Genomic DNA, 72,089 nt, shown 5'->3' with positions numbered 1-72,089 from the left:
CTCAATGGATAGAGCGTTGGCTTGGGGACTGAAAGGTCCCGGATTCGATTCCTGTCAAGGGCATGTACCTTGGTTGCGGGCATATCCCCAGTAGGGGTGTGCAAGAGGCAGCTGATCGATGACTCTCTCATCGATGTTTCTAACTATCTCTCTCCCTTCTTCTTTGTACAAAATCAATAAAATATATATATATTTTTTAAAAAGTGTACCTATAAGGGGTCAATGGGGGCGGGGGATAGGGGACATATGTAATACTTTCAACAATAAATATTAAAAAAAAAAAAAAAAAAAAAAACAGGTTGGCAATTTGCTTCCAATTTTGTAATTTGGAGAAGCAAAAGGTGTTTGCTTTTGTTAAATATTAGGTAATATTTATTTACATTTTATTTACCTCCAACAACCGGGAGGGAAAAACTCCCACTTTTAAACACTGAACAGGTAAGCACCATGGAAGAATCATTATTTAGAAAATTAATGATTTTCTCAAAATAGCACCACTCTTGCAGATTATCTCTGATAGGTGAGATGGCATATGAAAAACACAATTAATACATTAAATATTAGAGTATAAACTTATTCTCTAGGGAGACAAAAGATGCTCTGACATGTATGCAGGACACATCCCCCAAATCATTTCATAAAAACATAGCACGAGAATTTTCAAAGTGGATCAAATAATAATTGCCTATTCTCATCCCCATCAGGAAGGTGTAAAGATTTACAAGTTACACAACCACATAATTTTAAGGGCATCTTATCTTACATGAACTTTACTTGCATTTAAGAGACAAGCATGAAAATTAAAGTTAAAAATGTGAGCCCTAGCCAGTTTGACTCAGTGGTTACAGCATCAGCCTGTGGACTCAAGGGTCTCATGTTCAAATCCAGTCAAGGGCATGTACCTCAGTTGCAGGGTCAGGATGTGTCTCTCACTTATCGGTCGCGCTCTCTCTCTCTCTCTCTCTCTCTCTCTCTCTCTCTCTCTCTCTCTCCCTCTTTGTGTCTATCTCTCCCCCTCCCTTTCACTCTCTCTAAAAATCAATGGAAAAATATCCTCAAGTGAGGATTAACAAATAACAACAAAAAATGTGAAAGCCACACTCTAAAATGTATTTATTAAGGTTCTTTTTTTATCACCTATATTTTTAAATATATAAAAACTCATTCTTTATCAAGAATAACATTATGGCAATTCAAAAAAAAAAAAAAAAAGAATAGGATTATGGCAATTCAGATATGAAAGTGTCACTTCCAATGACTTCATTCAAATCCAGAATTAGATAACTTGTGAAAATGAAACAGTCTCAGCAAAATCTGATGTGTCAGATATTTTTTCAACCTGAAAATCTATATTAACACCTCCACAGAGCCATACTACAATAAAACTATGATTATGCAAAAACTTTGTAAGAACCATCCTGAATAGATAATTTTTCCCAGAAAACTGATCTACTTTTTAACCACCAAACCCCTTTTAAAAAGCTTAAAAAGCTTTCCAAAACATGACAACTTAGTCAACTTCTTAAGCATAAGGTCTCTTTATAGACAAAACAATGCCCTGAAGATGTGCTAAGACATGTAAGATGGCTGTCTATAAATAACTAAAAGTCCCAGATTGTTTTCATTCTTTTCTTCCTTTATTTTTTATGTAGTTTTTTTTTTTTTTTTAATGTTTTTTTAGTTTTGTATTTTGGTCTCTTCTACATTGTGCCTGTCCTTATTACTTTTAATTATTGTCATACACCACTCACCTCTTCTCCCTTTCTGAATTATTGCTCCCCTTCTGCTGTGGCCTTGGCACCCAGAAAACACACCTGTTAAAATTGTGTGTAAGATAAAAAAATCAACCAAGTGTCTAATGAGGAACTCCCATCTGGTTAAAAAAAAATTTTATGTATTTTTCTTGATTTCAGAGAGAAAGAGAGAAGAGAAATAGAAACATCAATGATGAGAGAGAATCATTGATTGGCTGCTCCTGCATGCCTCACCCTAAGTGGGAATCAAAAGGCAACTCCTGGTTCTTAGGTAGATGCTCAACCACGGAGCCACTCCAGAGGGACCCATCTGTTTAAAATTTGCATAGTCTTCATCACATTTATTTTGATTTCGTGCAGACTTTCTGCATCCCAGCTAGGTCCCAGATAAAGAGAGGATTATTAGACGGTCAAACTCTGACAGTCAAATTCATGACGATGACTCTGAGTTGCCTGCTGAATCATCCTACATGAAATAATATATCTTGAATTTGATTTAGATCATTTCATACAATTATAATCCTTTGAAATTTGATGGTTCCCCACTGGAATTTATGGCAATATTCTGAGGGATTTGAGACAGAACAGAAGCTAGCCATTTCCAGGTCACACACAAGAAGGGTCGGTCATGCATTCCTATTAGACTAGTAGCTTCAGTTCATTCTTGAGTGAGGAGAAATAGAGACCAAAATCCTTAATAAACCAACCCTGTAAGATTCTCTGGGGTTAGGCCACGCAGGCTGCTCAGGCCTGCTCTCAGTTGCTTCAACACTGGAACACTTCCTCCCGAGGGCCTTTGTCCAAGAGTTCCCGCTGCCTGGAATTTCGCCCTCCCTGGGCCCTGCAATCACTGCCTAATTTCCTACTATCGATACTCAGCTTAAACATACTTCCTTAGGAAGGACTGGCTGCTCTGACCAGTCAGTTCTGCCTGTTACACATGCTAGTAGTTGTATGTACATCTCGTAGGAGTCCTTTTCAAAGTTGTGATTTTTCATTTAGATGAATGTAGAACAGATCACTTAGATTAGAAAATAGTAGGTGCTCAATAAATATTAGTCGCCTTCATGGAAGGGAGGGAGCAAGGGCATTTGAGAACATTGTAGTTAACATCCAGGCTTGCCAGGAGAGCAATTTCTAACGTCTTGCCTTCCTTTGATTGCTTCCAAGGCCCGTGGGTCTCTCCTTTCCTTTCAAGAAAAGAATAAAATTGACTCACTGAACATTCAGTAGTGTGTTGGGAAGCTATTACTGCTTTATTCTGTAAATCATTGCATTATGCCAAGCAAAGAAATAAGAAGAAAATCTTCGCAAATTTAAAAACTTTGCCACACTGTTATACATGCTTCCTGTAACATTTGTCTTTTGCTTTTTTCCCCCTGGCTTTCGTATCAAGTGTCTCTCAAGTTTTGGCAATTTTGAGTCTTGTTACTATGGAAATAGGAAGAGATGATATTATAGCAATTAAGAGGGGGAAATAGACACTAAATTAGGATTTTAGAGTTTTCCTCCTTTGATAGTATCTGAAATCTGTGTCATCAGTAAATATTTATTTTTGTGCCTACAATGAGTCAGGCATTGTTCTATGCCAGGAATACCTTCACCTCCAAATTACTACATTAAAGATAAACATACCCCTCCTACTTGCAGGTTCTCAGTCTCACCTTAAGTCAAGTTCAAATTGTGAAGCATCAACTAGGCACCTTCATAATACTTCAGATATTTTATACAGCTAGAAACTTGGGTTTCAAAGAACCCTACAATATTTATATATTGTCAATTTTATTTTTTCTTTCTCTATTTCAATGATAGGTTTTAAAAAGTCAACTTTCAGAGCAAGAAACATTTTATCTTGCTTTTTGTTGTTGTTGTTGTTGTTCCATAGACTTAATAATTAATTGTTGTTCATACCCACAGAAAATTTGACCAGTAATGACTAAACATTTTTTTAAAAAAACTAGAAAAGGAAAACAAAACAAAACAAAACAAAACAAAACAAAAACAGTTTACTTGTCTCCTTAATGAGCAAATGTCCACAGTTTCAGAACCTCAATTTTAGAACCTATGTGCCTGTGTATGGTTATGTAAGACTTGGTTTTTAACACATTATATAATATCCTGAATTGTAATTTTCCACATCTCATGTCACCAGAAAGTTTCCAAGTCCCTGAAGGACAGATATGGAAGATTCTAACACCAGCTGCTGGTTCATTTCTGCATGAAGTCCAGCCTGCTGCCTCTCTCTCTCTCTCTATGTGAGGCATCGGAGATACTGATGGACTGCTCCCCACTGCACTTCCCCACCCACCCCCACTCCTTCTTGCCTGTAATTCTGGCTTTAGGAATATTCAGAGGAGGCTTCTACATTAAAAGTGTGTTTGTGCCCTAACGGTTTGGCTCAGTGGGTAGACAGCGTCAGCCTGCACACTGAAGGGTCCCAGGTTCGATTCCAGTCAAGGACATGCACCTTGGTTGCTCGCACATCCCCAGTAGGGAGTGTGCAGGAGGCAGCTGATCGATGTTTCTCTCTCATCGGTGTTTCTAACACTCTCCCTTCCTCTCTGTTAAAAAAAAAAAAAAAAATCAATAAAATATATATATATTTTTTAAAAGTGTGTTTGAGCAAGGTCAATCTCTAGACTAAAGATATTTCTCTCGATTTATAATTCAACCATTAGAGATTTTGTTCTTTTTGGACCTTCATGAGTCCCCTTTGAAAAAAATATCAATATCCCCTAAAAGGCTAAAATTTAAAGTCATTATCAATTCATTATCCCATGGGATTAAACTGTCTGAGTGCCAACTGCTCCCCCACCCCCCATGGAAAATCAAATCCAAGGCAGGCCCTGCAGGGTGGCGCTAATAGGGAATAGGATGCATGGAAGGGGGTGGGGGGACACTGAAGGAGCTGCTCTCATTTCACAATGTGATCTTGGGTTTCATTATCTTGGATTCACAGGGCTGTCTGTGACGTTCTCTCTTTTCCCCCCACCTTGTTCCACCTTCGTTCCTCCGGCCTAGGTTTATCTATGTGTGTGTGTGTGTGTGTGTGTGTGTGTGTGTGTGACTGTGTGTGTGCATTATATCTGTGTGTGCAAATACCTGTATATATACCCCCAGGTCTTTCCTTGTCCAGACACTGACTGGTCTAGCAGTGTAATCATAAAAAAATTAATTCAGACACCTTGCTGGATGATTTGGGTATTTTCAGCTTCATTAACAGCTAATCACTACACAATGGATTACTCAACTAGGGTTTGGAATAATGCCTTTGAGGTGGCTAGACTAACTGGAATGATCAAGTCAGGGGACTTCGGGAGGGTATCATATACACACAGCTATTATGTCTTTGTGAAAACACGAGTTTGCCTCTGAATTGTCTGTGCATGTTTTTGGCAAGTCCCCTTTCTGACGCTCCATTCCTACCCCAGCCCCACCCTGACCCCAGTGTCTGCCAGGTCTGCCTACAGAGGTCTCAGTCAAGAAACCTCCCAGAGAGAGGTGCGAGTTCCTTTCATTCTAGCAGCATCCTGAGAGGTGTACCAAGGTGAGGCAGACAGGCCAGCTGCACCCCGGGGTTCACAGCCAGGCTGGGAGGTAATATATAGCCAGAAGGTTTGGAAAGGTTTCACTGGGGACACAGCCAGGCATCTTGCCACCCTCAGAAAATGCTCCTCTTGCCTATGGAAAAAAATAGCACCAGAGACAGCAATGTGACTCTGGAGCCAAAGTCTTATGGAGACTCCATCTCCTGCCACTGGAAATACTCTGGCGGGGATGGAGATCTGATTGGTGTGGGAGAAGATGCGAACTCCGTCCCCCACCCCACAGATGTCTAGTTCCAACCCTGATGTTGATTAATAAAAGCTTATCCAAAGTGGCAGCAGGTTGGGGTAATGCCCTGGGCACAAGCGTAGGCATCCACTTGCAGGTTTTGCTTTTTTCAGGTGACACACACCAGTAACACCTCAGGCCACACAAAGGGCTCTGTGGGCAGGACTAGCCCCATTGCCCTTCCCAGGACCATGTTCATAGCTGGTGAAATTTCTCAGGGGTTTTCTCTTCACATTTGTGCATGACCACTGTCAGGTGTTGCCAGGGTTGCAAGGAAGACGTTGCATTTGGTTGGCTGAGCAGCTGTATTCTATAACGAATCCAAATGCTGTGCCTGGGGGAGGAGGGACCCAACATGATAGAACAGTATTGAGCACAGGCAGACACATTCCGGGTACTAATGAGGCGTCTGGAAAGATGGAATTATAGTGTGCAGGAATCCAATGCCCTTCTCCAGCTCCAGCCATGGCATGGCTGCTGTTCAGTTACAGCCTAAGTTAAAGCCATTCCCACAGATGGGAGGATATCAAGATTTCAAAACAGGGGGATAGCCATTGGAAGGAGGAAGTAAAACTCCTTGCTCATTGTGTTTTACAGCCTTCCTTAGTAAAACTGCTGAATTGTCATTTAAAATATCCCACCCTTTCAAATAAATTAAGCACAGTCCTTAAAAAACAGGAAATGAGAGCGGCACACACGTATTGTCAACTAAACAGTCACAGACCGCGTACCACAAAGCGAAGCGGAAAATCAAAAAAAGCAGTCAGTCCTGTGAATTCGCTTTAGAAGGATGCTGAGGAGGGTCACCACCGAGGAAGACGCTATGCCTCTGGCAGTGCACTTCTGGCGAAAACCTGCAGGCTAATTAGGAAGCAAATGAAAGACAAACATTAGCTCAAAGGGAAATTTGGATCTTGCAGACTCATAGATATGCTGAGATTCAGATAAACCTCAGGGTGAAGGGAAGTTCTAACTAACTTTCCTGTAGCAAGAGCTGAACTCACCCTTTAAAGAACATAACTGCCAGTCAGCCAGATGTTCCTATGAAATTCTGGTAATGTACACAGCCAGCAGCATTGTGCTGCTTAAAAAACAAGTGAGACGTTTGTGCAGTACTGATTTCACGGTTAGTTATCAACATAATCACCAAACTTTAATATTTTTATTGTCAGTGTTTGTGCAGTCACTAGAAAGCGTTCTTTAGTCTTCTTGCCATGTCTCCTGCCTTTGCTCCCAGACCTGTTCCTTAGAAGATGGAGCTGCCACCCAAAAATACTGATGGAGGAAGGAAGGAAGATGCATCAATGCTTGTTTCTCTTGGGTCCCCTCCCCTATTGTCCACGTCCCCTATCCACACCAGACGATTCCACTCCTGACAAACCCCACAATCGAGCCAAATCGCTTCAGCTTAGTTTCAGGCTGAAATGGAGTTTCAGGGTTTTGCATTTAATTTATATACACTTTGAAGTATCTCAAAATGAGGGAAAACAAGGATAAAATATTCCAAGACTGAACTTCAGACAATTTCACCTCCCACTTCCATCGTATAAATAAAGAATACGCAGGAGCAGAAAATGATCTGAGGAGGTTTGGCAACAGGACGGCCTTGCGAGTTGCTCCACGACCCTTGTCCGCACATTTAAGTGCAATACCCACCGAACTCTGCCAACTGCAGACAGGTACGACCCACCTGGCTCAGACTTTGCCTAAAGATCCTCGAGCGCCTAGTGGAGAAACTATACTAGCAGGAATCACTATTCTGAAGGGAAAGAAACTTGGGAAAGTATTCTTGGTTCACTTTCTGTTGCATGTGATGCCAAATGCAGGTATTTGTGCTGTGGGCAATGTCTTAGAAAGCGATTGAACCCACTTGCAGAGCCAGACATAACTTACCATGTGGTCCTATGATTTGAACCCCATTCACTTCTCCCTTCTGATTAATTATGTTTGTGTATTGATTAGTTAGGGCATATTTTTATTTCAGAGGCTCTGAAGTCTGACTTAATTTTTCAAACACAGAATCTAGTCTTCTCTCATCCTGACCTTATCTGCTCTCTTCAGGATCAGATCCAGGAGGCCAGGAAAACTTGTCACCCACATCTCATCTCTGTACTCAAGCAATTGGATAAGGACTGGTGGCTTAGGAAACTCATTGTTATCCTAGATCCTTTCCCAGCCCAGCAGGCACACCCACGAAGTCATTGGTGAGTATTCTCAGGGTTAGAACTGTCCAGAGCTCTTCAAATTGGTGCTCTCTCTCCATAGTTCATATTTCAAGATAACTTCCAATGAGAATCATACAGTCAGTAACCAAAATAGTAGGTTATAAAACCTACTGGATCAATGAGCAAAAACAAAAATTCAACTGCTAATTTCAGCCTGCAATCAAACAGTAAAGATCACCCATTTCAATATCACCCTTTTTATTTCCTGAATCACAGCCTCTCATAAAGAAGGAAGAAAATTTGATAATAAAAAGTAGAGAACTGAAGAAGAAAAGGCCTGGGATAACCCACAACTAAATTAGCAGTTGCAGGCCATGAAGGATCACAGGAGATGGGATCCGAGAGGGAAAGACAAGGGAGTTTGCATGAAAGTGTGAAAGACGCATTCAGTCTGCACCCTCAAGAAAGTGTCTGAGAGAAAGTAGGCCAGACTAACAATGAAGTTAGGGTGAAAAAGACGTGAGTTTAGTCTTCAAAATGTCATGTCCGTATTGAGTGTCCCTTTGGTTCAAACAAGAAACAAAGGGAGAAACCGAACAGCTTCACTGACAAGCAGAGCAGTTGGCAAAGAGTCTGGGGTAAAATCTTAGGGAAAGTGTCCACGTGCAGCCCAAAAGCAGGTTGGAAGAATCATGATGTCCCTTGAACCAGTCTCTGTTTGTCCAGGTCCTGCTTTCCTCATTGCTAACTATTCCCCTTTTCAATCTGCTCTTAATTTTGCCCCTTGCCATCACTGAAGCTAGGTCTCTCTGTGAATTTATTTCTTTTAATTTAAAAATTTAAAGCCTTTATGGGAAAGACTTTCCATTCATTCACATCAAACCATTTAAAATATGACTTCTCAATAATGTATAATTGATTTGTAAAAACTTATTTATGTTGACCATAAGAAGAGCTGACTTGATATTATAACAAGACCATGACCAGGTGATTTTACTAGTGGTGACTCTTCCCACAAACAAAAGGCTTGTTATTAGAAAGCAAAGTGGAAAGGAGGTCTAGGACTTGCTTCATTCTCTGGGATGCTCTTGAGAGTGAGTGTTTACAGATTGCCAGGTTTTCCTCAGTTGTTTCCAATAAGCACATACATTTTTTTTTCTTTAGACAAACACATCTATCATAATGAACCTAGTGAAGCTTTGAGTTTTCTTGAGCCTACAGTAGATTTTGGGGACACCATTTTAAAGATCAACGTGCTTTGTTTATATTATTGGAAGCAATAACCATAAAAGGAAAATTGATAAATAAGACTTTATCAAAATAAAATATTCTCATCAGAAGAGAGATCATTACCAAAATGAATAGGCAAACCATAGACTGGAAGAAAATATTTTTTAAATATAAATCAATAGAGGACCAATGTCCAGGATGTATAACGAACTCTTACTCAATAATAAGAAAAAAAATATTTTTGAATAGACAGAAGACTTAAATAGACAGATCATAAAAGAAGATATAAGAAATGCAAATAAGCATATGGCAACATGTCCAATGTCCTTAGTCACTAGAAAAATGCAAATTAAAACCACAATGAGATATCACTCCATCAGGATGGCTTAAAATAAAAGGGCTGACAACTACAATGTCATCAAGGATGTGGAGCTACTGGAACTCTTACACATTGTTGGTAGGAATATGAAATAGAGTGCCCACTTTAGAAACAGGAATAGCAGTTTCTTTACAAACTAAACACACATCTAGCCTGTGATTAGCAATGACACAGTAGGCCATTTCCCAAGGGAAATGAAAATATTCTATATAATAAAAGGCTAACACGAATGGCGGAACAACCAGCCAACATGACGTGCACTGACCACCAGGGAGTGCACGCAGAACATGGCGGGTGTTGGCAACAGCGCGATGGTGGAGCAGGTAAGCAGGGCGCCAGACCAAGGTGGGGCACTGGTCGCTGTAATTGGTGCAAGCCTCTGCTGGTTACTGAAAATCCTTGGCTCCCACACACTGTGATTCTGCCTACCACTTGCACCTGCTGCCGGCACCCGGCGCTGGCCCTGATCACTTGGCACCGTCTTTGGGTGCAAGTGGTGACTGCCAGCCCTGACCATCCTTGAGGGCTTCTCCACCTCCCCCTGCTCCTGAGGGCCAATTCAAGCTGGCAGCTGCTGCCCGCATCAGCTGATGGCATTGGCCCCACTTGGGTCCGCTGCTGGCGCTGGCCTAATCGCTCTGTGCCATCAGTGGGTGTGAGCAGGGCCAGTGTTGTCAGCGGGTAGGAAGCAGTGGCTGAGGGAGCAGGGGCTGCCAGCAGACAGGGGACAGGGGGCCATAGTGGGAGAGGCAGGAGGGTGAGGAGGATGAGCTAAGACCCACCCCTGTGCCCACCACTGGAAAAACGTGTGCACCTTGAAAAGCCCACAGGTCCTTTCAAGGTGCACACATTCATGCACTGGGCCCCTAGTATGTCTATAAAAAGACTTGTCTACCAATGTTCCCAACAGCTTTATTCATAATAGCCAGAAAATGGATACAGCCCAGGTGGCCATGCACAGGTAACTCTATGAAACTGTGACTTAGTCATGCAATGGAGTACTATTCAGCAATACAAGGCATGAACTACTATCACACACTAACATTACTACCCCTCAAAAACTGTATGCAGCATGAAAGAAATCTTATATAAAAGAGTTATTTCTATTTGATTCCATTTACATGAAATTCAAAATAGGCAAAACGAATCTGTTTTAAAACAACAACAACAACAACAACACAGTGGTTGCCTCTGGAAAGAGGAGGGCCAATAATTGACAGGAAAGTGGCATGGGGGAACTTTCTGGGGTGATGGTAATATTCTATTTCTTTTATAAAAATATATTTTATGGATTTTTTACAGGGAGGAAGGGAGAGGGATAGAGAGCTAGAAACATCCATGAGAGAGAAACATCGACCAGCTGCCTCCTGCACACCCCCTACTGGGGATGTGCCCGCAACCAATGCACATGCCCTTGACCGGAATCGAACCTGGGACCTTTTAGTTCGCAGACCGATGCTCTATCCACTGAGCCAAATCGATTTTAGCAATTTTCTATTTCTTTATAGGCATTCACATACACAGGTAAACTCAGAAAATATACACCAAAGTTTTTATATTTCACTGTATATAAATTTCACACAAAAAGAAAGTATTGAACTGAAGTAAATTGATGCCTACAATTTACTTTTAAAGGCATGAAAAAAAGATGGATTAATGAAGGTGGGATGTGTAGATATAATATGTGATACAACAAGAATAGTAAAATGTTAAAGATAGAATCTACAAGATGTTTGTTCACTGAGATTCTTTTAACTTTGTGTATAGTTGGAAACACTCAAAATAAAGTACCAAAGGAAAAGCAATGTGATAGTCTGGCCTGTGGACCCTTCTCAGTTGTTAGATCTGAATGTCCTTTTTAATATTCATATTAGATTATAAATGGGAAAGATGAAGGCTTGGATTTGGGAGAATCTCATATCTGACTTCTTTTTTTTTTCATGTCTAGTCTTTCATACCTTTTTATTTTAGCAAACAAAAGAAGGCAGGAAATGGTTATTATGAGACGAAGGGAGGGGGAGAGACTGGTGACCCTTAAAACACAAAAGCCTCCTACTGTAAAATATTGAATATCAAGAGCAGGCAGGCACGCCAGACTTGTAGAATCAAGAAATTAATGAAAACACCAACGCTGCATCATCCTCAGAACCACGGAGGAATGATAATTACAGACAGTATTTCTGGAGTAGACACATAACCTTGATTCCCAGGATACCCCCTGAAGCACTCTAATAGTATGCTATTTGTGGAAGGTTTTTCCACCTTTAATAACAGAGAAATAATGTTAGAAGGAAAGAAATCCCTTATTTAGCCACTGGGGTGTCATTATGAAGCCTCAGCTGAAGGCCCCCTTAAAAGCATCCATATGGTAAAAGAAAATGTTTCCCCCACAAAATAAAAACTGAGTACATCTGAGACTTCCGAGCATCCTTTTCCTTGGATTTTTAAAGTGGATTTGTGCATATTTGTGAAAAAAAATTTTACGATGTGCAATCTTCCAAAGTGAATGGTTATTTATAATTCATAAAAGACCTGAGCACAGGAAAATTCTTCCCTTTTATTAGCGCTGTAAAGTTAGACCAGCTGATCTTTTAGTACATATTACAGACATCAAATTCTCCATATGGGTGAAGTTTCTCTCCCAGAACTAAATGCACGGAGGCAGCGCAGCAGAAGCTGTTGTTCAAAGGCTGGCGGGGTCCAAATCTCTTTTGATTTAATGTTAAGTAAACAAAACAAACAAAACAAAAAAATCACTCTCAGAGCCAGTCTCTAAAGACACAGAAGGGAAAATACTCGGCATGCTAAGCATGCTTTTGAAATCTTCCACGGCCTTTTGTAAAACACAATGGCAGGTTTTTAAATGAATTTTCTCTTCTGTTTCCAACGTTTAACCATCGTCTTCGGACTCAGTTGCCACATCATTTCCTCTCAGCTGCTGCTGGCTGCTTGTGAGTCAGAGCCTAAGTTCATGAGCAGAAGTGACTGGAGTCGGGGAACATGGGTGCCAGGGATTTGGACCCATCCCAAGGGCTCCCACCCAGCTGCACCTGCACATCCCTGTCATGATATCACAGAAAGTTTTCTTAAAAGAACCCGGCTTTAGTAGCTCACCCGCCAGGGTCCCATCCACCTCCATTACTGGCGTGTCATGGGCCCACAGAAGAGATTTTCACAGAATTCTGAGCCCTCTAAGTTCAATCTGAAAATAACACATGGTTTTGCTTTCTTTAAAGTTCCCGGCCCTCTAATATTCCAGATGGGCATTTTGGGCTCTATCTTAGAACCATCAGGAGATAGAAATTCTTTCTGTACTCTAACTCTTACATACCTTGACTTAAACTATAGATTGCTAACTGCCAAACACAAAGTCAACTCACCTACAGGACAAGACGCTCGGTCAAAAAGGACTGCCTCGCTTTGCAGGGAAAAGGGATGAATGATCCAAATGCTCTTTGAGGAAGTTTTTCACCATCTTGTGCTGCCTGACTCAGAAGGTAAGAATGAGGAGATCGCAGCCTCTTAATGATATGCCAGCTGCACCGTGTAGTACCAGCAGTGGGTCTGGAAAAGGAAATATTTATTCCGAGGGCCCTGACAACATCATCATTAAGTCATTCGCCCACTCCTAAGTGGTTTGCATTTTACAAGATCCAGAGAGAGAGAGGCCCATGAGCTGTAACTCTAGGCATGTGTTTCCCCTTTCCACCCTCGGTCTTATTCAACACATCTAAGCACTGTTTGGAAAAAGCTAGATCAATGACAAAATTAAAAATGCTGTCATATTTGTTTTATTTTACCACTTTCAGAATTTATTTCCCTATCACATAAATGAATTCTTTCACATCCTTCCTCCTCATAATCTACCACCCAAAATACCAAATCATTACATAACACGAATGTTAATTATCTACTGGGTCATATTCCTTTCTTTTGGGGGGAGGTGTCATATTCTTCCCTCCACCCATCCATCCATCCACCCACCCATCCATTCATCCATCCACCCACCCACCCACCCATCCATGCTACAAATATTCCTTGAGTATATACCATGTGCTAGGCCCTAAAGTGGAGATTCGGGCATGAATAATTTATATAATCTTTACCCATCAGGAGCTACTAGTTATACAGAAGATGTACTTACCTGTGTCTCCTGTGCCTACATTGAACACAGTTAACTGTCTATTGTTGCTTCATCAGGGCAAGAAGGCAGGAGTGCTTACTTTGCCCAGATAATACCTCTAGATTCATGAACTTCGCCTACTCCATTTCTTTGCTTGCCACCCACCCTATCCATTGAGACCTAATACACAGTCATGAGAAAAACTAATAGTTTACTGCAGTGCGAGCAAATATCAGGACATAACTCAGACAAGACACAGAATGGTGTCAAATACTCAGACTGCATGCCTAAAACTGAACCACTGGCAACCACAGTGTGTTTGCTTTTCCCTCCCCTCATCCAGGTCTTCGAGGTTACAATTCATCTGGTTAATTCACCTCAGTTCACCCTCAGTCCAATCATCTTTCCATGCCCAGAGACAAGGCATGGAATCCTGTCTTTTGGGAGGCCCATGTATAGCTAGCTGCTTTATCCAACTTCCACTGAGCTGAGTCCTTTCAAAAACTGTTGGGCTTTTTTGGGAAGGGAACTGAATTGGAAAGAAACCTGGGTTGAGGAGAAGATGTCCAGAAGGCACCCTAGGCATCGCTTTGGGCTGCATCCCACAAAGCCTCTAATTAACACTAGGGTTTGTTTATGGTATTTCATAAACAGACCAGACAAGCGCCCTTGGCCAGAAGTTTTCATTCCCTAGGATCGTGGTCGGCAGACTGAGGCGCGAGAGACACATGTGGCTCTTTGGCCCCTTGAGTGTGGCTCTTCCACAAAATACCATGGCCTGGGCGAGTCTATTTTGAAGAAGTGGCATTAGAAGAAGTTTAACTTTAAAAAATTTGGCTCTCAAAAGACATTTCAATCGTTGTACTGTTGATATTTGGCTCTGTTGACTAATGAGTTTGCCAACCACTACCCTAGGACAAGCCCTGGTCTGCCTGCTGCAGCTTACCAAGCATGGATTTCAGGTATACAAAAGTGTTACAAGTGAGTCAAGATGTGGATCCTCTTAGCCCCAGAGGTAGCAGGTCAGGATTGGAGGCAGCTGGGACAGCTGCTGTGAAAGGCAGGTCTGCTCTGCCCGTGGCTGGGCTGGTAAGAGTCTTCTGGAAAGATGACCAAAGACAGAGTCCCAGTGTATCTAGAAGCCATAAATACGGGTCTGTCATCAGGCCCATGAGCTGGTGCTTGGTGCAGAGGCCTGTCCCAGCCCTGGAGTTTTACCCTCATTCTCAGTCCCCTTAGCCCAGCACACCAACAGAATATAGTGGGAGCCACTTAGGTAATATAAAATCTTCTAGTAGCCACATTTCTACAAGTTTAAAATAAACAGATTAAATTATTTTGTATTCAGATGTATTTGTTTTAAACAGCTTTATTAATATGTAATTCACCCATTTAAAGTGTACAGTTGAACCCACCTGGCATGGCTCAGTAGTGAACATTGACCTATGAACCAGGAGGTCAGGGTTCTATTCCTGATCAGGGCACATGCCTGAGTTGCAGGCTTGATCCCCAGTAGGGGGTCTGCACGAGGCAGCTGATCAATGATTCTCTTTCATCATTGATGTTTCTATCTCTCTCTCTCTCTCTCCCTCTCTCTTCCTCTCTGAAATCAATAAAAATATATTTCAAAATAAATAAATAAAATGTACAATGGAGTATACTCACAGAGTTGTGTAACCGGTACCACAATCAATTTTAGAACATTTTCATCAGCCCATAAAGAAACGCCATACCCATTAGCACTCACTTCCCGTTTCCCTCCCCAACCCCCTAAGCAACTCATCCACCTTCTGTCTCTAGGCTCTGCCTCTTGGCTATTTTGTATAAGTGGAATCATGCAACCTGTGGCCTTCTGTGTCTGGCTTCTTTCACTCAGCATAGTGTTTTCAAGGTACACCTATGTTGTAGCATTTATTTTGTTTAGCCCAATTCATTCAAAATAGTATCATTTCAACATGTAGTTGATCTTAACAATGATTAATAATGTCTGCATTTTTTTAATACTAACTCTGTAGCCTTTGGTGCGTATTTTTTTTAAACATATATTTTATTGATTTTTTTTTTTTTTTAACAGAAAGGAAGGGAGATGGATAGAGAGTTAGAAACACCGATCAGCTGCCTCCTGCACACACCCTCCTGGGGATGTGCCCACAACCAAGGTACATGCCCTTGACCGGAATCGAACCTGGGACCCTTCAGTCTGCAGGCTGACGCTCTATCCACTGAGCCAAACCGGCTATGGCTTTTGGTGCGTATTTTACACTTACAGCGCGTCTCAGTCGGACCAGCCACATTGCCAGGGCTCAGTAGCCACATGTGTTGGACAGTAGAGCCCTCGCCAGAGATTTTTCTGTTACTCTTTAAAAATGACAACTCTCTCCTTCACCACCACATGCCTGTGCCTCCCCCCCACCCCATCAGCATCTATACCCTGGTTCACAGGGAGCTTTAGGATTTTGAGGCACGTACTCTGCTTATCCTCCCTCGGAGAGCCCTGAGCCAATGTTCCCACCTGAGCAGTAGCCCCTGCGATCAGAGCCTGCTCGAAGGTAACCAGAGCTCATACTACCTATTCACTCTCCTGACCCGGGCACCCTGGATGGATGATGTATCTCCTTGCTAACGTGAAGCTTTCTGCTTGGAGAAACTTAACAAACAAGCTTTTCTCTTACTTTTAAAAAACAAGTCTGTCATTTCTTAATTTTTCTCCCTGGTACATTTTCCAGCCATTGTTTTGTTAATAATAGCTCTAAGCACACAAAGCTCACTGGTAGATGTAGATTGGGGAAATTGCTACCAGCTTCCTCGCAGCTTTCTCCTGCTCCTGTCAGCCATCCTCCTCCACCCCCACCCCCAAATGGGCATTTAATCAGTGCAAACCTGCAGCTCATTAGTCTAGCTCATCAGCTATCACCTCCTTCCAGGCTCGAGAGAGAAGATAGAAGCCTACAGTGCTGCCACCAACTGCCCGGGGTGCAGGGATTTCAACAGGAGCAGCATCCTTATGAACAAAGCACATTATTTATCTCAGTGTGGCTATGTCCATATGGTAATATGGAAGTTATTTCTCAACAGTTGTGATTTGCAAGTTTGGAACATGGAAGTGTTTGTGACATTTTTGAAGGAAAAGCTTACAAACTTGACATTTAGCCCACAAAAATGGAAGGGTGAAGGCAAGTTTAAGATGTACAAATTTAATAGAGATGGAAGAATCGCACTGTCAGTGTCTCTCCTGGGTCTCCTCAGAACAGGAAGGGAGAGAATGAGCTGAAGTTGCTGGAGATGGGATTTGGGGGTTGACCTTAGAAAGAACTTCCTGTTGATAAACCTGAAGGAGAATCTCACAGGAGAAGCTTTAGGGTTTTAGTCAACATTCATTCTACCAACATTCACTGGGCACCTTCTGGGGATTGCTTGGTTAGTGTCTAGTTCTGTCTAAGAGTTAACTCAGGAAGATTGAGTAAAACAACTTTACTACTTTTCTAGTCTTTGGTTTTCCTAACTTAAAGTACTGTTTTATGTTCTTTATCTCTCTCACACACATCCCCACCCCCCAAACTTTTCATCATTTTCACAGCTACCTATGAAGGTTCACATAGTCCATAGCAGTCCTGGAGCCTGCCCGCTCCTTTCCCCCTCCCCTCCTCACACACACACACACACACACACACAAAAGACCTTTAAAAATTAAGAATTATTCTGAAAGTAGAAAATCTGACCCACTACACTAGTGAAGACTTTGGCCTCTTGACCAAACAGGTACTCACAAAGACAATGGCATTCTGGGAAAATCAGGCCGCGGTGGTAGTCAGCTCTGAGGTCTAGGACTTGCTGTGTGTTACCTACCTCCTTTTACTCAACTGAAACTTTCTTTTGTGCAGAAAATGGCAGCACCATTACCATTCTAGGGTTCCCTGTATTAGGCCTCACCCAACAACTGGTAGCTGTCTATCCAGAACAGTTAAAACACCCAGGCCCCAGGGGATGTGATGCTCTGTTAAACAAATTGCAGTGAACCCAGTCTTCTGTGGGCGCCCGGCTGTGAGTCACTGACTTAGTGACCTCCGTTTGGAATCTGCCTTCCTGTTGTGATTGATTTATCTTTCATTAAATGGGGGTGCCTAACCTTTCTTAAGGATGCATGCCTAATCCCACATAACTCTGAAATTACTTTAGTTGTTTGCATGGCAATTTTGTGTGATCCCAGCAACTCTTACTAGTTACTGCTGTCATTTTAAGACCATTTGAGACACAGTAATAGTCCTTTTTTTGTTGTTGTTGCTTTTCCTGTTGCTCATTTCCAAATGGAAGGATTTCTTATGAGGTAAAAGGGTGGTAAGGAGAGAGATAGTTTGCTTGAGCTCCTGGGAGCTATTCCGAGTTATACTTGAGTGGGTTGTTTGCATCTGGACCCTATTTGATGACATCAATGGGCTATGTTTGCATAAGCAGATCCAATTATAAAAGGACTTCCATTTTGAAGGGTTGACTCTCTCTCTCTCTCTCTCTCACACACACACACACACACACACACACACACACACACACAAAAGCTTTCAACTTAAGATACCAGCCTTGGGGAACCTGTGCTGGAGAAAAAAATCTCTTAAAGTTCATCCCAAAGCCTTTCTGGTTTCAATTTCCCCTCTCCTTTTGAAATAGGATCCAGTACCCTCAGCCCTCCACCTAGAGTAAAGTAGTGGGACTTGGCAGGAAGTGGAGTGGCAGACCACCCAAGAATTAGGGGTGTCTGATGTGGAAGGGAAAAAGTAAATGAAAATCTGAAGATGATGTCAAGTGGATGAGAATAAGTCATTGGTACTCAGGCTCCCATTTCTCTCCAGTGAAGATCCCTGTGCTGGGCACTAATCATCCAGCGGGAAAGGGCTGGGCTACATCCCTTTCCAGTTCATACCCAAGCCTCCCTTTCAAAAGACCTCCAATGCTTTCAAGTTTCTGTTCTCTAAACTGCTCGGTCTGTCTTCTGTCAACACACCTCTTTCCCCTTTACTCGCAAACATTCCCTTATCACCGTCTGCTGCGTTCCGTCCCTTCCAATAAACTGTGACGTTATTGAAGCCAAACACCAGGTCTTGTTCCACCTGAGTGTGCCCTGCACCTCCATGCCAATACCTGAGACAGGGAGTTAGTCCACATCACCGGGCTTGGATTACTTAGGTAACCTGTTTATTATCACTCTGGATCAAAGTTCTCTCTTTTAGATTGCAAGATTTGGAGGGCAGTACCTCAATTAGCCAAGTGCAAGCGCCTCCCTCTGCCAGAGTCAGCTTCACAGGTAGATGGATAAAGTAACCACCTCTGGGGTGTGTCTGAGGGTTTTAGAAGCATCCTTTCACCCTCACCTCCTGCAGTTCCACCAGGTCGCACCTTTTCACTTACGCGGTCCTTGTGAAAACATGAATTCCCCTGGAAGCAGTAAGTTATCTGTGGTTTTAAGGTAGATGAGGGAAAGATACTGAGCCTGGGGAAGGGAGGAGGAGCTATCATGGGAAATGTGGGAGGGGAAGCTTGTGTGTCAGTTGGCTGATTCACAACACACTCTTTCCAAGAATGTGCGATGGTGGTGTTGATTATTCTCCTTCCAAAGGCCCAGCCCAGACTGCTCACATATAGGCTAGAATATGAATACAGATGGGGACACGTAGCGAGCGCTTACGTGCCAGACAGTGCTCTAAACGCTTAGCAAATGGTAACCCATTATACCTCACAACTTGCAGTTAGGCTCTATTATTATCCCAGTTTTACAGTTGGGGAAGCTGAGGCACAGAGGGTCCAAAAGTTGCACAGCAGAGGCTGGCAGGTCCAGGAGACAAGTAAGAATGATCGACATTTTTAAACCATTAAACTTGCCTTCTTCATCCCTTTCCGACATTCACTTCATGTCAGGTGACTTATCTTAGATAATCAGAGTGCATCCTGAAGGTGGGAAACAAATAGGCATCTAAGAAGCAGAAACGATTCCTAGGCCTACATGACTGTTTTCCAAGAAACGACGACCAATATGCTGTCATTGGTGACACTTTTAAAAATGTGCTTTGTGTGCCGAAACCGGTTTGGCTCAGCGGTAGAGCGTCAGTCTGTGGACTGAATGGTCCCAGGTTTGATTCCAGTCAGGAGCATGTACGTTAGTTGCGGGCACATCCCCAGTGGGGGGTGTGCAGGAGGCAGCTGGTCGATGTTTCTCTCTCATCAACGTTTCTAGCTCTCTATCTCTCTCCCTTCCTCTCTGTAAAAAATCAATAAAATATATTTTTAAAAAATGTGCTTTGTGGTCCAATGCTTTAAAAGTACCCAGAGATTCTTCTAAATTGCAATATGCCCATTTGGGGTGCTTTTCTCCCTCTGCACTATCAATGAAACAGAGATGATAACCATCACGGCCTTTACATCACTTAACGCACAGCCGTGGAGCATAGTGTTCCTGAGAGAAGAAAGGACACCGCGCCTGTGTATGTGCATGCTGTTGGTAAGATGTGCATAAACTTACAATGGTTCTCGGCCAACAACTTCTTTTCCTTTCGGAGGATGAGTTGAGAAAGTTCATCGTGGGCATTGGACAAGAGAAAATAAACTCCTTACTCATCTTTAGATTGGAAAAATAAAACAGGCATTGGCTTCTGGAATTGGAGGCGATGGCCCAGTAACTAGAAGGAGACCAAGTGAAAGAAAAAAGCAGATAATTAGTAAAGTGGAAGGTACGATGGCGCCACGCTTTGTTCCCGATAGGTTCTCATGGTTTGTCGAGTTTTAGTAAAGGAAGGGCATGGGGATGGAAATTGAACTGCTTTGAGGAAACCATCCCAGTGCTGCTCATAGGGCAACATGACACCCACATTCCTGCCTACCTCAAGGGAGGAACTCCAGGAACAGCCCCGCCTGCAGGGGAAGCCAGTACGTCAGGAGCCGCTCTATCCTTAGGGGCCTACAAGGGCAGCATTGCTCCTAGGGTCCCTCCTGTGACTGGCTCCTGACCCACCAACATCTGAAGTCAGTAACAGAGGCCAAACATCTGGGCTTTTTCTCTAAACGCTACAACCTTTCTTGTGTTCTACATATTGTGTGACTTTAAAACTTTAAAATGATCTTCACATAGTTCATATGAAAGAAATAGCTTTTTGAAGAACAGCTCTTAAACCTTCAGAAATTGTCTTTAACATTTGAAGGCTTTGGGTTGATTAATCTCTATGATGAACTATGCAGAGAATTTCCCAAATTTATTCTTTCCTTTCACTATTGTCACTGGAGGCCACATTTCATGTTCTTCCAAGAACATAGGTAGTATAGGTTCAACTTTTTTGAGATTGGGGGGGACTAATAACTATCAATAAAGCATTAATAATTACTGTGCTAGCCCTAGCCAGTTTGGCTCCATGGGTAGCGGGTTGGCCTGCAGACTGAAAGGTCTCAGGTTCAATTCCAGCCAAGGGTACATACCCAGGTTGCTGGATTGATCCCCAGTATGGGGTGTGCAGGAAGCAGCCGATCAATGATTCTCATCATTGATATTTCTACTCTCTTTCCCTCTCTATTCCTCTCTGAAATCAATAAAAATATATTTTTAAAAATAATAATTACTGTGCTTGACTCTTGCTTTTTAAAGACAAGCAGTCTATTTTCTACTTTGAAAGAGATTTTACTTTCATATTGCTCTTGGCTCACATGTATATTCTAGTGACACAAAAAAGTATTAATAGCTGCTTAGGTTGGGCATCTTCTCCTTTTTATCATCCACAGTTAAAATTAGAGACACAGTAAGGATTCTACCCAGCCCAAACATACCTACAGTTAAAAGTTAGAGTGGTTTTCTTTCATTCTGAAGGAAAAGATTTTTTGTTTGTTTTTGGGAATGATAGAACCCACACTTGGTAATAAGCACATTTTATAATGGGTTCAGCTCTCAACCTTCAGTTTCTCCTTATTAAGATGTGCAGATTGCCAGTTATAAAGACAGTCATGGGGATGTCAAGTGCAGCATAGAGAATATAGTCAATAATATTATAATTCTGTATGGTGTCAGATGGGCACTAGACTTACTGGGGTGATCACTTCATAAGTTATATGAATGTCTAATCACTATATTGTACATCTGAAACTAATATGTTGTTTATTGACTGTAACTAAAAAATAAAAACAACATAAATTAGAAAAATGAATAAATAAAATTAAAAAAAAAAAAAAAGGAAATGAGCTGGTGGTGACCCTTAATGGATGGGGCAAGGGAAATCTATCTGTTCACACCTACTCCGGAGAGCTGGTGAACATCCATGAGGTTTTATTATTAGGTCTGTGCTGGGATGTCAGCTTCTTTCTTCAGGATCTTCGATAATGGATTCAGTTCTTTTTCAAAGTGCTGTGTTTAAATACTGAGTCCTCATCAACTTCCTCCTGGGGAAGGCTTTGGTCTCTAATACAGCTGTGACTGCGTGACTGCAGCTCTTGGTCTCTCTAACCTGGGCGTCTGTCTGCAACCACATTCTCCGGGTGCCACCCGGCTCTCAGGGCACTGTGGCCAGAGCAGGGGCATTTTAAAAGCCCTACCTCATAGGAACAATTTCTTCTTGCTTGGAGTTTGAATATAAATGGTTCCTTCATTGGAAGAATTATGGACACAATCATTGATTAATCTTTGTCTCTGACCCAAGGTATTGCTATTTAAACACTTCAAGTTCAATATCACCTTGAGTACAAATACCCAGGCCGTGAGGAAACGCTGACACACATGGAGGCAGTACCGATGAGGTGAGTGGGCCAGTTGGCTCATTTGGCCTTGGCCTTCAGCTTAAAGGGACCCCAGAGAGTGGCTGCCAGTCTAGAGCACGTTTGTGTGGGAAAGCAGAGAGGATATCCTATCATGTGGGTCCTCAATTAAATCCATCACACTCTCAGTTTTCAAGATATCTGCAGAAAGACTGGATCCAGAAGTGAGGGGCCTCGGAATCTGTAAGCTTCTCTGCCCTTCCTGAGGCTTCTGGACAGCCCAGATGCCTGATGGTGCAGGAATACTTTGGCAGTTATTACTGCCAGGACTGGATAGAATGCTGTTCTATCAGCAATTGTCAGTCAGCAGACCTCTCCCTCGTTGTTGGTAGGGTGCCTCAGAAACCATGACAATACCAGGAATGACTGCTAAGTATCCCAACAGCAAAGGAGGCATTCATCACCCACATTGCTGGCTTCCTGGTAAGGAACGGGGCGTGCAGAGAAGCAGCACTGGCCCGAACGAGGGGTGCAGACAGATGAGACAGCTGATCCCTGGCAGAGTTCGGCATTTACCTTGAAGGGAGAGCCAAGTTCTGGCTGTTGGAAGAACTCCTCTCCACACTTGCAAGCAGAGACAGGGCCCAGAGGAGGGGCCCTGGGAAGCTGGGGCTAGGCTCGGGCAAACGTGAAACTCAAGCTCGGGAGAGCTAAGCCCCGAATCCAAATATGCTGTTACGCAAAGTGTTCGCAGATTGGCCGGCGTTTGATTACCGTATGAGGTTACTTGTTGGCACGTGCTGAGTAGTTCCCTGGCATGCCTGTCGCTCATCACTGGCATTCCCTCCTGAGTCACCATCTCTGGACCCACAGCCGGGCCCGGGGGGCAGGGGCCGGCGTGGCCCAAGAGGCTATCTTCTTTATGAAACCCATAGCTCACAGTCTGGGTTTGCGGATGTCACCACGCATGTTTTTTTCCCCATCTCCAAAGATGAGCTGGTAGGCATTCCCAATGCGTGTTTGACAGACCGAGGGAAACATTTTGGGGGCCGCACGTAACTGTTGAAGTGAGGAATATTTATCTGTCATCAGCTGGATGAGAAGAGAGAAGCTCCCTGCCAGAACTCTGGCGGCCGAGGGAGATGGCATCTCTCACGGGAGCAGCATTAGGCCAATTACAACGCTCAGCATTTTCCCGACACTCTGGGTTTAGAGCTCTTTGAGATCAGTTTGTTTCTTTAGCTGAGTTTCTTAAACACACACCACCCCTTGTGGAGCTCTTTGGGCCTCCACCCAAAAGCTAAAGGATACAAAGAGGAGGAAGAAAAGGCAGAGCAGCCAGCTCTGCCCAAAGAGAGAAAGCAAGCCAAACATATCAGCGTTTCATTATTCTACAGAAGACTGTCAATGGGAAAACCAAGAACAGCCAGAATGGGCAGCAAGAGAAGGTTGGCCACAGACAATATGGAAAAGTAAGCACTCATTGAAATCGTGCTGTAGATTGTAGCAGAGACTTTAATGACAGGGAAACATAAGCAATATATTGTTAAGTGAGGCTAATTATAAGACAGCATGGTTATGTTTTGTAAATAAATACATGCATTTCTCTGTGATACACAGAGATAGAAAAAAAGACTGAAAGAATATAAATTAAAATGTTAAAGCAATCTTTCTAGGTTGGTCTAAGTAATAAGTGATTTTCTTATTTTCCCCCAAAACTCTCTACTGCAAACATATTTGGAATTTCATTTACATCTTGACTACAATGACTTCCATTATCAAATAAAACATGCTCACAGTATAAGGTTTGGAAATGTGTAAAGCCTAAAGTGAAAGTTTTCTTAAATTGCTCAAGAGATAATCCCTGCAATACAAAAATCTATATTTTAAAAATTATTCTAGATTATTTATGCAATAGAATCACACACCGTTCTTCCATTTGCCTTTTTTTTTTTTTTTTTTTTTTTTTTTGCTTAAACTATCTGGCACATCTTCCCTGATATGTGTGTGTGAGTAATTTTTTTTTCTTCCCTTTTTAAGTTGATCAAATAGGGCCCTGGCAGGCCAGCAGGAAATAGGTGTTACAGCCACAAACCCGCCCGAGGGAGGGTCCCTGCCACAGACAACAGGAGAATGAAGGGGCCCTGGGGTCCCAGAATGTCAGAGCTAAAGGGGAGGTCAAAGGGGACTTAACCAACCCACCCCTTAGGGGATAAATAGATGAAGGTTCATAGACCAGGATCCAAGTCTTCTAACTCCATGTCCACCCTTGGTCTTAATACACCGCATTGCATAATGGGAAATTGACGAGTGCTTTTCAAAGAGCTCTTCTTGCTGACCTTTTGTTTCGGCCTTAGCATTCTTTGAGGGAGCTGGAGAGGTTATCCGTCCCATTTTACAGATGGCAATACCAGCTAACATTTGCTAGGCACTTAAGTACCAGGTTCTAAACTAAGCTGTTAGCCTGCATTATCTTATACCCCATTCCCACGTGGACCCTCTGAGGTTGATCCTATAATTATGCCCATTGCACAGATGAAAAACATTAAGGCTTAGAGAGATTGAGTAACTTGTTACGGTCCTACAGCTAAGACATAATGGAGCCAAAGCTTGAACTTCTTTATGTCTAGTCCCAGAGTTCCTCCTTCTTCTTTTTTTTAATCCTCACTCAAGGATATGTTTTTATTGATTTTAGAGAGAGAGGAAGGGAGAGGGAGACAGAGAGAAACATCAATGTCTGAGAGAGAAACATCAATCAGAACATCAAACCTCAGGGAAGGTAGGAGACAGTGGGGGTAAGAGGGAGAAATCAACTAAAGGACTTATATACATGCATATAAGCCTAATCAATGGATACAGACAACAGGGGGGTGGAGGCATGAATGGGAGGTAGGGAGTAATGGGGGAATAAGGACACATATGTAATATCTTAATCAATCAATAATAATAATAAATAAAAAAACATTCAGCCGAAACCGGTTTGGCTCAGTGGATAGAGCTTCGGCCTGCGGACTAAAAGGTCCCAGGTTCGATTCCGGTCAAGGGCATGTACCTTGGTTGCGGGCACATCCCCAGGAGGGGTGTGTAAGAGGCAGCTGATCAATGATTCTCTCTCATCGATGTTTATAACTCTCTATCCCTCTCTCTTCCTCTCTGTAAAAAATCAATAAAATATATTAAAAAAAAAAAAGAAACATCTATCAATTATCTCCCAATTGAATCCACAATTGGATATGTGCTCTGACCAGGAATCGAACTCCTGACCTTTTGCTGTACCAGATGACACTCCAACCAACTGAGCCATACCTGCTAGGGCCAAAGGCCCTTCTTTTAAACATTACACTCTATTTCTTGCAGGCTCAGCACATACAGTTTTCACATGAAACAAATTTTAATTACTCTGTCCTTTCCCCTTTGTTGCTACCCAGTCCTTCTCAAAGCAAAGCAGGAATGACATTAGAGAAAGCAATTCGGTGTCAGGCAGGGTTCAGGGGCCCCATTCAGCGTCCAGGACTCCGTGCCAAACACCGGGGTAAAAGCTAAACAAAACACCCGTCCAACCACAGCTATTCTCCCCGCTGGCAAAGGCGCCGCCTGGCACCTCTCCTCTCAGGACTCTGCATGTCCCATGCCTGGTGGTAAACTGCTTGCTCCCCAGGTATTTTCATTTCTTATGTAATCGTGCACTCGTTTCAACCCAGCCAACACGTTAGCACTTGCAGGTAAAGCCAATCTTCCTTTCGATCAGACATACAATGCACACTGAGTCATAGGTGCAAGGCCCATACAATGTTTTATTGTGAAGGAAGCCCCGAGGGCCTTGCTGACGATCCCCGGGTGTGTGCCACCCGAAGGAGGAAGGGCCTGCCCGGTGCTGCCTGAGGAGGCCACGGGAGGCTGGTGTGCCGTGAGCTGTCCCTTCACCTCCAGGAGCTGATGGCTCTGACCTTTCCAGAACATTTATTCTATGGCCTTCTTTATACTTCGTTCACTTCTGCTGTTTCTTTACACCTTTAGTGTCCCCTTTCTCTGTGCCCCCGTGCTTCTAAGAAATCTCTCCGCCTTATCCATTTTCTGATGTGTTTCCTTTTTTTCTTGTGTCCCGGAAAGCTGCACTACTTCCACTACTGTTCTGCCAAGCACAGAGCTGGTCCCCTTTCTCTTTCGGCCATACTCCCCAGAGCCTCTTCTGTGCCCCTCCCCTGCCTTCTTTCTCTGCGCATCAGCCTCTCTATCACCATGAAATCCCTTCTCAGCCAACAGGCCGGAGCGCCGTCCTGAACATGGACACTGCACGTGCTGAAGTGATCTCAGTGTGTTGGCTCAGGGGCCTGGTTTGCTTGGATAAACTTCTCATCGCTGCTAATTACTAACTAGGTAAACTCCAGGAAGTCGCCTGGCCTCTCTCTAAATCTCATGTTCTCTGCAGGTCAAGTAGGGATAATGACAGTCCCTACTTCTGGGAATGGTCTTGAGCTTTACTTTAGGCTCTGTCCCTTCACGTTTGGGTCCCAGGGCGATCTCCTTTACTGGTTGGGTGATCTTGGCACTGAGCTTTCTTTGCCTCCGTGTCCTTGCTTATAAGATGACAGCGATGATAGGGGGACCTGCCTTGTGGATGTATTGGGAAGGTTAGTTAATAAACACAGGACACTGGCATGGTTGGTGCCTGGCACACAGGAGCCTGTCCATCATGAGACATTTGTTCATGGATGTCAGATGCCTGGAATGGCTGCCTGGAACAGCTGTAGACACGCAGGAGGTGGTAGTTGTCCATTTGTTAGACATCTTTGTTCCTTTTTTTGCTATCTGCTCCTGGGAACCCTACCATGACCATTCTCCCCGGAGCCTGTTCTCATCAGAACTCTTCTCTGACCTCTGTATCAAGTCCAAACCAAGCCAGGGGAAGCCCAGCCTATGAACATACAACTCAGGAACCAAACAGGAAGATAATAATATGGTAGCTCTTTAATTATAGTTGATTTTTGCTTTTGTGCTGCTTGTATAGGTGAAACAATGTCCTTCTCAATAGTTCTGCAAAACAACTTTTGCAAAACACATCGTATTTAATTTTTTTCCCCTTGAATAAAAAAAATGTGTATAAAGAGCTTAGGTCAGGGCTTGGGTCTCCATAAATTGTAACTCTTTTAAAAAATTTTTATATGTTATTGACTTTTTTTACAGAGAGGAAGGGAGAGGAATAGAGAATTAGAAACATCGATGAAAGAGAAACATTGATCAGCTGCCTCCTGCACGCCCCTCTACTGGGGATGTGCCTGCAACCAAGGTACATGCCCTTGATTGGAATCGAACCCAGGACCCTTCAGTCTGCAGGCCGACTCTCTATCACTAAGCAAAACCAGTCAGGGCAAATTGTAACTCTTGTTTGTTTTATTTTTGTAAGACTAATAAAGCTGCATTATGTTAAAAAAAAAAAAAAAGTCTTAGAATAAAAAGGAAAAAAAAGAACCCTTTTCTTAAGTTCACCACCTATGGTCATTTTGTACTCTCATATTTTAATGCACCACGAGACCTCATATTTTAAAAGAATTCTCCTGAGAATAATTTCAGAAAGTAAAGTTTCTTTCTTACATTAGTTTGGCTCTTCAAGATTGCAAGAAACGGACGTGTCCAGATGCGCCTTAGTACGTGTGGCAGCCCAGAATAGTGTGATCGCTGGGTCAGAACATATTCTGACCTTGGAAGATAGTCTGCGCATCAGTGTCCCCTGAGTTTATATTTTCCAAGAGAGAGAATGATAGGATTCATTTTCATCAACCAACTCACAGGGTAGAATAGAGCAGCGGGTCGCTCCAGAATACTGGAGTTCACTCTTCTCAGCGGTGAGCCGTGATGGTGGGGTAGTGAGTTTTCACTGCATGAAGGTGAGGCTCATGGATTTCTTTTTTGTAAAAATAACATCCACTTTGGTTCCCTTTCTTTAGGAGCTCCGCTTTTCGTCCAGTGCTCATTTGGTGTGGATTATGTACTGGGTATGTAAGTGGGAAGCAGACCCTTTCTGTTCTGTGCCTATATTGCCCCCTCCCTGTCCACACTACAATATTCTTTTAAAAAATGTTTATTTTATTGATTTCAGAGAGGAAGGGAGAGGGAGAGAGAGATAGAAACATCAATGATGAAAGAGAATCAATGATCGGCTGCCTCCTGCATGCCCCACATTGGGGATCGAGTCAGCAACCCAGGCTTGTGCCCCGACTGGGAATGGAACCATGACCTATTGGTTGATAGGTTGACGCTCAACCACTGAGCCATGCCAGTCAGGCCACTACAATATTCTTCATAAGGAGCCACTTAAAGCTTTTCTTTCATAGGAAGAAAGAATATGAATATGACTTAAGAAAGCCTTCAATTTGGAAAAATAATTTAAATTCCTTAGGGGCTAATGTCCTAAAGGGCAGGAGGACTTTACAGCAGCAATAAAACTGTCAGCTTTTAGTAAAAAGCTACATTTTCATGGCCCTGTGTCATTTGTAAAGCATTTTTAAACAATACTTGCGTATTTACTCACTTGTTTACTTCATCTTTCAATACCAGGACCACATTATGGCTTTTGTGGGCCCTTGGCACTTTTGTCTTTTTTGGGGCCCTTTATCCATTAAAAAACAAACAAACATTAAGACAATCGAGTAGATTTTAGGGCCTTAAAAGTTACCTTTTTTTTTTTCTGATATGAGGGGAAATTTTTAAAATTTATTTCTACTTTAACAGTTCCATTTTTTCTTCTGATTTTAAGGGAAATTTAATTTTTAAAAAAATATTGTAGGTCCTGGGCATGGTGCCTACTGTGCCTACTGGATAAATCAGGCCTGCTCCCACCCTGTGCCAGAAGTGGGCCGGGGGTTAGAGACACAGAGGTGAATATATGTGGCTCTGCCCTACGGAGTTCAACAGTCTCAGGAAAACAGACCTGCAAACAAGCCATTAGGATGCTCTGCCTTCAGGGCGGAGGCTGAGGACTGCCGGGGGCCCCACAGGAGCTCCCAGGGGCCAGCTTCTAAGGGCAGGGAGAGCGTGGGATGGTTTTGTGGAGGAAGCACTACTTGAGTGACTCTTTAAGCCAGCATTTTCCCAGCAATTTTGTGTTTGAGGCCCAGGTTCACATGTTAGAATTTCTGGCAGGTCACGTAAGGTATTGAGAAGTGAACGCTGGGACAAAGAAGCAAGTTTCAGAGAACGGGAAAAAACTGACTATTAATCTCAGCATATGGAGAGACACACACTTTTCTGTTCTGATCAATATGCGCGATCTATGTCTGCTATAACCACGGCTACATCCAGTTACCCCAGGGTTAGCAGACGGTGTCCAGCTGAGCAGGTCCCGTGGTGCTGAATGGAGGGGACCCAACTGGCTGAGGGTAAGGGGTGGGAAGCTCAGGGCATGTGGCTGGTTCCACAGGAAGCCCACAGGTTCAATGAGGCACAAAAAACCTTTCCCTCTGGATTCTCTAAAAGACCATCACCCAGGCAGATAATAATTCTCCTCAGTGCTGAACAACAACCACATGGACCAGGGGTTGATAACATTTAGCCTCACTTGTGAAAAAAAATATTGTTTTGGACATGGATCAAAATTTGGCAACATAGTTAGTTGCAAGTTTTCCCAGCTGCAGAGTTACAGTGGTTGAAATCTACCACTCTCAGGATAACAGCAAACACTTAGGATGTCCCAAGGACCATTCTGAGAACTTTATATTTGTTTTTAATCTTCACAACAATCCTACTATGCATTATTATTGCCATTTTAAGATGAAGAAACCAAGACTTGGAAACTTTGTATCACCTGCCTTAGTAAGCGGCAGAACTGAGATTCCAACACGGGCCTTTGGCTCCGTGTGCCCTCCATCACTGCACTTCGCTCTCTGTAACGGACACCTCTTGCACACCTTTCGCTGTCACGTGTCTAGCCACTGCTGCCTCAGGTCAGCCTCACACAGGACCCACTTGGCACCTCACCTTCGGCTCGGGCCTGACACTGTGGACGCTAATGCGAACACACTCAGCCCTACATGAGCAGCACAGAAGAGCTCCGAGGGTTCTGGCCTATGGGGGGCATTAACTTTGACCCGTGGGGGAAGGGGACGAATGGCTCAAGGCCAACACAGACTTCACATGACTTCTCAGTCCCAGAGGGTCAAGCCTCTAGTTGCAGATAAAACACAGGACTCCCAGTTAACTTTGAATTCCAGGTAAACAACAAAGAATTTTTTACTCTAAGTATGTCCCAACTATTATTATTACATGGTATGCACTTATAGTAAAAAAAAAAAAAAAAAAAGCAAGCCTTTGCTGTTTATTTGAAATGCAACATTAGCTGGGTGTTTTGTATTTTGATCTGCTAAAAAGAACAACGCTAAGCAGTAGCCGCCTTGACAATGCCTGCTCTCCTCCCCGCCCCCCCCCCCCCTCCGCGCTACCCCCCGCTCCGCGGTGGGTGGCACTCCCATCTCTCATCCAGCTCCCTGGAGTCACATATGCAATAAAGAACGTGCGTGGAAGCCTTTGTCTCAGCCCCAGATTCTGCGAACCCAGACGACAACCCCATTAGGTGAGGATTTTGCCAGGCCGATGTGGTAGCCATAATGCTCGCAGCCATCCTGTGAGGCAGGCACTCGAATCACAAACAAGGAAACTGAGGCTGGCGGGAGGCCTACCCATTTGCTGGTCTCACACTCTGCTGCTCTGGCCCCCACCAGCCTCAAACTAGAGACGAGTTCCCCAGGCTGTCCTTGAGAGACATTGAAGCTTTATTGGAACAAGCAGTAATTGGTTTGGATAATCATTGACTCATTTAATAATAACCTCCCTTCGTTGGAAGAAATTCTCCCACCTTCACATAGTCAAGTGGGCACAGTGACATACGCACTGAGAGAATCAGCCGCAAAGCAGCTATTGCATCAAGATGCCCAGTTTCCCCTGCTTCAGGCTGGCTTGGATGGTCAACATGAAAGCATTTCATCTTCAGCATTTCTGGGGAAACCGACAGCACATTATTGTTTTGTAAACAAATTATTATGTGTTCATTTATAAAAGTGATTACTGATTGCAAAGAAACTCACTCAGAAAGTCTTGAAATTATATTTACTTAAATTATATTTACTTTTGACCCACTGGGAATCAAAAACTTGGTTCCCTTCCCCAGTACCATTTTCCTACAGGTTAACCTCCTAAAAAGCTTTTAGGTAAATCAACTGAGACAAGAGCAAACATTAGAGAAAACCCCGTGCCAAAACATTTGCACACAGTAGGTTTACACAGTAATGAAATCTCCTTGCAAACATAAAAAATATAAAATAAAAAGTCAAACCGTGGCAGCAAATAAGCCTAAAATGAAAAAGAAGGTCTTTTTCTTTCATTAACTCTATGAAACACAGCCTCTTTTTATTCCCCTTTGTCTGCTGGAATCTTCATCATGAAGGAAGGAAGCTACAAGGAAGGAACCACCTTGTCGAGGTGAGAAAATCTTCCTCCTCAGCGTTGCTTGGATTCTCTGCTGGAGTCAGCCACCGCTGTGGCTCTCTCTCCAATGATCCCTTTTCTCGCAGCAGCCCAGGGACGCAGAAGGATTGGATGGCTGGCTCCGGTTACCTATGGCTGCCTGCCCAGTCCCTTGGGCATTCCAAGGCCCCACCTTCCACCTGGCTCGTGACCTCTGACCCTGGCCTTGTGGCCAACACTCGAATGGGGGAGGTGGGGCTTGTAGGTATCAGGCTGCCTGGGCCCAGACCACAGATGAAAGAGTCAGTTGTTGTTTTTTTTTATTCCTCATGCTCACTTGTGAGGTCCCGGGAGCTGCAGAACTGGTATTTCTCCAAACCCTGGCTCCTCACGTGGCTGTGTCGACAAGCTGTACTTACAGTTGTACATGTGTATATGTGTTGCACGGGAGGCAGCTGTCTGGCTCTCAGTCCCAGCTCTGCCACCGTCTGGCTCTGGGACTTCAGTGAGCCCCTTTGTCCCCCAGGAGTCTCTGTTTCCTTATCTGGGATACAGGACAGTTGGATCCCTGCAGGTGCTTGGGCTGGGGTGGGGGGTGCCGGGTGGGGCAGGGGGCTGCTGAGTAGGTAGTTCCCGACCATTTTATAATCCTCCTCACAATAGTTCCACTTTTATGTCTTGCATTGTGTATTCTCACATAAGACTTTGTTTTGTTTTTTGTTTTGTTTTGTTTTTTTTAATATATTTTATTTATTTTTTACAGAGAGGAAGGGAGAGAGATAGAGAGCTAGAAACATCGATGAGAGAGAAACATCGACCAGCTGCCTCTTGCACACCCCCTACCGGGGATGTGTCCATAACCAATGTACATGCCTTTGACCGGAATCGAACCTGGGACGCTCTACCACTGAGCCAAACCGGCTTCAGCTTGTTTTGTTTTTTAAATATATTTTATTGATTTTTTACAGAGAGAAAAGGAGAGGGATAGAGAGTTAGAAACATCAATGAGAGAGAATCATCAATCAGCTGCCTCTTGCACACCTCCTACTGGGGATGTGCCCGCAACCCAGGTACATGCCCTTGACCGACAGGAATTGAACCCGGGACCGTTCAGTCTGTAGGCTGACGCTCTAAACCAGTTTCGGCTCACATAAGACTTTGAAAAAAAGGGTTTCTGTTGCTTCTAAGAACCAATGAGATAGGCTATCTCTAAGTGACTCCCCAAATGTAATATTCTGTAATTCCACAATTCCAAAACAAAAGTCAGGCTTGGCCTTTTTAACGGTCTGCCTGCTGTTTGGGAGGGTGAGAACGTTATAAGGATGATATGTTTCTGATACTGAAGATCCTCTGATGGGCCTCCCCTAGGGGAGCGTATAACGTTTCCAGAGCCCAAGCCCCCTCCTTTGTTATACCTACCGAAGGCTCACACGTTAATTATTTAGCCCCTGGTGCTCCCTGGAACGCAGTTCCATAATGAAACTGCCTTTAGAACATTTCCATGTGAAACATAAGGCTCTTGCAACTTACATATTTTCCTTCTCTCATATCAGCAGTTATTTTATGGACTGGGCTTAGATGGCTTAGCAACAAAGGGCACTAGATGGTGAATTATTCATGTAATCTACATTTCCTGGCTGCTGTGGGTAACTGACAGGTGTCATGTCACCTTTTACAAACGTCTCACAATTAGGGACTATATATCAGTGTTTGACTTGGATGTAAATGCTCCCTTTCTGAGCCAGTTTCATATTTTATTTACAGCGTGGTGGCGTTTTTGACGGGGCTGCCTATTTCTCTTACTTTCGATTCTAAGGCTTTTTGCTCCACTTAATGTAACCAGGAACATTTAAATAATAAGCCTCCCTCTCTGTTTGCAAAAGGCAGTCCCTCATTGCTGCCGTGTTTTATTCATTCAGCCATTAGGATAGCCAATTTCTTGATTTAAGAAACCTAGGATGAAATGCAGCTGTAAGGAAACCATGATATAAATCTGTTTTTATGACTTGTTTGGTTCACTGGGAAAAAAACTAAAAGCAAATCTTCCTGGACTCTGACACAAGTTGTAAACTGTGGGGATAGTTAGCTAGTTAAAGAATACGACTGACTTAATAGGAGCAATGGAACCTTTCAGATCTCCACCAGAGTTGGAAGGCTTCTAGCTTTAAGACTAAAGCCAAGGTGAGGTCTATGGAACCCCAGTGAGAAAAATCAGGTGTTGATAATTATCAGGAATTGATCATTCTGAAATCTGATGAGAAAATATAGCCATAACTTAAACACATACAGCGAAACAGAATCTTTGAAGTACTCTTAGTCTTACCTTCGCACTTTACCAGCAATCACAGGAAACTGAGGTCCAAGACACACACACGGGCTGGCCCATCATCCCAACACTACTTCGTGGAAAAGCTATGAGCTGGGTCAGCCGACCCCTGCTCCTGCACTTGTACTGTTCTTGTTACCTCTCCAGGATCTACTCACCTCTTCTGCTGCCCACAGCCACTGCTGTTCCTTGAGAAAATTCACTCATCCTCATTCCTGGTTGCATGATTTGTGTGGAATTATCTTATTCTATACTTTAGGTGTGAACATGACTGGGTAAGTCCATCAGTAAACCCAAGCTCCTAAATGGATGCTCAGGAATGGCCACGTGACCTAAATCAGACCAGGGAGAGACAGTGCGTCCTGACATTTGTCTAGGTGCTGTTAGAAGCGACTTTTTGTCCCACTAAATCAAAGGGTTTCAGGTGCAAGGTCTGCAGCTGCTAGAGGTAATTTGCTACCCACATGGAAGAAGCTGGCACTACAGGTAGTGGGTAGGTGGGTGGGGGGAAATGTATCATGTGATACTAGAGGGTGAATTCTACAACACAGAAACTGAGCAGAGAGAGCAAATCTTGGTTAAGTGAACAGATCATTTATCTTGTAAACTAGGACAACTTTGAGAATGAAATGAGGCAAGATGAATGCCAAACCAGACAGGATGAATAAACTGGAATCTCCTGGGTAAACAGGGACATATGGTCATCCTGCTCTATGATGACATCATGTGGGCTGCTGGTTAAGCCTGGTCTCTGGATTGAGCTAGCTAAATTAAGTGGCCTTCTCTTTGGCCTTTTTAGCCTAGGTGACAATGAACTTACTTCATTGTTGAAGCCAATTTGAGTTAGAGTTCTGTAACATGAACATAATAGTTTTAACTAAGCCTAATATGCTGTTTCCTATATATTGTGCTTTCTGAAATCTTGTCCTAGATTATATTTTAAGCTAAAAAGGGTGATCATAATATGCTTTAATTTTAACAAATGTTAAAACTTTGTACTTAACATTTTACTTCAAATAATGAATCGCTCTCTTGTAGAAACTTGAATTTACGGAGAACTTCCAAGTTAATTGTTTCATTTACACCAATATCCCTTGTGAAATAGGTACCACTCAAGATTTGGAGAAGTTACAAATTTTACCCAGGTTCAAATGATCGATGTGACAGCTATGCAGTGGTGACTTTCTGTGGAGGGTGGATAAGGTTATCCTACAACACTGACTTTTAGTTTGCCAATTTCTGTGGTGTTAACATTCCAATAATAGCCCATTTCAAGGCATCAGCCTGACTCACTGCACATGGAGTCAGAAAAAGAAAAATATATATATTGGCTCTCATGAGTCAGCTTCAACACCTTACTACATTGAACACGAATTCGAGACTTCTGATTCCAATCTTTAAGTTCATCGTATTTTTTCTGTTTCAGAAGTTCAGTAGGAAACAATCCATTCTGAATTGAACTTTCTGGACAACGGCAGATGTGCCCAGGACCAGTGGTGCTACAGGCCTTCAAAAGAGATTCCCCCAGAGCACAGCTGCCATGGCCAACCCAGTTCAGACCTCATGCTTCCCACCTCTGGGTCTTTAGCATTTGCTCTGCTCCCCACTTGAATGTGGCTACTTCTCTGCCCTTCCTTCCCCCAGATCTGCTTCTGCTTATCCTGCAGCTGGTTTTTAGGTGTTTTACCCAGACCTTCTGCACTGCCTCCAAGACCCCCAGGTAGAAAGGAGGCAGTAATATAGAAGGGCACTCTCTGTCTCCTTTTCCCCAGTAAGATGCTGAAGCTTTGGAATGTTCTTTGTCCTAGAGTCCAATGGACTGTCTCAGTGACAGCAACTGTCTGTTTTATTCTCTGATCACGGTTATTAGACCCAAGCCCCCACTGGGAAGGGGACGCTTACAAAGCCCATTCACATTCATACTCTTATTTGAAGGTATTGACTGTTTTGTGTGCTAAATGCTTTGCTTCAGCAGAGCTTGTAGAAAAGTTGGATCATGTGAAAACCCTGGTGGCAGCAACCTAATTTCTAGTCCTGGGGCTTAGGGGAAATTAGCCAGGATATATAGGACTTGCTTTCCAAGCTCAGGCCTACTGATCGTGAGCAAATGCCAGAGTAATGTTAATTGTCAAAAATCGTGGAGCCATTGAAACGCATGGTAAAAGTAATTTTGCATCTTGGACACCCAGAATATGTAAAAATTGAGAATAAGAAGGTCTTCTAGTAACAGTTCAACTCAAATATTTATAGTCCAGTTTTTAATTGGGGCATCTATTTTCTCCCTGTGATATAGGGAGGAGAGGAGTAATGATGACACCATGGTACTGACAATGGTTAATTCTACTGTGATGAGTGCTCAATTGTCTATGCTCAGAATGATAATTTAAACTATCATTTAAGCTTCACTTTTGAATGGGATTTTATACGTATGCTTTAATATGGGTATTTGAGCATCCTCTTAGAACATCCCAATCAAGCAAGTTTATGAAGAACTGGGTGGCTGTCCTCTCTCTTCAGCCTTCTCTTCTGCAATGATAATTCCTGGGGAAATATAAGTTCTTTTCCAGAATAATTCAAAGGTTTGTGCCCCCTAGCTTTTCCTGCTGAAGAAGTGGTGGTGACTATGCTTCATATTGCTTTTCCACGTGCAAAGGAAATAGAGTTGAAGTGGATCAACCAAAACATATTTTTGTGGTATCAGGATGAATGCCTAGGCAAGATGCATGCAGCATAAAGTCATAGTAAAGGCCATGATCCCAGTTTCATTTCAAACTTTGTGACTTGGTTCAGGGGCTGACCTGAACAGCAGGAAGCAATCCATTACAGTTTATGCTAAAAGTTAAGCTGGTAAGAGTGGCTAAGGCTGTAAAGGTTCAGAAGAACTGGGGACCAGATAGAACTGGAAAAGCCAGAAGAATTCAGAGAAAAGGGGGACTAATTTTGGGAGCTGGACAAGGAAAGGAGAACATTAAGCTCATAGGACAAGAACATAATGGGACACAGAGGCATGAATGTCTGGGAAGGGGTGGGGGAGTGTCTATGCATGAGTACCATTAAGCAGCTAAGGTTCTCCCATAGAAAGTAAGTGAAATGTTTACAATGCAAGCTTCTCAATAGAAGAGGTGTTAAAAGCACATAAAGTTAAGAATGAGCAAGCCTTGCAATGAAAGATGATGTGGCAGATCCAGCCATCATTAACTGGGAATCAACCATAGAAACATGTATCAGACTGTGGCTCAGAATTATCCTTCTTGGACTATCCAGAATCCATGTATATTCAGGTTGAAAAGTTCTGATATTTTCAGCTAATGAGCAAATTGGATTATGCACACAACTTGTATGATTTTCTGTACAGTCAATGTTGTCATTAGGATGACTCCAAAAGAAACCAGACATCCAAAAATTCATGAATTATTTAAATAAGGGCTGTATGTGGCAGGTATTTGGCCCAGATAACACAGAGGGAATGAAAATGAGGAACATTACATATTTCTAGTGGCTTAAGTATCTGCCTATTTCTTAAAGTTTGAGGTGACTCTGATAAATGAAGGACAATGACTAACATGGCAGAACCCCTATAGGATCTATATTTCCATCAAGCTAATCACCAATCTTCCCTTGTAGGAGGTGGAGTAATAAAAAGTTCTGGATCTTTCTATAGCACAGTATATAAGTTTGACTGTGTTTAAAGTTTAAAAAGGTTCAGCTTCTGATAGGCTACTCCCGTTCACCCCATATAGGTCTCAGGTATAAGGAACTGGGCCGTAGGGAAGGAAACAAGTCGCCCAAGGATGGATTAAGAGGAGCCCAAGGATACGTATGAGAGAAGTCAAGTCAAAAAGTCAGATATTCTACCCAGAACAACTAGCAAAAGAGGAGAAAACCCCAGTGTGTGCAAATATCAGATAGTGGGGCCTCTTGGCAGATGAGTTCTGCCTACTATTTATGAGAAAATCGAGCAAGCCATTGGAGGAAGTTAGGGAATCATCTTCCATAAATATTTAGGATTTTTAAATACAGTATTTATTTGAAGATAAGTAAATGGGTCTAAATAGCTCTTTCTGTTTTGTTTCTGTTAAAGTTCTGCTCTTAGAGATCCATCTATGAGACAATCATTTTTAAATCTTACTGGGAAAATGGAAAAGCTCAAAGCAATCAAGTATAAACTCTGTAACTGCGCGAAAACAGGAAGAAAAGAAATGCTTTGACACATGTCGAGACTCTTGGCTGTAAACAACAAAGGCTCGGTCAAGTTTTCTTGGAAATTGGGAGGTTTACCAGGAGAATGCATGTGGACTGGAAGCAGATGCGGAAACTTCTAGGAAGAGCGGCAGCTCTGGGTCCAGCTGTTCTCCCAGCTGTGTCTGTGGGCCATCCTGACTCATTCTCTTCTCTCTCCCGCCCAGTTTCTTGTCTTCAGCATAGTTTCTGCTCCCTCATAACTAGCTCGGCATTATGTTCTCTCAGGCTCCTCTCTGATCAAGATTCTTCAGTTTCAGCTTCCTCATACTAACTTGCTAGTATGCACTCTAATTGCACTTTAGTTTCTCAGGAGACTAAATCTGATTGGCCCAGATCACATTATAGACCATCATCTGGTGCCGGGTCACATTATAGACCATCATCTGGCCAGTGCAATGGTCAGATGCCTGCCACTGGTCAATTCCTTAGAGCAAATGAGGGTGGTAGGAAAAAGGATGTGATCTGGGTATTTCTCATCAGAAAGGGCTGAAGCATGGCCAGGCTCTGTTGTCTCTATTAAAATGTAATGATAACCAGCTGTTCATCAGAACCAGCCAAAGTGTTCTTAAGCTGTAGCTTAAGGACATGCTTTATTTTTTTATTTATTCAATCATTTACTCATTCTGGCCTATTTCACAAAATATTTGAGATATCTTACAATCTATACCCAATATACAAGGATCAAATAGTTGAAAAAAAGCAGGCAAGTCGCCATGTAGTATATAACCCTCAACACTGGAAAACTGCTAAAGGTGGGCCTTGAATTTGTCTCTAAATCTGAAACCTGTGCCAAACTTAATAGCAAGTGGCTAGATGCCAGAAAATGTTACTAGTGAAGCATGTGGAAGCCCATACCTTCCAATGAACAGATTATCTTCCTTTTTAAAAAAATAATTTCAGGACCACCTTACTCCCTGACCCCAGAGTTATGCTGGCCCTGTGGGTCTATGGCTAGCCATGGACATGGGTCTCTCTTCTACAGAATGGAGTTTGTTAAAGTTGTCAAGAATAAGGCCTACTTCAAGAGATACCAAGTAAAATGTAGAAAACGATGAGCGGGTAAAATTGATTATTATGCCCAGAAACGCATGGTAATCCAGGGTAAAAATACATACAACACGCCCAAACACAGGATGATAGTTTGTGTAACCAACAAAAATAGCATTTCTCAGATTCTTTTTGCTCGTATAGAAGTTGATAAAATAGTTTGTGTAGCGTATGCTCATGAACCCAAAGTATGGAGTGCAGGTTGGCCTGATGAATTACGCTGCAGCACATTGTACTGGCCTGCTGCTGGCCCGCAGGTTTCTAAACAGATTTGGCACAGACAAGGTGAATGAAGGCCAAGTGGAGGTGACTGAGATGAATACAATGTGGAAAGCATCGATAGTCAACCTGGTGCCTTTACCTGCTATTTGGTTGCAGGGTTTGCCAGAACTACTACTGGCAGTAAAATTTTGGGGTCTTGAAGGGAGCTGTGGACAGACTTGTCTACCCTTCAAGTACCAAACTATTCTCTAGTGCAGTGTTTTTCAACCTTTTTTGGGCAAAGGCACACTTGTTTCATGAAAAAAATCACGAGGCACACCATCATTAGAAAATGTTAAAAAATTTAACTCTGTGCCTATATTGACTATATATAAAGTAATTCTCTTGAATAGGAATCAAATAAACACAAAGAAAGTATTTTATAATTACTTTATTATGAAATATTAAGTAAACAAAATAGTGAAAAATTATAAAATTCTTGTCTTGTCTGCACCTACGGCACACCAGGGGTGCCGCGGAACAGCAGTTGAAAAACGCTGCTCTAGTGATATTCAAAAAGCAAGGAATTCAAGGCAGAAGTACAATGGAAGTACATCTTGGGTCAGAACATTGCAGGTCATGTGCATTACCTACTGGAACAAGATGATACTTACAAGACACAATTCCCTCAATACATAAAAAGCAATGTAACTCTAGACATGATCGAGGAAATGTACAAGAGAGCTCATGCTACTATATGAGAGAATTTAGTCTATAAGAGGCCTAAGAAAGAAATTAAAAACAAGAGGTGGAACCATCCCAAAATATCTCTTCCCCAGAAAAAAGGTCAGATAGCTCAGAAGGCAAGCTTTCTCAGAGCTCAGAAATGGACTACTGGGAGTTTATAAACCAAGCCACAATTTTCTAGGAAGATTTTTTTCAAATAAAGACAATTATAAACTTGACCAGTCAGCTAACAAAAATAATTGATGGATCACCTTGATGAGAAAGGAGGCTCTGGATTATGTCTTAAGGTTTCTTCTGGTCCTGATTTCATAACAATGGTTGAGATTTCATTGATTAAGCAAGAGAAATAAGTAAGAAGGCAAGATTTTATGTAGCTGCAACCAACCTCCAATATCACTTCATTCCTTTCAAGCCTTAGCCCTAGTCCCTTTAAAATTGGAGACATAGTTTAAAGCTGAAAAAAAAATCATACATTTCTCATTTCTTTTTTTTTTTTTTTATTGTGCATAAGGCAAGAAATATATAGGAAGGCTTGCTCAATGATTTTCCCACTCCCCAGTTTTTCTGCCTGTAGCACTTTTAACAATCTCAGATCTTCTAGGACTTTTTATTTAACTATCTTTTCTTCTTTTACTTGGAGAATAGCAAAGAAGTCCTAGAAAGCTTGGTGCTGGTGCATGACAATGGAAAGGCTCTACCCTAGAGTACTGGGCCTGCCAAGCTAGATGAGTTGCACCGTGGGAGCTCTGGAAGCTAAATAGGAGGTTCTCTCTTAGACTGAAACTGGGAATCATTCTATTTAAAAGGACAGCTGTCATTTGATATTCATCGAGCAGCCACCATGTTCTAAGTGCCATATGAAGTATGCATGTGATGTGACATTTAAAAAGGAAGAGACTAGCTTTAATAGGAACCAGTTACTGCCAATATTTGATTTGATGACTGTAGAGAAAAGGGTAGGAGGGATTCTTGGTGCTTTTAACTTTGCTAACAGAGGAGAATGCTAGATGAATTGCCAAGATGGTTATCCTGAAAAACCATTTACAATATTCAATTAACAATAATTAAGGCACTCAGTGGGAAGCTCCTCACTGACTTGCTAAATAGCAAAAAAAATTGGTACTCGGCATTCCCAGTAGATCAGAGAAAAGATAATAAGTACCCAAAATGTAAAGACAATCAAAATGAAACCAATTATAATCAAATTATATTGCTCAAATAGAAACACAATTTGGAATCAGGAATATTTAAATCTTTGACAAGAAATATTTAAAAGAGACATAATAACATTTTAGCCATTAATTGATCATCTAATTTACTTTAGTCTGGAAAGAGAGGTGTTTTATATGCCTTCAAGTTTTTTACATGTTGATAAGGGACCGCAGTCTATTATAACAACCTCATGTTTTTAGAAGCTAGCAAAGGCTAATTTTCTGTTAATATAGTTAATAATGAACCATAATTGATTCTATTACCAATAGTCTTACAAAGACAGCTAGTCATTAAGTCCATTGTTTTACAAGCACATACTCACAAGTACTAATACCAATTTGATTTACTGTATTAAACTTTAGTAATTTAAAGTTATTCTCCCCCAACTAATTTTCTATGCATTATAACAAAGATTCTTTCTTTAAATTTCTTTATACAGTAGTCCCCCTTATCCTTGGGGTGTACCTTCCTAGACCCCAGTGGATGCCTGAAACCACAGAGAGCACCAAACCTGAAATATACAATGTTGTTTTCCTGTACGTGCATACATACCTATGATAAAGTTTAATTTATAAATTAGGCACACTAAGAGATTAATAACAATAATGATAAAAAAAAGGAACAATAATAACAATATTCTGAAATAAAAGGCAAATGTGGTCTCAAAATCAGTGTATGATTGCACTGTACTCACCCTTCTTCTTCTATAACAAGGTGACATTAGCACTAGGCTAATTATTTGACCTAGCGTTAGGCCACTACTGACTTTCAGACAATAGGTAACAAGCACTTACGGCTTCTCTTTGGCATATCCAAATTGCCTGCATCACTATTCCTATGCTTTGGTGCTGTTATTAAGTAAAATAAGGGTTCCTGAACACAAGCTCCGATCACCACAACAGTCAATCTGATAACCAAGGTGGCTTCTAAGTGACAAACAGGCAGGGAGTACATACAACATGGAGACGTGATTCATGTCCCGGATGGGACCGAGCGGGACTCCCGAGATTTCATCATGCTACTCAGAATGGCAAGCAATTTAAAATGAATAAATTGTTTTGGGGGGTTTTCCTGGAGTTTCCCATTTAATACTTTCAGACTGAGGTTGACTGCAAGTAAATGAAGCCGAGGAACGGGGAACAGCAGATAAGGGGTACTCTGCAGGGTTTTTTTTGTGTTTGTTTGTTTGTTTGTTTGTTTTTCATATACTTACACATTACCTTTCATATCCCCATTCATTTTCCCTCATCCATATATTTGAAATGGGACGTGAAGGACAATAACAGTAGGTGGGGAAAAAAAAAAAAACTACAATAGTACCCCCCTTATCCATTTTGAAGATTGATATGAATTTTGTCAATTTTTCAGACAGTTTATAAATGGCTGTGATTTTCAGTGTGGTTTCTGGAATATAGGTGCTCTCTGCAGTTCTTTCATTCATTGAGTGCCTCCATGTGAAAGCATGAAGCTAGCTAGCCACTGTGGGGCTCCTAGGATATTTACACTGACTCCTGTCTTCACATCTATATCAAACAAACTACACACAGTTGAATGCGAGTGAATGTAAGAGGATGGGGTAACAGCAGTTTCTGGGTTCTGAGTCTGAAAAAATGGTTATCGAGTGGAACTTGTGGGGAGAGGTGCAGAGGTTGATGAGCCTGCTGTCGGTTTCAGTGGCATGACTGCTTTAATTTGGGGATTAGCTGAATGTGCCACCTTCACTTACATCCTGTGTCTCCTTCAGGATATTTATCTGTTATCACCCAGTAATGAACTCTCATTTGGAGCAGAATACCGACGTGGTCCTATTAATTCTGGCCATCAAGGTTTTTTTTTTTTTTTCCATTTAAATAAAAGCAATGACCTGATCTCACGTATTTTACTAGGGAGAACGTCTGCCGACCTCTAAGATTTCCATCAAAATCATAGTTTGCCAAGGTGTAAGCTGACCACATCCTTTATAGGCGTGTGGATCAGCCAGCTGGCAAGCCCTGGGCACCACTCTCCCCAGGCAATCAGCCAACAACCCAGCACTCGGAGCAAGATTCATTCCCACTGCAGCATTCATTTTATTATTTTTTTTTTTTTGAGGTGTTAGCTGCATTCTGTTAATTGGGACCTTTTGCAAAGTCTTTCAGGCACTTTGCAGTGCCCATTCTCCCATCAATTTCTGGTGAAAATTTATAGTCCTGTCACATGTGTCTCCAGCAGGAAACCTGTAAAAAAAAAAGACTGAAGTCGATTTTTAATTTTATTTTACCTAACTCAATGTTGCAGAAATGAGGCAGAGGAACTGTCAGTCATTCCTAAGGATGACAATTTTCACTGCTTGACAATCTTAAATATAAAATTCCAGCTATCTGATGATGTGCCTGTGCATGGCCCATCCCCCAGATCCGATGATAAGTGCTGAACAGCAGGTTTAGGGCCCCTTGCTTGGGCATGATAATTTAGAGAAATAGTTAGCTCATCAAAATTGGCTAGGCGCCCTGTTTTCATATTACCCAGACAGAAGTCACTGAACCACAACTTTGCTGCTTAGAAACAGGCACTAAAAAGGAGGGAGAGAGGGAACTATGAATAGTTAGCCAGTTACCACATTCAATGTTGAAGTGTACTTTATACTCAAGGATAAACTGATACGTGTTAAATTATGCCTGAAGAAATGTCTGCAGGAGTCCTCAGGAGATCTGCTGGCTGAACTCTGGTCTTCCCCAGCCAGGTTACCCTATATAGGACACTAAGACTCTCTGAGCCTGACGTTCTTCCCTTGGGAAAGAGAGTCTGAATTGATGGCCTCTGAATTCTAAAGCTCCACGTTTTAGGGACTTGATTGAAGAGCAACATTAATCATTTAATATATGTCCAAGTATACCCCACATTTAAAAGTCATTCTATCAAACTATAAATTTACCATTCATCAAGCAATTTCTATCTTTTACTACAAATGCTTGGCTTAGCAGACTATAGCCAGTCTCATCTTAAGAAGTTCGCATGCTCAAAACAGATGAGTAAAGTCACAAATACCCACCAGATAAGATAGTGCAGGCCCAGAGTATGGTGGGGTTTGGGAAACCAGATATGATCCTTTGCAGATCCTTTGTGCTAAGACTCTGACTCCAAATCTGGTTGGAGACTGCAAGCTGGGTTTCATGGAACAATTGGCATTTGATGAGAACTTTGAGTGAATGTAAGCTTTCCAAAGAGAGACAAAGTGGAGAAAACTCTAGGAGAGAGGATAGAATAAACAGAAGCAAATACAAGATAATTCACAGAATATTTAAAGAAGTCCTAAACCCAAACACCTAGAGAAAACAAATCCAATTTGTTTGCCATCCAAATTAAGGTATTAAAATATATTTTCCACAAATACCTACTGAATACCCATTCTGTAGGACACACCATTCGTGGTGCTATAAGACATCCAAAGATGACTCTGGAAGTTCAAATATAGGTTTAAAATAGCCTTCTCTCTCTCTCTCTCTCTCTCTCTCTCTCTCTCTCTCTCTATATATATATATATATATATATATATATATATATATATATATATATATATATATATATTTTGCATAAAATATGGCAGACAGAAGAAGACAAAGAGCTTAATTAAAAATCACCTACCTTATTTAAGTTTATAGACTTTGAAGGTAATGTCTCATCTAGCACACAGAATCAAGGATACACATTTAGATAAATACAGAAGCAATCGCTGATTAGCTCAAAGCAACATTTAAACTGATCTTTCTAGTGAAAAGCCATTAGAAAAAGCAATCTAAAGAACACCTGTTTAGAGGCACGAGAATCAACAAGTAGGTTCTTCAGGGAAGGAGAAGTTTTCAGCTGCCTTCACTCCAATGAGAAGCAATGGAGCTTAACATTTTTATTACTGTAATCAAGAACATTTTGGGGGGGGGGCAGAGAAAAATATTCACACCCACTCTTTAATCTTAAAGAGGAGGTCAGTCCCTTAAGCCACTCACTTAATTAGCATGGGCTGGGACTGGAGGAGGGATACTCTGTAGGATTCCCTCTTGGACACTACTCTTTAAGAAATCCGGGCTTTAGACTTTAGAGTGAAAAAGAAGAGGGGAAAAAAATTGCATCTCAAAAATGTGACCCAAGAAGGCAGTGACTTTGGTTGGCTCAGAGCTGGAAAAGGCAAGCCTGTGCTTCCACAGGGCCTCTGTTCCCCAGTGGCTGGCTCTGTTCCCACAGGTCAGTTCAAAGCCAATAAGTGGGCTCTGCACAACTCCAGGCAGTGTCATCCACAGAGACCGTGATGGGAATGTCAAATAGGAACGCTTAGCTTCACTGCCTCCCTAATTATAATAATAATAATAACAACAGCTAACGTCTATTGAGTGCTTATTTATGTGTGCCAGATGCCATACATTGTATGTGCAAAATCCCATCGATTCCTTGCAACCACACCGTGAGCAGGTAATACTAATATTTTCATTTTGTAGAGAGAAGAGTGATTCTCCTCAACTGGGGCACTCCTGAAAGAGAAAGAGGTGCTATTACTAATGACACTGGGACAACAGGTGTAAGCCAGGAGTGACTCAGGCGAACCGGAGCCTGTGGTTTTACCCTGCAGATAAGGGTGCTCAGGTGCAGAGTGCTAGCTAGCTTGCACAAGATCAAGGACGCCTTGCAGTGTCAGCCTCAGAATGTTTCCATTGCACAGCTTTCATCTTTGCACCAGGCCTGCCTGAACCTCAGTGTTTTTATCTGTAAAAGAGGGGTAATGAAACCTACTTCATGTAGTTATGTGAGGACTTAATATGGGCAAAGTACCTAAACTATGGGTAGGAGCTCAAAGTGCTAGTCAATCAACCTCTGTTTTCTTCTCTGCAGTCAGGCCTCTGTACGACCTTGGCAAACCTTTTCACTTCTCTGGCCCTCAGTTGCCTCATTCATACAAGAATGGAATTAGATGAAGGATAAAACATCCCTTTGACATTCTTTCTGCTCTGGTTCTTCAGCAATTCAAATACAGCAAGAAGAATGGTCCTTTCCCCACTGCCTGCAGTTCGGAGGAATGGCTCCTTTAGGTTTACTTTCATTTCCTAGTGCTTTCTCGTGGTCGGCAAACTGTGGCTCGTGAGCCACATGCGGCTCTTTGGCTCCTTGAGTGTGGCTCTTCCACAAAATACCACAGCCTGGGTGAGTCTGTTTTGAAGACGTGGCATCAGAAGAAGTTTAAGTTTAAAAAATTTGGCTCTCAAAAGAAAGGTCAATCGTTGTACTGTTGATATTTGGCTCTGTTGACTAATGAGTTTGCCAACCACTGCTAGGAGGTTGAAAATGGTGGATGCGGGAAGACATTTCTCTACCCTATTCCCATTGTCTGTTGATTGTACTGGAGCTTCTTATACAGCTCACTCTTCAGTAGGGGGCGTAAGTACCAGGGAGAAGCAGGCACATTGCACAAGGAATCCCATTTGGTTCTGGCTGGAATTTTCCATTTGCAACATCACACCTATCTTGGGACCACAAAATGTCTGTACAAGGAAAAATATGCCACAAACTGCATTCAGAGTTTACACTATCATACCAATGTAAGAACCATTTTTTCTAAGAATTAACACTGGGATTGAGTTGTGAATTAAACACCGTAATGAATCAAAGGCAGTTGGGGCTGGGAGAGCACACAAGGCTTGTGGTCTGAGATGGTTCTTGGTGATCACTAACACTTATGGCAGCATGGCCTCCAGAACAGGCAAGGACACCCTGGCATACATTTTTCTTTCCTTCACCTTCTTTCTCTCCCTTCCTTCTTTCAAAGATATTAATTGAGCCCTAGCCAGCTTGGCTCAGTGCATAGAGCCTGTGGACTAAAAGGTCCCAGGTGCGATTCTGGTCAAGGGCACATGCCTGGGTTGCAGGCTTGATCCCCAATAGGGGGCATGCAGGAGGCAGCCAATTAATGATTCCCTCTCATCATTGATGTTCCTATCTCTCTCTTCCTCTCCCTTCCTTTCTGAATTCAATAAAAAATATTATATATATATATATATATATATATATATATATATATATATATTAATTGAGTATCAATCATATGTTATATATCAGGAACTATACTAGGCTCTAAGGGGTGGAATAAATAAAAATGAAAAAAACAGGCATTACCTCTGCCTTCATAGAGCTTCTCACTTCATGCAGCCATAAGAGAGATGTTATTCTAAGGACCACCGAGACTAGGACTCTGAGAAGAGTGTGTGGTGCCACAGAGAAGCTTGACCTAGTTAGGGAGGCTGGGCAAGGTCTCCCTGAGGAAGTGATGAGGCTCAGGGCCCAGACGGAAAGGATGAGTCGGCGTTCCCGGCAGAGGAAGCAGCTTGTGTAAAAGCCCTGAGGTGAGGGGAAGCTCTTTGGGTTTGAAGAAGTGAAAGAAGGTCAGGGTGTCTGGAGCCCTGAGAATAAGGGGGGAGGGAGAAGGATGGGGGTGGAGATAAAGGAGAACCCAGATCAAACCTGGCACTGCAGGCCTGTGTAAGCATTTAGGCTTCTCCTAACACCACAGAGAACTTCAACAAGTATTTTGATCAGGAAGGGGAAGGCTCAGGGTTTAATGAAAATGACCATTCCAGAAAGATGGACTTAAATGAGGCAAGAAAGAAAGGAAATAATAAGAAATAATGATAGCTCATGTTTACATTACTGTGGACCAAATATTGTTCTGTGAACTTCATCTCATTTGATCCTTACACAGTTCAATGGGCCAAAACACTATTGTCCTCCTCTTTGCACAGAAGAGGAGATTGAGACACAGAATAGCTGGGCCAACATGGGTTGGCCAATAAGTGCTGGGACCAGGCTGTGAGCTGGACGGTCCATCTCTAGAGCCCTCTGCTTACAGCACAGAGGCTTCTTCCTGCCCGTGGCCAGGCAGGAGACAGGGAAGGGACTTGCTCCAGCAAACGGCTGTGGACAGGCCTGACAAGTAAGAAGTGACAAGCGTTGGACCAGCAGCTGGGGTGTGGGAGAGTGCCAGGTTTCTGCGTGGGCAAGAAGCTGGGAGGGAGTGCAGCTCAGGATGCTGGAGGGAGGGAGGGGCAGGTTTGTGATGAAGAGCACAGTTTGGTTGTGGGTACTTCTTTACAGCTCTGGATCTAAGGAAAAGAAAACAGCTTTGATAATCCAGTGTGAGCACTCTTCTTCTTCTTTTTTTTTTTTTCTTTTTGCTTTCTTTCCTTCTTTCTGGGAATTCTATGAGATCTGCTAAGAACTAACCACTTCAAGATGAAATGCAGATTCTTGGGATAATGAAAGCAGCAACCGATTGGACTGTTGTCTGAGTAAAGGGGAGAAATTTTCATTTAAAATATTAGTTCTTGTCCTGCCAAGTTGGAAACAGCTTTGACATCTGATTTGAAAAGTCTTATCTTGGATGGTACTGATTTTCAACTAACAATCATTCAGATCAATTTGGAAAAGAAATAAACTGGTTTATGTTGGTCTCTACCATGGGCTTACAACAGAGAACGATGCCAGGGCTGGAGAGTCAACTGTGAAGATGGGATCTGTGAAGTCATAGTCTTGAAATGGACGTGGGAGAGAAGAGTGGACAAAAGAGCTAAAACACAGAGCTGTGACGCCCCAATCGGCACAAACACGTGGATTCCAGGGAGTTCTTTGATCACCCACGGAAAGTGGTCACCTTTATTAGAGGTTATTAATATCGTAAATACATTCCTGTTAAGTGCCTCTTGTGTTGTACCTGGTAGTGTTGTATTTTGTACCTTTAAATCAACGCAGGAGAAGGAACACCACATAACCAGACATCCTGAAAAGAGAGACCATGGGAAGACAAAGAAATAGCCTGCACATGAAAGAAAAGCAGGCATCACCAGAAAAGGAAGTAAACGAGTTAGAGGCATGCAACCTACCAGAGCAAGAATTCAAAGTAATGATCATAGGATGGCTAAAAAGAATGGAAGAGAAATTTGACAATAACCAAGAAGAATGAGGAAAAACCATGAGGAACTGAAGAAGAACCAAGAGTAATTGAAGAAGAACCAAGAAGAAATGAAAAATGACATCGCTACCATGAAGAACTCAATAGAAAGCATCAAGAGTAGACTAGATGAAGCAGAGGACCGCATCAGTGAGCTAGAAGACAAAATGGAAAAAATAAAAGAACTAACCACTTCAGTTCTATTCTTTTAAAAACTAGACCTGAGCTACTTCTTTTCCTGCTTTATTTATTTATACAACTTGATGTTTTATTCTTTTAGTTTCTTAAAGTTTTACTTTCACTGTGACTGCATTCCTAGAAATTCTGTCTGAAGGTTGCTTGGACTCACATGCTCATTGATTTTTCCCCCCTTCTCAGTAATCTGAGCAAATAGCTTTCCAGCTTCCAAAAACTTTGTCTTCTGCCAACAACTGACATTCTTAATTCTGACACTGGTCAGCTTTGAGCCTTGGAAAGTATATACCGCTTTATTTCAACCTTGCACTTTAGGTATCTCCATGTTAAAATTTCTTAAGCAATACAGATTGTACTTGTCTATAGCAGCCACTAAAATACATTTTTAAATATACAGTTACTACATTCTTGCCTCAAAATAGTTTTTGGAAAACTTGCTGAAGAGCAATCTTCTCACAAATTTCTAGTTCAAACCACTGAACTTCAAAGACCAATCTGGCAGAGCTGTTCTTTGACCCACTCATTTGTGTATGTACACACACACAAAACAATTTTTAAAAGAAAGATGAAGGCATGTACTACTTAAAAATTTACTTAAATTCTAAAGCATATCACCTGAGGACCAGCTCTAACTTATTAATCAGAAGAGAGTAAGTCCTAACCGGTTTGGCTCAGTTGATAGAGCGTTGGCCTGTGGACTCAAAGGTGCCAGGTTTGATTCCGGTCAAGGGCATGTACCTTGATTGTGGGCACATCCCCAGTGGGGGGGTGCAGAAGGCAGCTGATCAAAGTTTCTCTCTCATAGATGTTTCTAACTCTCTTTCCCTTTCCCTCCTGTATGTGAAAAATCAATAGAATATATTTTTTTAAAAAGAAGATAGTGAACAGGATGGGTGTAGTAGCAGGAAAGAGTATAAGCTTGGCTTCAGGGATGAGTTCTAACTCTGTAGAGTTTTTCAGCTAAGCTATTTCCCCCTAATGATCCCACAAAAACAGCAAAGACTCCACTTACGCCTCTTTATCAAATGCATTTTGAAATGGGGCTTGGCCATGCCTTCACCAAATTGTGCCATAACTATTTGGCCCTTACTCTGTGCCAGAGGCTGTGGCAAGGGGCACAGTGATGTTCTCGGAGGGCATAAGCTCCATCTTAACTATCAGCCTGGGGAAGGAATCAGAACTAAAGAAGCAAGTATATAACAGAGTTTCTGGAGCAAGAGAGCATAAAGCTGACATGTGAAGGACGAGTAGAAGTTATCCAGGAGAAGAGAAGAAGAAAAGAGAGTTCCAGGCAGAGGGAGTAGCATCTTTAATGACTCAGACATGAGCAAGAACATAGGGCGTTAGAAACTGCAAGTTTGGTAGGGCTGGCTTTTAGAATGCAAGGGGTGGTTGGCGAATAGACACGATCAAGACGGGTTTTGTTATCATGGTAAGGAATTTGGAATTTACCCTGGGGGTAGGGGGAAGCCATTGAAAGGGAGTACGGAGAATTGATTGAGGAGAAGCTAACGTAAGGACACAGAGAAATTTTGCCAACCTGATCAACAAAAAATGAAATCGTTTGTTTACTGTGGACTTTTCAGATTGTGAGGAAGAGACTTGTTTCATATATTTAAAAGCCAATCTCGTCTCTTTTCCTGTGAATTGCCTGTTCATGTCTGTGATGGTTCATTTTACGCATCAGTTTGACTGGCCACAGGTGTACAGATTAAGTATTATTCTGGGTGCATCTGTGAGGATGTTTCTAGATGAGACTAGCCTTTGAATTGGTGGACTCGGTCAAGTAGATGGCTTCCCCCAGGCAGGTGGGGATCCTTTAATTCGCTGAGGGCTTGACTAGAACAAAAGGCAGGGGAAGGAGGAATTCGCCTTTTTCTTGCTTCACTGCTTGATCTGAGACACCTCACCTCATCTTCTGAGATTTACACCATGTTCCTAAGCCATCAGATTTGTACTGAGTTACATCACAAGCTTCCCTAGATCTCCAACGTGCAGATGACAGATCTAGTCACTTCCCAGTCTCCATGATCATGTGAATCAATACCTCAAAATGAATCTCTTTCTATGTACCCCTACATATCCTATCGGTTTGGTTTCTCTGGAGAACCACAACCCACACAATGTCCTTGTCCATTGTTCTGTGGGGTTGTTGGCCTTTCCCCCATTGATCTTTAGTGGAGAAGGTTTGAAGTGGGCTTCATGGAAGAGAGAAAAGGGCTGAAGAGGGCTGGTGGCAGGGAAGCCGCCAGGCTTTGTCTCTGCAGCAGGAGACATTCCTTGAATGGAATAGATTTTTCCTGAATCTTCTGTTTGCAGCCCTGGCCTGTGAGTCCTTTCTCCAAAAGGTTTATAATTCCCTGAGGCCACTGCTGACCATCCAGTCTGCAGTTGGGGAAGGAAGGAAGGAAGGAAGGCCCCATTCTTTGAGTTCCCATTGTGGCCTGCGAGTGGGTGTGGGAGAAGCCGCCTGAATCCCTGAGTCAGCCCCGGGAAGGAACTCAGGGCCTCCTTGCTGGGTCTCGGTATTTACTCTGGGCACCAGTTCCTGTACTTGAGCTAAAGGGTGTGGTCTTTCAGACCTGGAGTGACCAACCCATGTCAGCCATCCTTCCGGAGACAGCTCCCGATGCTGCCCACCCGCAGCTGGTTGCCTTCCCCCACAGCCTGGCACCACAGCTGCCAGCCGCCCTCCTGGTCCACACACAGTCCCAGGCCCGAGAGCCAGAGGGCAGGCGGCGGAGGAGGCTGAAGATGCAGTGTGGGGGCTGGGGGTTCCTGTCCTCACAGCAGGCAGCTGGTTCCCTCCCGCCCATTTGCGTGTCCTTGAGTCCCACGGATGGATGAAGTGTGGGGCCTGGATGGTGCGGGAGGCCAAGTTATCCCCTGAACTCCTCAGTGGGCAGCCAAGAAAGTACCTTTTCCCAGGGCAGAACTTGGAGCTGCCTGCTACCCATGAAACCTCAGAGTGGTGTGTGTGTTTTGTAAACTGTCTTATCACAACACACACATCACACAGTTTAAAGTGACTGAAGTAGTGAAAACACTCTCTTTCAGCTCAAAAGAATCTGCGTGTCAGAGTGGCACATCTTGGGGCAGCCTGCCCTGAACTCCGTCACACATTTCAATCATTTTTCAGCGCATGTGATGTGCCAGGCGCTCAGCTGAAGGCTTTCCAGGCTTTGGCTCTTACAACAGCCCTATATGGAAGCAACGAAAAGTGAGTCTGAGGGCAGTTAAGTAATTGTCCCTAAAGTCCTAGGGCCAGTGGCAAGGCAGGCATTCGAACGTAGCGACGTATAATGCAGACATTTATTGTAAACACAGCATTAGACAACTGCTCTGTACTCTCCTTCTCCCCCCCCCCCCCCCCCCCGCCTCGCCCCGCACCACCACTATAGTTGTGGCCAGGGAGGCCCTCACTGATTTGCAAGTACTTCTGATTTCTCAATGCTCTTCAGATTCCTCTTTTCCTAAAGAAGAGGCCTGCCTAGTTCTGCCCCAGGACACTTAGACTCATTACAGGTTGTCATAAACAGACCCTCCTTGTTAAACAGACACTGTATTTGAGTGCAGTTGAGCCTCAGTCCAGCGACTAGAGGAAGGTCTTATGCTGCATGGACTGTTGCTTAAGCTGCTGAACTCTTTGTGAAAAGGGGCCTCCACATTACGACTCCTAATATGCAAATGCATTGGTCCATCTAGCATTCTGCAGCTAAACACTCATAACCATATCTTTTAGGTTTCATGCCTTTCACTAAAAACACTTTCTCGTCCCCACCCCCTACCCGAGCCCTTCGCCTGCCAGTAGAGTTTATCTTGGAAGCCTGGCATCCAGGAGCTCTGGCTTTGAGTTAACAGGTGCTGGGCGCAGACCCATAACCAGAATCCACAGGGGCCGGTTATTTCTTTCTTCAACTCTCTTGATGGCTGAAGGTGCTAACCATGTCACTCTGTGACAGCTGAAAAGGAAATTGAACACAAAGAAAAAAGTGACACAGCCCATAACCCACTATGTAAAAACACAGACATTCAAATTATGTGGACCGTGGAAGCCTTTTTAAAAAAAAAAAAAACTTTTTTTTTTTATTTTGTAAAAGTTATTAATGAGAGGTCTCACTGAAATAAAAATAAATAATTAAAAAAAACCTTTAACTTTATTGCTTAGGTCAATGCTGACCTGAAAGTACTACCTTTCTGTTTAACACACACTCACAGCGGGGGCATTTTCAGGGAGAGAACCTCATGGAAATGAGGACATGCTTCTATGGGTAGAAATTACTACAGTCTGTTAAATCCTCCAAAAAATAAACAATATTTGGTAATTTTTTTTTCCAAAAACCGGTTTTCCTTTTGTCTCTAGAACCCAACATTTAGAGAATTATTTATTTATTTATTTATTTATTTATTTATTTTTTAGAGAATTCTTAAAAAAATTCTCAAACTACAAGTATTACATGGCTTCTGAGATGCAAAAAGTGCCAAAATAGTACTTTGATATTCAATACTCTTTTTAAAAAATATATATTTTATTGATTTTGTACCGAGAGGAAGGGAGAGAGATAAGAGAGTTAGAAACATCGATGAGAGAGAGTCATCGATCAGCTGCCTCTTGCACACCCCCTACCGGGGATATGCCCGCAACCAAGGTACATGCCCTTGACCGGAATCGAACCCATTGAGCCAAACCGGTTTCGGCGATATTCAATACTCTTTCTCTACAGTCAGTTCCTCGGTCATTACCATGAAGTCCTTTGGGGCAGAGAGAAGTGGCCCCTTTTGTCTCAGGCAGAGGAGGCGACCACAATCAGAATGTTTAGATCCTAATACAGAAAAGTGCAGCCAATGGCCCCAAATAAAGTGTTGAGCCAGCACTTTATTTGGGGCCATTGGCTTTTTGAATTGGTGTAGTTGGCATCTGAAGGGGTGAGCACTAATTTACAAATGGAAGTCATAGAGGAAGCTAAGAGAGGCCTAGCCTTCCATGCTGGCACTGAGGAGCACAGAGTGGCACCCCTGGTCGGTCCCTCTTTGAGTAAAACATCAGTAATTGCCCATGAACGATTACTAAGTTTGAGGGATATACTTTCTAATGTCTTTCTTCCTTTCTCTCCCTCCCTCCCTCCCTTCCTTCCTTCCTTCCTTCCTTCCTTCCTTCCTTCCTTCCTTCCTCCCTCCCTCCCCTCCTCCCTCCCTCCTCCCTCCCTCCCTCCCTTCTTTCCTTCCTTCCTTCAAGGGGGGTAGGCGTATAGGGGCAAACTAGGAAGAGGATGAGGAGGAAGGAAAATACATTTCCAAGTTAGAGAAATGTCAAGGTGTAATATCCCAGTGGCTATCAAATAAAGTTCACTGGCAACTGCACCCACAATCAGCGCAAGTAAAGAAGGTCACTTCCAGAGAAAAATTCCAATTTGTGGAGCGCCAGGGTTAGAGAGCAATGACAACTCCCTTGCAGTTCTAAGAGGTACTCTTTGGTTCTCTCCTTCCCCTCTCTCCCCCACCCCTAGCCTCTCTCTTAGGCTATATTATAATGTGATGTTAAGAAAACCATGTCTGAAGAACATGTCTTCCACAAGAAAGGCATTACACTGTCTGTTACAGAGGAACCTGCATGGTACAGTCCGTTAAGTAACTGCTCTGAGTTTTAAAATGATCATCGGTAAAACAAGGACAATGGAACCGACTGTGTGTGTTTCTGAGGGGAACCGTAAAGAAGTACAGAGATACAAGCCTTTGGAGCCACACTGCCCAGATTCTTGTTTCTCCCCGATCTCTTTCAGCTGTGGAACCTCATGAAAATAACTAACTTACCTGTGCCTTATACTCTCCTGATCCATGACTTCACTTTCTGTGGTTTCACTTACCCACAGTCACCCATGGTCTAAAAATATTAAAGGGAAAATTCCCAAAATAAACAATTCACTGGTTTTAAACGGCTAGTCATCCTGAGTAGCATGATGAAGCTCGCAGTGTCCCGCTCCATCCTGCCAGGGACGTGAATCATGTCTTTGCCCAGCATATCCATGCTGTATGTGCCCCTGCCTGCTAGTCCCGGAGCAGCCATCTCAGTGATCAGATGCACTGTGGTGGTATGGCAGTGCTCATGTTCAAGCAACCCTTATTGTACTTAATAATGGCCCCAAAGTGCCAGAGTAAAGGGAAGCTGTGCTTCCTTTAAGTAAAAAGGTGAAGGTCCAGGCCTTAATAAGGAGAGGAAAAAAAAATTATGTTGGGGTTCTATAATAAGATCTACAGGAGGAGCAAACTTCTATATCTGAGTGATTGCCTAACTTATAACTTCAACTTTATCATAGGTATGTATGTTGGGAACCCCGAGAAAGAAGATCCTGACTAAAAAGGGCTCCCGGTGGCTAACTGGACTAAAATGTAAAACAATAACAACAAAAAAAACAACCAGAGCCTAGCAGCCATTTCTACACAGGGGCCTCTCACACAAACTGCACTTCATGGAGAAGCCTGCATTGAACCGTCTGCAGGCACTGTTTCTGCCATCTGAGTCAGCCCTTATGAAAGAGATCCTGGAATCCTATTTCAACCAATGGGACTGAGGCTTTCCCGCCCAATAGGAACCGCACAGCTCACCAATCAGAGCAGCTCTATTCTGACCAACCAGGGCCGTGCCTTTAGAACTGATCACACCGTGAGGATTTAGAGCCCTCATTTGCATGAGGACAGAACCAGGGGTGGGGACTCCTGATCCTATATACCAGCTTTCTCTGATCTGGAGCATACTCTCTCTTCCCATTAAGACTACATTTCCCAGTTGAGCAGGGAGAGAGGGGAGCAGACCACACAGAGCAGAGCAGTCTAGCTGGAGAGGGGCCTGGCCCCAGGGCTGCCGTTCAGCTATGCTGTATCACAATGGAATAAAATTTCCTTTTTCACTGCACACTAAATTGGGGATTCCTGTTGGCATTAAATTGGTGCCAAAGACTGCCAGTTGACAATGTGTAGGGAAAAAAATTTGTTATATAGGATTCATTGCTATCTAAGGTTTCAGGCATCCACAAGGAATCTTGAAACATAGCATCCTCTGTACTCTGAACAAGGGAGGGACTACTTTATACAGGGACTACTTTTCCTCATTTTTGAAAATAATACCTACCACTTATGGTTAGGGATAATAATACCCACCTTATAAGGTCTTTTAAAAATTAGATGAGATAGCTGGTACACCCCTTGCAAGTATCTGGCACACAGTTAATGCTTAATAAGTGCTAGCTATTATTTTTTATCATTGTTATCTATCTATATAAAAGGCTAATATGCAAAGTGTCTCCTCAGGAGCTCAATGGGGAGACCAAGAGTTCCATCACTCACTGATGATGTGCACTGACCACCAGGGGGTGGCATGGAATGAAGGAAGGCCCCTGCCCGCAGCCAGAAGGCCCTGATCGGCCCTGTTTGCTGGCCAGGCATAGGGACCCTACCTATGCACATTAAATAACATGTGTAATATTCTAGGACTTAGCTGAGAAGGTGTGTTCTATAAATGATTACCCTCTCTAGTTCAAAAGCTGTAACTGGTTATATTTTGATAAATCTTCAGTTATTCAACCTAAATACACAGGCACATCTATCTGTAATTTTTAAGGGTTTTATTGAATTATATATGCAGTAAAGTGCAGAGATCTTAAGTGTAAATTTAATTATATTTAACCTTGTTTTGAGGTGACTCTAAAGGCTAGAAGCTTTTTCTGCTGAATCTGTCAGTTAGAAGAAAGAAGATTAATTCTTCTAATTAAAAGGTAATTTTATTGAGAGAGAAAAAAAGGAAATGTAACATCTAACATATACAGTTTTAACCCAAAAGCAGCATATTTCTCCCATGTAATTACCCACCACTTTAACTCACATTCTAAAGATTCATTGGATTCGCTACAGCACTGGCAGTTGTTGCCAAGCAGAGGTGACACTTTCATAAAAGTGCCTGTGAGTTTGACCTTTTTAGAAACCCTGATTTAGAATCTTAATTTCTTTCTTTCTTTCTTTCTTTCTTTCTTTCTTTCTTTCTTTCTTTCTTTTTTTTTTTATCTATTACATCTTGTGGGAAGTTCAACAGCTTCTCTTGAAAGAGTTTGACAGACAGATGTTTTGCATCTGAGTGAAGCATAAACACCAACATCTCCTGGCTTTGAAAATTCTTTATTCTGAAAGACTTACAAGCAAATGACAATTGCTCTTAGCAACGCCTCTACCTAGCAGTTGACATGTTTATTTTGGCAATAAGTAAAGCTTATTCTGATTTTTCCAAAACATTCAAATGTGAAAAAGTAGGTGTCTTAGAACAGAGGAAACATTACTTTAAAACTTTGCAGCATACATTTCATCAAAAGCAACATAGGTTATCTATGTGTGGAGGGGAAATGTACAGGACACTGTAATTATGACTCTTCTATTTGGCTTTATATTTTGAGAGCTAAGTTGCAATAGGAGCCAGAGATTTGAAGTGAGGATTTTGAGTATTTTCTCCAGTGCAAATATCTCTTCAAGATAATACAATAAGTAAAATAAACATCAACAGTAAAGATGTTTATTCAGCGGCGGGAAAAAGTAAGTTAGTAATAATAATAAATACAATAATAAGTAAACAATAATACAATAAACTTTTCTTGTACTCACAACTGTAAACCTACTTTTGCCCACACCTCTATCTATATTGTGTGCATATATACATATCTCTCTCTCTTTCTCTCTCTCTCTCTCTCTCTCTCTCACACACACACACTACAATTCATTAGGGAATCTCCTTTCATTGAAGTTGTATAAAACATAAAAACCTCCCTGATATGGGATATTGGATAGAAGATCACACTGAATTAGTAAAAAGTATGAATTTTAAATTCATTTTGAGTAAGATAGATTTAATTTATAACTTATGAATTTCAAAATGGATTCCCACCCATTCTCTCATTTCATGTTCACAAAAACCCCTTGAATCAGGCGGAGTTGGAATTATTGAACTAATTTCACAGGTAAGAAAAATAAGGGCTGGGCAAGCTCCGTGCCTTGCCTCACCTCCCTACTCTGCAGGGCGACCTAACAAATTCTTCCTGATAATTATTGGATAAGAAAGATATGGATTCTTATATTAATTATTCATATATAAGAGATTGCCCGAAGTGCTCAAAGATGTATTTCAACTGTTCCCCTTGTAATCACATTTACATCATTCTTCTGCACTACTTAGCAAGAAGGAAATGAAGGGAAATTTCTGCCCAGATCCCAATCAAGTTATTATAAATTCCAAATTAATAGGGTCTAAATAAATAACAGCCTATTATGGGGCTAAAGGCTTATAATGCTATTTGTTTCTATCTTTTTTCATTCACTTCAGCCCCAGCTTGAGTATTTTATCCACTGCCTTCCTTCCCCTCCCACCCAACTCCCCCCCATTTCCTCATTAGAAAAAGAGGGCAAGAGAGCCATACAAGAAAATAATTTCTGGTATATGAATAAAATTAATAACCTGACATTATGGAAGTGGTGGAGAGGCATCTTTTTTGGTAATTTATCATAATGTTTAGTGACAGCAATTTGCAGTAATGAAATAACTAATCTTTACTTCTCCTGGGTTTGTGTTGTGTTTACCCGTTTGTGCTTTACTTACATTTTTTTATGACTCCATTTGTTAAATTATTTAAACTTACAAGGCAACCTCGAACTTATTAATAGCAAAGCAGCCTCCTGAAATGGGAGTCATGCAAATAATTATTTCACTTCTTTACCCATATTTTTTAAGGAACCAAGATGTTTTTGTCATTTACCCAGGGATTACAGGGCCTAAAAAGCTCAAGATCAATCCTCCCCCGAGGACAGGTAACCCAGCGTGAACCCTACGGGCTATGAGAACTTATCTCTCTAAAGTAAACTTGATGTAAAAGTCATCTGGGTGGAAATGTGGTTTCCCTCATGCTGGGTTTCCTGACGCTTTTAAAAGAGTCCTAAGGGATTAAGATGAGTGAGAGATGGGCCGGTAGCATGAAAGGCCCGGAGCTCTTAGAGGTATTTCTTCCAGGATTAAAAAATAATGATTTTTTGTTTGCCAGGTGCAAGGAATAAACACCCTGGACGCCCTCTGTTCTGTCGCTCCCCTCTAATCTACAAACAGGACACAAAGGTTCCTCTGTTCCTCCCCTCAATGGCATTTCTCATTCAGACGTCCTTCCTGTTTGGGGTTCTATTTCTTACTTCCATTTGGTTCTTTCCTTTCCTGTAGGGGCCTCTGAGTTTGTTTGTGTTCAGGGTTTCTCGTATTTTTCTATTTCTGAATTGTTTCACTCTGCAGGAAACAACAATCCCCACGTCTCACTCCTTTCCCACTTTGCTCCCTGTCTGGTGCACCTCGGATTATTCATCATCCCTGTTCTATTTATTTCTCTTCTCCCAGCTCTTATTTCTTTGTCGCTGGCCCCCGTTTCCTCTCCCTGATTCTCCAGTTTCCATCGCGATGCCCTTTGACCAGACATCCTCTCCGCACTCCCCTACATAGAGCAGTTGTCGCGTGTCCCGCACTAGAATGCAGCAAGAAGGACCGGACAGAGAGGACAGAAAGGTGGCCAGCTGGACCTGCGAAGGGCGTGGTGAGTCACGTCAGTAACTTCCCATCCTCTGTTCCCAGTCTCTTCCAGGCCTGCCTGAGTCCAGCCTGAGAACCAGGCGGACACAAGGGGAAGGAAGCAGAGGGAAGGGAGGGTGAGGCCTCAGGGACAGCCACCGTGGGGGCTGTGTGTAAATACACAGCCAGGTCAGCTTTGGTCTCAGAAAGGACAACACCGGCCGAAACCGGTTTGGCTCAGTGGATAGAGTGTCAGTCTGCAGACTGAAAGGTTCTACCCCGGTCAAGGGCATGTACATTGGTTGCGGGCACATCCCCGGTAGGGGGTGTGCAGGAGGCAGCTGGTCGATGTTTCTAACTCTCTATCCCTCTCTCTTTCTCTCTGTAAAAAATCAATAAAATATATTTTAAAAAAAGAAAAAGAAAGGAAGGGAGGGAGGGAGGGAGGGAGAGAGAGAGGGAGGGAGGGAGGGAGGGAGGGAGGGAGGGAGGGAGGGAGGGAGGGAGGGAGGGAGGGAGAGAGAGAGAGAGAGAGAGAGAAAGAAAGAAAGAAAGAAAGAAAGAAAGAAAGAAAGAAAGAAAGAAAGAAAGAAAGAAAGAAAGAAAGAAAAGAAAGAAAGAAAGGACAACACCAGATTGTATTTAAAGCGCAGAGCCACTCAGATCAGCTCAGCTGCATGTGGGCCCGCCAGCACCCCTGGCCTCAGGAATCTGAAACGGAAGGTTGCAGGATGATCAGAATGTTTCCACTTGACCCTGAGTTGCTTTAGAACTACCTATGGGAGGGTGCTAATGCTGACCTCCAGGATAAACAGCTCCCTTCTCGGGACTTGGCTGGGCCCCAGCCCCACCCTTGGCATCTTTTATTTTAAAAATATTTCCAGATATGTTTATAAATAAATCACGCCTTTCAGAGCCCTCTCGCCGCCACTCCATTGTAAAGGGGAGGAAAAATCCGTGACATCTCGCAGGGTGGAAAGTCTGCTTCTCTCCCAGCCATCGGGGGGGGGGGGGGGGGGGGGGGGGGGGGGGGTGGTGGGGGGGGGGGGGGGCGGGAAGGAAAGCAGCACAGCGCGCATTTCACAGCCAGAGGAACGAGAAGCTCTCAGAAAACAGCCCCCTCAGCCCAGTAGCAGCAAGACAGCCAGATGTACAAACAATTTGACCTTTTCCCTCCCCCACCTTCACCCCCGGGGCATTGTGCGGGCAGGAGTGTGGGACAGCGGGGACCAGGAGAGAGCCCCCCACCCTTCCCTGTGGACACTGCTGCCCAGGCGGGCTGATGACAGAGCTGACTGCGTTTTTCCTTTCTCAGGCAGGTGTCAGTGTGTTGGTTTTGAAACCGAGTCCCAGGGAAAACACCTTGCTGTTCAAATTCTTCCAAACAACAACAAACTCTGCACTTTTCACATGCTTTTTTATTTTGACAGAAGAACTTTTTTTTTCTTCCTTTCTTTTTTAAAGGGTGAGGTAAATAGGGGATGGTGCCCTAAATTTGTAACATTACTTGCTAGGATCCTCTGCCATGTTAGTCCTCTCTGTCCTTTCCCCCTGGCCCACTCTTCAGACTACAGAGCTGGGTCTTCGGAGGAAGGGAAGCGAAGGCTCAGGGCTGCAGAGGCCTGACCCAGCAGAGGTCTGACTGCGAGGAGGTCTGAGCAGAGGGAGTCCTTCTTGGTGAGGCAGCTTCAGGCTGGAGGGCTCCCCACCCATGTGGGGAAAGGGAAAGAGGGAATTCCCTGCCCTCATGGGGGAATCTCTTGGTCCAGGCCCTCTTTCTCTCTCTTTTTTAAAAAAATAGATATTATTGATTTTTTACAGAGAGGAAGAGAGAGGGATAGAGAGTTAGAAACATCGATGATAGAGAAACATCGATCAGCTGCCTCTTGTACATTCCCTACTGGGGATGTGCCCGCAACCAAGGTACATGCCCCTGACCGGAATTGAACCTGGGTCCTTTCAGTCCACAGGCCGATGCTCTATCAACCGAGCCAAACCGGTTTCGGCAAGGGCCCTCTCTGTAATAACACCTGAGGTTTTCTGTTTTTATCCACTGGCTTCAAAAAAGATAATAAATGGATGAGCTGAGAACTAAATCCATATAATAGAACCATACACAGAGGAATCAGTTATATTCTCACAAATATACATATCCAAATGATGTACTGGGTTTCCAATTTTAGTGCTGTATTTTCCCCTCTAAGGAACTTTTAAAATACACAGAAACAAGAAGCAAAAATGAAACAAGAACAAGGATTGGCCAGAGAGGGGCCGGTTCCCGATGTTCTTGGGATTTTTTCGGTTCAGTTTTGTGGGTGAGCCCTCCTGCCCCCGATTCCTGGGCCCTGGCAGGCAAGAGAAGAAGGGTCGCTCCCTGGCCTCAGGGCTTTTGTCCCCTTTGGGGAGCCCTATCGCTGCCGTTGTCTTCATCTGGCTGAAGGCTGGGCTTAAAGCAGCTGTGTACACAGTGCTAGCTCCTCCACGGAGCCGAGCAATGGTCTGAGCGAGGGCAGCCTGCGAGGCTGGGCCCGCACCTCACCTCTCCGTGCGGCCACAGTGGGAGGGCTCTGCTGGCTGTCTGCTTTCCGTGGGAAGAGAACGACTCCCGGCCGAGTGCTGCCAGAAAAACCCACCACCACAATGGAAAAGCCGCCAAAGCTGGTTTGGCTCAGTGGGTAGAGCATTGGCTTGGGGACTGAACGGTCCCGGGTTCGATTCCGGTCAAGGGCATGCACCTTGGTTGCGGGCACGTCCCCATTGGGAGGTGTGCAGGAGGCAGCTGATCAATGATTCTCTCACATCGATGTTTCTAGCTCTCTATCCCTCTCCCTTCCTCTCTGAGAAAAATCAATAAAATGTTTTTTTTAAAAAAGAAAAGCCATGAACTCCCGTGACGTTTTTGTCATACAAACATGCCACGCAGGAAGAGGCTGAGATTTCGCCCTTCGTTTTTCTGACCCTGCTTAAGGATGGATGTGTGACTTGAGCAGGTAGATTTGTTTCTGCCATAACAAAGCGTCACAAACTGGGTGGATATCTATTTCATAAATAGAAGCTCATTCTCTCACGGTTCCCAAGTCCAAAATGGAGGGGTGGGCAGGGCCCGCTTCCTCCGTAGGCTCTGGGGAGGGGTCTGTCCCAGCCTCTCCCCAGGCCCCTGGTGGCCTCGGTGCTCCTTGGCTGGTGGGTGCATCACCGTGCTCTCCCCGTGTCTGCAAATCTCCTCTCTGTGTCTGTCTCTGTATCCAAATGTCCCCGTTTTATAAGGACAATAGTCATATGAGACAAAAGCCCACTCCAAAGTCTTTATTTTAACTTGATTAGATCTGCACATACATTATTTCCAAATAAGGCCAAATTCTGAGGCCTTCAATTTACAAGAAAATATGGGCCGGCGTGTGTGTAATATTCTGTAATAATTAGATTCAAGCAAATGGCCAAGAATAGCTGCTCCGTAGGTTAACCAGTGGCCTTGGCTTTGGAAACCTCTGCTTGGCCACTTCCCCTTGTGTGGCCACGCTCAATCTCCCCTTCCGGTTCCCTGGATGAAGTGGGAATCTGATTTGTACTTTCAGCCGAGGTTTCCCTTTTCGAAGCTCTCCTCCAGGGCTGGGACACATCTAAGTTGCCTTTCCTTTCTGTAATAGTGGCTCTCGCAAGTAATAAAAAACGTATTGATGCAGGGGTGGGGGGAAGAGGAAGGGAGGGGGCATTGAAAATGTGTCAGCACAAGGTGCTATTCTTTGCCCAATAGTAGTTCACACCATTAGTGTGCAGTCACATTATAAGACTGTGAACCCTGAGGAAAGAAAAAACCAATAATAAGGGCATGTGGCTAACTGCTAGAAACAACAACAACAAAAATAACAACAAGAAACAAAACAAAACAAACCAGAGCCTAGCAGCCATTTCTGCATGGGGACCTCTCATGCAAACTATACTTCACAGAGAAGCCTGCACTGAACTGCCTGCCTTCACTGTGTTTCCTGCCATCTGAGCCAGCCCTTGTAAAGGTGTCCTGCAGTACTGTTTCAACCAGCAGGATTGAGGCTCTCCCCATCCAATCAGAGCCATGCAGCGCTGACCAATCAGAGGGGCTCTATTCTGACCAATCAGTACAGTGTCCTTTGGACCAACCAAAGTGGGAGGATCTGGCATCCTCATTTGGCTGAGGATGGACCAATCAGGGAGCAGGGGCAAGATCTCCTGTCCATAAAAGCCAGCTTCCCTCTGGCTCAGGGAGTAGTTTTCCTTTCCATGGGAGAAGGAAGGCTGCATCTCCCTGGCTGAGCAGAAACACTAAAGATGTCTCAATAGGGCAGATTGAAGCAGACCGTGTCAAAGAACTGTCTAGCCAGAGAGGGGCCTGGTCCCAGGGCTGCCTGCTTTCAGAGCTGTTCTAGAGCTGTGATGTATCACAATTGTGCTGTCTTACACTGAATAAAGTTTCCTTCTTCGCCGCCCCTTAATTGGGGATTCTGGTTGGTATTGAATTGGCACTAAAGAATTGACACCAATGACAGTCAGTTGGCAATATTGAAATTGGTATTTAAGTTCTGAATGAAAAGTACTTGAAAAGAGCCATTGTTGAGACTGGTTGTCACAGCATTTTCTCCATAAAGTCAGAGCATATTTGGTTTAATGAACATCTTGGGTTCTTCTCATTTTCTCAGCAGTATTCTTAATCAAACCTCGGGGCTTGCTTGCACATTGGTGTGGTTGACCACCTTTCATTTTCATAGCACTCCTGCTGTCCCACCACATCCTCATATCAGCCTCCTACATTTGGGCAATAGATACAGTGAATCAGGAAGAAAAAATGATGAGATTCAAATTGTGGGGAGACCCTCCAGGTGGACTCTGGGAGCGCCGGGGCCTGGGTCCCAGCCTCTGGCTCCTTTCCCTTCAGCTGGCTGCCAGCTCCTCGCATACACTGGTGGTTCGCTAAAACATGTTGGTTTCTTTGACAGGTTGGGCTAGTTTTCAGTGTCTTGTTTGGACTTCTGTTTTTTATTTTGATTTTCCAGTTTTTCTAGTTGGGCAAGACTAGATAAGTTGGATTAGAATAGAGATTTCTCACCTATTTCACTCAGACTATAAAGGCTTCCCTTGCAGGTGAAATTTAAAAGGGAAATAGGTGAGAGCAAGCTTAGAAGAGCCAGGTCAGAGACCCAGCCAGACCTTTGTCTGGGCCTAGAGCAGACAGGAGTGATTCATGTAAATGGGAGTGAGAGAAGTGGACATTCTTTCCTTTCTGTTACATTTTCCCCAGTTGGGAAACTGTATAGTTTTCTTTCTGATAATTCATGAGCACTACACAAAATTAAAGAGTACCGGGAAAGTGAAGGGTTCTGCCATATAAACACCCTGCATTGTCTAAGGCGGCCATGCTGACCATAGTTCAGGGTATTTCCTTCCAGACTTTTAAATACAAACACTACACCTAGATCTCTATCTAAATAGAATCATTAACAGGCCTTTTTCATTCTGAGTATTTTGTACGTGCTCTTTCTCTTCTTAAAGTACAGATGTCTTTCCTATCAAACCATGAAAATGCAATCTTTTTATTTTTTTCCCCTAAAATATTTTTATTGATTTCAGAGAGGAAGGGAGAGGGAGAGAAAGATAGAAACGTCAATGATGAGAGAGAATCATTGATCAGCTGCCTCCTGCACATCCCACACTAGGGATCCAGCCCACAACCCCACATGTGTCCCTGACTGGAATCAAACCCAGGACCCTTCAGTCCACAGGCCAAACCAGCTAGGGCTATAGTCTATCTTTTTAAAACATAAGCACATTTCATGTTTAAAATATAGAAATTCTTACACAGATTCAAACTATACATATGGTACAAAGTGAAAAGTAAAAGTCTTCCATCTTTATCTCTAGTCCTTTTCCCCAAATATAATAATTATAACTACACTGTACCCATACATCCTTCCAGAAAATATAATTATTAATATTTCCATATATCTACATATAGATAACTTTTATTCTGTTCTATAACTTGCTTTGTGTACTAATACATCTTCAAATTTTATTTATTTATTTTTTAAAATATATTTTATTGATTTTACACAGAGAGGAATTGAGAAGGACAGAGAGTTATAAACATCAATGAGAGAGAATCATCGATCAGCTGCCTTTTGCACACCCCCCACTGGGGATGTGCCCGCAACCAAGGTACATGCCCTTGACCGGAATCGACCCAGGACCTTTCATTCCGAAGGCCGACGCTCTATCCACTGAGCCAAACCGGTCCCGGCAAATTTTAAAGAATCAGTATATACAGATATACTCATAATCCATGGCATGAATATACCATTATTTCATTGATCAGTTTTCTATTAATGGACATTTAAGTTGTTTTAAGATTTTGGGTACAGAATAACATATTGGTGCTCATTTCTCCACACTGTCACCGGCCCTGGACACTTTATTGATTGGTTTATCTTTTTACAAAAATTTTTGCCAATTTGATTGGTGAGCCCAGCATTGTGGCACGGGCCAGTTTCAGGACTGCCTGGGAGCCCATGTTCACCCCCCAATTTGATTGGTGATATGTTGCTTTAACATTCATTCCTTTGTTTAGTTAGGAATCCAATCCTATTTTATATGATTTATTGCCCTGAATTGCCTGTTCGTGACTTTTGCCTCGGTGTTACTGAAATGTTTATCTTCTTCTTAATGATTTGTAAGAGGAGAATTATATTTCAGTTGAAAACATGCAGATAGAACTCCAAAAATGGATCGAGAAGATTTTAAAAAGCACATATTCTTTACATATATATAATTTTCTAATACACTCAACAGAGAACAGGCTACAGTTTATATCTTTTAAAGCAATTTTTTAAAAAGTGTAAAACACGTTTTAAAAAATGCAGGAGGGAAAGACAGCTTGTTTTCTAATGTCTATGGCCATTGGAGAAACACATTTAGGGAGACAGTGAATGTGCTAAGGAGATCCTTATCTGTTTTACACACACCCCTCAAAAGCAGCTGCTTGCTCCCCTATCTTAAGATACACATTAGTAACAAAACAATTCTAAGCGACAGACTTTCCCTCGGTCCGAATTACTAAAGTTTTCTTATAATACTTAAAAACAAGCCCATTTACAGAGCCAGTGACATCATAACGATCAGTACTGCATTCATTTTCACTCCCTCACACATTTTCCTACTGGATGAGTGGTTTCCTTGTTTAAATATGGAATTCACTGATCATAAAATGGATTTCATCCAGATACAAAATATGAAAAAATGAACTCATGGGAAATGACCCTTGAAATCCACACCACCCTCAAGGCTTGAAAGGATTTTCTATTTCATCAACTTCAGATGAGCCACAATAATAAAACATAAAATATTATACAAAGACTAGAAAATCAGGAGTCGCATACCTCATAGTTCCTCCCAAGTCTCATTTTCTTAGCCCAGCGCATTCTCAGCATGTGCAGCCCGTCCACTTGGCCTGGCCCCCGCATCACAGCCTTCGGTTGAGCTCAGGGTTCCTTCTCTGTGCTCCTAGAACACTCTGTGCATACTTCTCTCCTATCACTTACTGCCCAGCTTTGAAGTTACCTGGACGGTGTCTTCTCCCCGTCGTGATGGCCAGTTTCACAGGTCAAGGGCCAGGTGATGTTCATCTTTGTGTGCCTGCCCCCTCACAGCACCTGATACTTACTGGGTTCTCAGTAATTACCTGTTCCATTATGTTGCTAATACTCGGAACCATGTTTGCTCCCATTAGTTTGCTCACCTGTGACAAACTAAGCTGATTGCCCACCGAACCGCCATCACTGTCCCTGTCCCCTTGCTGGCAGAGCCTTGCTTTTGTTTGAGGATCCATTTTACCACAAAGCTACGTGCTCAGGAAATGAGTCCTCTTGCTGGGCTGTGTCCAGGCAACTTAGTCGACCCCCTCCCAAGGCCTGTGGCGCAATCCTGGCCAATGAGACCTGAGAGTAAGTCATCTGGGAGCTTTGGAAAAGGCTTTTCCTATAGTACAGAGAAGCTCGTGGGAGGAGACCCCGCCTTTTACTGGGCATTATAGCATTGCACAGGATATCTGGAATTGCTGCAGACATCTTGCAGCATGAGGACATCACAACCTGCTAATGAAGGCGAAGGCATCTTCCACAGTTGGGCCCTGCCTGCAGATCTCACTGAACCATTAATCCCTGAATGTGCCCCAACTGCTCCTCAGCACACTTAATAAAAATGGGGAGAAGTCAAAGGGGCTTTAGGAACCCTCTCTTGGGGGAAATAGAGTCAAAATTAAAAGTTAAAAAGCATCAGGTTTTATCTTATGGTAGAGAAGCCTGTGGGTACACCTGGTTGCTGTTTTCAAGTTCATAGAAGGTTTTATGGGTGAAATGTCAGTTGCCCATGACTTGTGAAGACGTAACTGGAAGAGGAAATTGAACTAAAGCAGGAGAGACTGGCAGGATTTAAGCGAGAATTTGCCTCTAGGGATGATAAGCGCGGTCAGGGGCCCCTGAGGATGAGAATGTGTCCTTTAGGAAAAGGACAGGAACGGAAGCCACTGGTCTCCGTGCAGTGTATTACCACCTACTTACGGCAATGAGCATAAACACAACCCTACCTGAAGCCTGCCATTTTATACCAATTTAGATTAGAGAAGCTACTGAAATGTAAATAAATGAGACATCAACTACAGACCTCCAAAAAGTATTCATTTGGCTATAACAGCGATTTTCAACCTCATGGTACACATAAATTAATTACTAAAATAAATAAATAAATAAATAAATAAATAAATAAACAAAAATTCATTTTTTCAGATATGACTAAAAAACTGGGCATAATTTTGATTCATTCACACCACATGGCTATTATTGTGTTGGCTGTTGTCATTTTTTGATTTGACAATCTAAGGGAAAAGAGGTCAGTGCCCCTGACTAAATAGTCAAATACTGCATGTTTTAAAAAGTCTTGAGGCACACCGGCTGAGAATCGCAGGGCTATCACGTTTGATCTGACAAAGCTGGAAATACCTGCTTTAGCGCTATCAGGCGAAATGTCAGCCCCACATCCAGTTTTTAATTTACGTTGAACACACACACTGCTTATCAGAACTTTGCAATTAGTCACATGCCCACAACCAGGACCTTCCTGAGACATGTAGCCTCGGGGAAGGTGGCTGGTTGTTTCCGGGGTGTTTATGGCCAGGGCTGATCCCAATCTGAGCCCACTTCTCCATGGAAGAATGTGAAAATGCGCAGTGGAGTTGGTGAGTCTCTCCTCCATGTCAACACTCCAAAGTACACACGGCATTCAAGTCACCTGGCAGCCAGGCGCGGGGCAGCACAGCAAAGGCTCCCCTCCCGGCTTCCTGATTCCAAGGCCGAGGCCGGGGCTCCAGGAGCTACTCAAACAAATGGCAGAGCGAGTTCATTTACAAGCTGTGAAATCAGGGCGTGGGTCCTAATGAGCCCGGGACAATAAACTACCTCTCCTCTTACAATCAATGTTCTATGAAAACTATTAGCAAGACTCTCATGTTAACCCCAGGAGCTAATGTAAAAACAATAAAGGTCTATCAAAACCAGTGTTTAAAGGTTTGCTCTTATTGATTTCATCACAGGCACATCACCACCTCCTTTTACGGAGACTGCTGATGAGGCATTTCTTTCCCTTCTAGGCTTGGCGGGACAGATCCGAAAATGCAGGTTCTGTGTGCCGAAGCTCATTCTTTTTTTTTTTTTTTTTTTTTTTTAAATATATATATTTTATTGATTTTTTACAGAGAGGGATAGAGAGTTAGAAACATCAATGAGAGAGAATCATCGACCAGCTGCCTCTTGCACACCCCCTACTGGGGATGTGCCAGCAACCAAGGTACATGCCCTTGACCGGAATCGAACTTGGGATCTTTCAGTCCGCAGGCAGACGCTCTATCCACTGTGCCAAACCGGTTTCAGCCTGAAGCTCATTCTGACACAAATCAACCAGGACTTGTTGGGTCTTCCCACACCTGTTTCTACCCAGGCTTTGACTGCCAGAGCCTGAGCTGACGCAGGCATGGGCAGCAAATGCGGGTTCCCTTCCCAGTCTCCCCCTTCTCCTCTTCCTTTGCCCGGCTTTTCCAGTTTCTCTCCTCTCCCTTTACCTGCGTTGGTGAGTCTCCCTTCACACCCTGCCAGCTTCTCCTCCAAACGGGGGCACGCACTCCCCCCGCCTGGGAGCCCTGGAAACAGCCCGTGGGGCTGGAAAGTCCTTCAGGTGAGCTGCTGAGCGGCTGCCCTGGGCCCCACCCTTTACCTCTTCTCGCCCTGATGTCGGCGGTGCACGGAGGGGAGGCTGCAAATGCAGTTGGTGGCAACTAGACTGTGCTGCTGGGTCCTCACTCTCTGGAGCACAAAGCAGGGAACCACCTCTTTCCCGGGACCCTGGCCTGGGGCAGCTTGGCTTCGGAGAATCTTCCAGACCTGGGCACACCCCCTACTCCGCCACCTCAGTTTCCTATACAGCGAGGATAATGTCTACTTCCAACAATGTAAGAATTAAGTAACAGACGTTTTCATTAAAACGTTTATTATTCTGCATCATCACAGAGAAGCAAATGCCCCCTTTCGCAGCAAAAAGACACTTCTAAATACCTGTGCTCAGAACATAGCAATAGATAGTCTTGCCACTTGCACTTCAGTCATTTCCTTTCAAGATAAATCCCGCCTCGGGGCCCACGACCCCAGCACCACAGCTTCAGGGCCCAAGGATCCTGCGGGGCGCAGGGAGCACTGTTTTCCTAAAGCAGCGGCGGCTGCGGCACCGTGGCATGCAGCACACGCCTCGCTGGGACGCCGGAAGGTTAATGAGATAACATCTGGGTGGAAAGTGCTGAGTGCGCCCGATATTAGCATGTAGCAATTACCCTGATACTGGAGCAAGCGCTCCTTTGTCCAGATTATTCAAGAGCGTGCAGCTCTGAGAGCCGGGGTGCAGCAGGCACCTCTGTGTGAACGAAGCCAGCTAAGCCCGTCCGGCCAGGCCCCCGGGGCCGAGCTGTTGGGAGCCACCAGCAGGGAAAGGCCTCGGGCCTCTCGGGGGCAGCAGCTCGCCTGTTCCCCTCTCTGGGTTTGCGAGGAGATCCTGCCAGGTTTCTGCCCCGCTTCCTGGAGATCGCTGAGTGCACAGCCACGGGGGACCTCTCACCGCCCCGGGGCCTGGGGGGTGGGGGGGAGCAGGCCCCCTCTCTGAGCCTCGGTGTCCTTGCTTGGGAAACAGAGAGAATAATTCCCACCTGTCCCACGGGGTTCTTGGGCCACAAAGCGAAAGTGCCTTGACAATCATAACGTGATGCACTGGCATGCGAACTCTCAGATGCCACTTTCTATTCTCTCCTCTCTTATCTGACCACGACCAGGGGTCAGAGGGAAAGGTCTCTGCCTTGACCTGCAGGCTGCCAGCTGCCCTCCCTCACCAAGTCCGGCCGAGTTTCCAGAAGGCTGCGTGAGGGATGAGGAGCTCTGGGAAGGGAAGGCGGACTCGTTCTGCTTTTAAAGGCCGGCTTATCCACGGCTCGGCGCCCGTAGTTTGTGGATCCACTAAGCCAAGCGGTTAGATAGGAATAGTATTATCTTTTATGTAGGTGGCACTAGAATTTTTCAAAAACCCTTTTACATGTTTTATCTCAGGGTGGCATTCAGGGTCATCTGGAGGCTCGTCTCTCCCAGATACATCTTTGGGGATCTCTGCTTTCCTCTCACTGTTTTCTGGCGCTTTGCCCTGGAAGAGGCAGAAGCCCAGGGCTCCCAGGAGCCACGGCGTGCCCCGGGGAGTCCCGCCGGCTGGGCCTGGGTGGCCGTGGTCACCAGGAGAGGAAGAGGGCTCCGAGCCGCCCGGCGGGTCCCGTGGACCAGACACAGGCAGCCCTGTTCACGGGGCACCAG

At 43.3% G+C, this 72,089-nt stretch overlaps 1 pseudogene across 1 annotated transcript; it reads left to right on the top strand.

The window, feature by feature from the left end:
• Positions 1 to 39,210: 39,210 nt before the first annotated feature.
• On the top strand, positions 39,211 to 40,383 carry LOC311621077 (large ribosomal subunit protein uL18-like; annotated as a pseudogene). The gene is made up of 2 exons: positions 39,211 to 39,747; positions 40,042 to 40,383. The product of its transcript is annotated as a large ribosomal subunit protein uL18-like (transcript).
• The last annotated feature ends 31,706 nt before the right edge of the window (positions 40,384 to 72,089 follow it).

This window comes from Pipistrellus hanaki, assembly GCF_964339955.1.
Source record: "Pipistrellus hanaki genome assembly, chromosome: 4".
NCBI lineage: Eukaryota > Metazoa > Chordata > Mammalia > Chiroptera > Vespertilionidae > Pipistrellus > Pipistrellus hanaki.
The sequence above is the reverse complement of the archived record's forward strand: the minus strand, read 5'-3'. Positions and strand labels throughout refer to the sequence as shown.